This window comes from Homarus americanus, unplaced genomic scaffold (assembly GCF_018991925.1).
Source record: "Homarus americanus isolate GMGI-L3 unplaced genomic scaffold, GMGI_Hamer_2.0 scaffold21609, whole genome shotgun sequence".
NCBI classification, from domain to species: Eukaryota; Metazoa; Arthropoda; class Malacostraca; order Decapoda; family Nephropidae; genus Homarus; species Homarus americanus.
In genome coordinates, this window is record NW_024723647.1 from 8,216 (window position 1) to 71,864 (window position 63,649).

General features: G+C 45.5%; 1 protein-coding gene across 1 annotated transcript; it reads left to right on the forward strand.

Annotated features, from left to right (window-relative positions):
- Positions 1 to 26,903: 26,903 nt before the first annotated feature.
- Positions 26,904 to 59,844, forward strand: LOC121863687 (tyrosine-protein kinase receptor cam-1-like; the record flags this gene model as incomplete). Its single annotated transcript, XM_042362429.1, is given in 2 exon segments — positions 26,904 to 26,987; positions 59,200 to 59,844. A coding segment is annotated over 1 exon segment (133 nt), but the record flags the coding sequence as incomplete, so codon positions are not given.
- Positions 59,845 to 63,649: the final 3,805 nt, after the last annotated feature.

A 63,649-nucleotide genomic window follows, 5' to 3' on the forward strand; every position in this document is an offset into this window, starting at 1 on the left:
CTCCACACCACCATGCTCCCACACCACTCACTGGCCCACCTATGCCCCCACACACCCCACTGTGCAACACCCTGCTGGCCACCAATGCCTCCACACTGCCCACTGGCCCCAATACCCCCCCACACCACCCACTGGCTGCAATACCCCCCCCACACCCTCTACTGGCCCTCAATCCTCCCTCCCTCCCTCCCTCCTCCCCTCCCTCCCTCCCTCCCTCCCTCCTTCCCTCCCTCACCTTACTGAGTGATGAGGCAGGACCCACCTGTAGTAACGAGGGGAGGGGGAGGGGGTGAAGGAGGAGGCGATGTTAATGATGATTAATTAAAGCAATTAACATTCAGTATGTGAGACGCTGAGATTACCATAACTCTGAATGATTTAATAAAAACAAAATAAAGAAACTGTATTGTGGTTTAATTAACATTTGTGGTTTATCTTAACTTACGGTGCCCTTGTGTCATTTGTTAAAGATGTTAATGTTAGCTGTCAATTATCAAAACTATTAATATTCAACAGACAAACTATACCAAGATGGTTTATTAACAGGAATATAAGCAGGAGATATTAAAGATTTGATAGATAGTTTTACCCCCGAGGGTCAAAGAATGTTTCGTGTTGATGTCATTAGGACCGTTTCTTAGTCTGTCAAGTGTTACTCCGATGGTCTCACCAGTACTGACTCCCACATAAGCTGAGGAGTGTGTTAAACTCGTGTTGTTGGTGTTGTTATTGGTGGTGTTGGTTGTTGTTGTTATTGTTGTTGTTATTATTGTTGTTGTTATTAGTGTTGTTAGTGTTGTTATTATTGTTGTTGTTGCTGTTTCTTTTGGCGGTGTTATTGTTATTGTTGTTGTTGTTGTTGTTGTTGTTGTTGTTGTTGATGGTGGCGGTGTTGTTGTTATTGTTGTTGTTGTTGTTGTTGTTGTTATTGGTGTTGGTGGTATTGGTGTTGTTATTATTGTTGTTGGTGTTATTGTTGTTGTTGTTATTGTTATTATTCTTGTTGTTTATTGGTGTTATTATTGTTGTGGTGTTGTTATTATTGTTGTTGGTGTTATTATTGTTGTTGTTGTTATTAGTTATTATTGTTGTTGTTGGCATTGGTGTTGTTATTATTGTTGTTGGTGTTGTTATTATTGTTGTTGGTGTTATTATTGTTGTTGTTGTTATTTTTATTATTGTTGTTGTTGGATTGGTGTTGTTATTATTGTTGTTGGTGTTGTTATTATTGTTGTTGGTGTTATTATTGTTGTTGTTGTTATTGTTTTATTCTTGTTGTTGGTATTGGTGTTGTATATTGTTGTTGGTGTTGTTATTAATGTTGTTGTTGTTATTATTGTTGTTGTTGTTATTGTTATTATTGCTGTTGTTGGGTATTGGTGTTGTTATTATTGTTGTTGGTGTTGTTATTATTGTTGTTGTTGTTATTGTTTATTGGTGTTGTTGTTGGTGTTGTTATTATTGTTGTTGTTGTTGTTGCTGTTATTATTGTTGTTGGTTGGCATTATTGGTGTTGTTATTGGTGTTGTTATTATTGTTGGTTGTTATTATTGGTTGTTGTTGTTATTGTTATTATTGGTTGTTGTTGTTGTTATTATTGTTGTTATTGTTATTATTTGCTGTTGTTGTTGTTGTTGTTGTATTGTTGTGTTATTTGTTATTATTATTGCTGTTGCTGTTGCTGTTGGTGTTGTTATTATTGTTGTTGGTTGTCTCCTTTGGCTATGCTGTTGTTTTACTGTCGTTGTTGTTGTCGTGATGGTGGTGTGTTACGGTTGTTGTTGTTGTTATTGTTGTTGTTGATGGGTAGTAGTGGTTTTAATTGTTGTTGTTGTTGTTATTGTTGTTGATTATTGTTGTGTGTTATGTGTTTTAATTGTTGTTGTTGTTTATTGTTGTTGTTGATGGTTTTTAATTGTTGTTGTTGTTATTGCGTTGTGAGTGTTGTGGGTTTTAATGTTGTTGTTGTTGTTTATTGTTGGTTTATTATGGTGGTGTTGGTGGGTGTTTAATTGTTGTTGTTGTTGTTATTGTTGTTGCTGATGGTGGGTGGTGGTGTTTTAATTGTTGTTGTTGTTGTTATTGTTGGTGATGATGGTGGTGTTGGTGGTGTTTTTAATTGTTGTTGTTGTTGTTGTTGTTGTTGTTGATGGTGTTGGTGGGGTGTTTTAATTGTTGTTGTTGTTGTTATTGTTGTTGTTGATGATGGTGGTGTTGGTGGTGGTGTTTAATTGTTGTTGTTGTTGTTGTTGTTGTTGTTGGTGTTGGTGGGTGTTTAATTGTTGTTGTTGTTTTGTTGTTGTGATGATGGTGGTGTTGGTGGTGGTGTTTTTAATTTGGTTTGTTGGGTTGTTGTTGTTGGCGGTGTTGGCAGTGGTGTTTTAATTGTTGTTGTTGTTGTTGTTGTTGTTGTTGCTGAGATGGTGGTGTTGGTGGTGGTGTTTTAATTGTGTTGTTGTTGTTGTTGTTGTTGTTGTTGTGGTGTTGGTGGTGTGTTTTAATTGTTGTTGTTGTTGTTATTGTTGTTGTGATGATGGTGGAGGTGGTGGTGTTTTAATTTGTTGTTGTTAGTGTTGTTATTATTGTTGTTGTTGCTGTTTCTTTTGGCGGTGTTATTGTTATTGTTGTTGTTGTTGTTGTTGTTGTTGTTGTTGTTGATGGTGGCGGTGTTGTTGTTATTGTTGTTGTTGTTGTTGTTGTTGTTATTGGTGTTGGTGGTGCTGTTGTTTCATTTTGTTAGACTTTTTTTAATGATTATTATATTATTACCGTTAATATGCAATCAATATACGAGGCGCTAAGATTTTTTTTATAACTTGAGTTATTACACTAAATAAAAGTCTTAATTGATAACTGTATTTAGAAAAAAATATAGTTAACATATTCTTATCATCCAACCAAAAGGCTATTTTTTCCGCTATTTTTTTCCCCGCCTTTAGAGAGTTACATTAATTACCTCAGTGATTTATTAATTATTGTAATCAGTATTGGAGATAAAAGACAGTACCTGGATTTTTATATGATTATTATTATTTTTTTATTTTGTTTTTGTTTTTCCTGTTCGATTTGCTTTAATCCTTCTTTATCCTGGATTTATTTTTCTTAAATTTTTCTCCTCATTTCTCTTTTTTTTTTTTTTGAGTTCTGGAGAATTTTATTTATTTTTTTTATTTGATTTATTTTTTCCTATAAATTTTCTAAGGTTTATTTCTTGACATTAGTGTTTTTCTTAATTTTCTTTTGACTTTTTTCTTATCTCCTTCTTTACATTAATAGTGTCTTTCTTCCATTTATTTTGTGTATATTTAATTCATTCTTTATCTCTTTTTATTTACTTTTGCTGCCTTGATTTTAATATTTTTCTCTACAAAATTACTTATCAGACGCATGTACTCAGTCGCTTAAATAAACTTGTCTTCTTCAAAAATATTTTCTTACTGAATGTTTTTCTTCTTCATAATATATTTGTTTTTCATTAAATACCCCATTTTCTTAATTCTATACACAATTTTCTTTATTAAATACATCCTATTCCTCCTCATATGCATCCTTTCCTTTCTTGCTACATCCACTCCTTGCTTACAACACCCTTCCCTTCCTTAAATACACCATTTCTTCCTTAAATACATCCTTTTACTTCCTTAAATACATCCCTTCCTTCCTCAAATACATCCTTTCACTTCCTTAAATACATCCCTTCCTTCCTCAAATACATCCTTTCACTTCCTTAAATACATCCCTTCCTTCCTTAAATACATCCTTTGCCTTCTTTTTCTTCCTTACATACATTCCTTCCCTCCTTCATGATGGAGTAAGAGAGACAGTGGACGCTGGCCCTGTGGGACGCCGGGTGAGGCATTCCTTTCCTCTCGGTCTCTCTGTTTATTTTTCAGTGTTTGTGGCGAGAGATGGAGACCTGAAGTGGGGTTTTCCTGGCTGACGGATGGCTGACGGAGTTTGGGGCTTTATTTATCGTAGCTGATGGATGGCTGACGAGTTTTGTATTTTAGTTGATGTGAGCTGACGAATTTTGGGCTTTAGTTTATCCATGCTGACGATTTCCTTTGGCTGACGGGTGATGGGCTTTAGTTACCGGGCTGACGATTTTCCTTGGCTGACGAGTTTTGGTGTTGACAGCTTCTCTTGCCTGATGAGTTATAGGATAAAGTCGATCTCAGCTGACGATTTATTGGCGTACATCTACCTGGGTTGACAGTCCCCCGAACTGACTACCTCTGAAGCTGACGATCTCCGGTCCTGACTTCTACCCAGGCTGACAATCTCCCGTCCTGACAACCACCCAGGAATGATGAATTAGTGGCTTAAGTGGAGCCAGGCAGACGATCTCCCCTAAGCTGTCAGCAGCCTATTCAACTGGTCAGATTATACACAAGTAAAAAAAAAAAAAAGAAAAAAATAGCTTCGCTTCATCACGACTCAGCTCACACACACACAGTCTTGGGGCCCTCTGTACATACGTGGGGGAGATGAACACGGTAAAGCCGTGTGGAGAGATGCGAGTTGAGGGTTACGTACAACAGTGACAAATTCTGATGATTTTATTGACTTCGAACGATGGTACAGATGCAGGTACAGACTTTATAAGTACAGGTGCAAATACAATTACTAATTTGAACACAGTTACTTATACAAGTCCAGGTAGATACAAGACCAGTTACAGGTACAGTTCCGTTTAGAAATTCGTGGTACACTGGCGGTGAAGGGTGCATAGCCTGTTGTACCCTTCCTGGACGACAGGTCACTGCGCCGAACCTCCTACCAACACACAGGAACTGGCAACAGAGCAGTGTGATTTGAACGAATACTCATCAAAAAAAGATGGGAAGGATATTGATATGAATGTCCTGCTGACGATAGAAGAAAACTGTAGTGATAGGAGTATCAATTAGGATAACAAAATACAAGAGGGAAATTGGTTGAGAATGAACACCATAAGATGTAGGTGAACAGAGCTCAGATATCGAGAGTCTTCACTGTATTCATTACTTGAAGTTTTTCGTTTAATACTCAAGCTATATAATATATATATATATATATATATATATATATATATATATATATATATATATATATATATATATATATATATATATATATCTATCTTGATAAAATCACACGGGAAAATGGAAACAACGGAGCACCCCTTGGCTTTTCTGCGTCTTTATTTAAGGAACATCATAGAGGCCTCTGAAGATATGTGAACAAAACAGCTCCATTGTTTCCATCAATGATAACTCAAATTTATCTTATCACGTTTTCATTGTGGATTTACATGAGAATATATATATATATATATATATATATATATATATATATATATATATATATATATATATATATATATATATATATATATATATATATATATATATATATATATATATATATATATATATATATATATATATATATATAGTGTGTGTACGTGTGTTTTAGTTTTTCACCGAGGCTTTGTTGTTATTTGCCGCTGATGAGAGTGACCAGAAGCTTCACCAAGCCAACATGAATCGGAGAGACGAGAAGTTGGTGCTCAGAGGTCACATCACATTATCACAAAAAACGGAAATATCAAAACAGCAGAGTCAATCACAATAAGGTTTTGAGTGATATTTAATATCCAGCACTAGCCTTTACGTCTGTCGAACGTCCGCCAACCTCGCCCTACAGGTGGATGTCCATAGTTGTATTCACTTAAGCAACGTAAATAATCCCCTTAACTTACTCTTATCCACAAGGGGGGAAATTTACCTGGTCATTATCACCTGAGGAGACGTGTTAATGAGGGTTATATCTCGTGTTGGTGCGTCTAGGTAGTTACCTCAGTCACTTACCTATATTGTACTGCCTTGATGACGCTCTTCCTTCCTCGGCGTCCAAGTGCCAGTGATATTTAAGAATCACACATTAATGAGTTCTTTGTTGCGTTTTATCAACACTTTGATATGTCGTCAGGCTGCTGCAATAAGTCAGTAGGGTTGTGGTAGTGTGATACTCTGGTTGTGGTAGCAAGTGGAAGTGTGTGGTTGTGGTAGTGTGGTGGTAATGTGTTACTGTGGTTGTAGTAGTGTATCACAGTACTGTGGTTGTGGTAGAGTGGTGGTTGTGTCTGTGGTTGTTGTGGTTTGTAGTGATAGTGTTACTGTGGTTGTTGTAGCATGGTGGTGGTAGTGTGTTACTGTGGTTGTTGTAGCATGGTGGTGGTAGTGTGTTACTGTGGTTGTGGTAGTGTTGTGGTAGTGTGTCACTGTTATTGTGGTAGCGTAGTGGTGGTAGTATTTTACTGGGTGTAGTAGGGTGGTACTGTGGTTGTGTCACTATGGTTGTGGTAGCGTGGTGTGGTGGTTGTGTATTACTGTGGTTGTTGTAGCGTGGTGGTAGTGTGTTACTGTGTTTGTGGTAGCGTGTGGTAGTGTATTACAGTACTGTGGTTGTGGTAGAGTGGTGGTGGTAGAGGACTTAGCTCAAGCTATACACACGTCTGAGGAGTGTCTTGAGTGTTGTGATGCTTTCCTTGTACTGGTCTGTCCGGGGTAACTAACATGAGTAGCGAACTGAGAAGAAGAAGAAGAATTACATACACATCACTTAAACAAAGGTACAGAAGTGTTGCTCGGGTAACATACACACACACACACGAGGCGACCATTGGGTGTGTTTACTGCCCCCATCACGTTCTCTGTAAATCTTTTAAAGGTTTACTTTGTGTGACTGTGAGGTGAGTAGGTAAACTGCGGTGTACCAGACGGATAAACAACAGTTAATTAGCCCAGTTACTTAGCCGTAGTGCTGGTGTGGTGAGGAGGTGTGTTGGCAGCCGCGGCCTCCACCTCACAGTCCCTCACCTCTAGGGTCTAAAGTCCCTCCTCTCGCGGGAAGTTAAGTGTGTTTACTGGTGGCCCACACGAGAGTGACTGGCTGGAGGTGTTCCGGAAACCTGTAGTGGAGCTCCTCCCTCCCTCGCCACCATGGAACACGGCCAGGGTTTAGACTCAACGTTACCATTAGGAAAATGAACTATAAAACAGGGCTGTTTTAAGAATGGCTTGTAAACCACAACGCTTGTAAACAGGTTGTGACGGCCATGGTCAGAGAAATTTTGCATTAGCTTTTTGTGTCCAGAAGGTCTTCATTGGTGTCAGAGGCTAGAAAATATTGCTCCCTGGGCCTCACTTTTCTCAGGGCTGTGTAGTTAATACACACCTCCACCTGTACTGTATGTGATCATCAGGTCCTATTTTGGGTCGTCTCCTGTAAAGGCGCTGACGGGGAGGACCAGGAGGGTGTACGTGAAGGCAATACTTGATGTATTATTACTATTATTATGTGCGGTGTGACTCTGCTGTACGCTGAAGATCGACCCAGCTCACTGTTTGGTGTCACAGAAAAGAGAAAAGATTTTGCTTGTCGCTGTGAAGAATACAATCTGTGACGACACCAATTGTTGTGTGACGGTCCTGACAACTTCTCGTTTACACTGACAATTACACACATTAGTGAGGAGGACAGCCAACAACAACATTATAAACACTTTTTCCCCAGGGCCTGTGAACTTTTTCTGTTATGAAAACAAAGTCATATTCCACTTTTATCTGCCCCGCTACACGCGCTGTTGTTTTTACCGCTCAACTTTTCTCGCCCACAGCCGGGAAATATGAGAGTTTTAACTGGTGATCGAAGTCATTGAAGCTAGAGTTTGGCGTTTTAACTTTTTTTTCCTCCCGTGGGTGGCAGGAGGGAGGCGACGTGTGTCCATTACCACGAGGCTGAGGAACGTCAGCCTTCAACATAATAGATGATTGTAAGGTACGGCTGTATTGGCTGTACCCGCCGACATTAGCACAGACAGGACAGGGCGGGACTTGGCTTGTACGGCTGAGGAATGCTAGACATGTTCCTTTATGAGCGTAGACGTGCTGAGGCGTATACGAGTATATACATATATACATAGACGCCGCCACGATACTGGGAAGACGACAGCCACACGATGACAGACAAATATCCAATTAGCGTAAGAGTGGAGGAGAGTTTTAAGCGCGCACTCGACGACAAATCCCCCTGAGAGCCGACGTACACGAGCAGGGCGAGAAATGCGTTGACACCCTGACAGAAGAAACAGGGCACAAAGGACGTATTTTTACACCGAGCTGCCGGGTAAAACACCTAATGTTGTGAAAATGCAGGTGCAGTTTTGTCCGAATAAACCCATTTTAATTTCCACCCGAGCTGCAGAATTTAAATCAGAGAATATGTGCAAACTTGTTATTTTCACCCGGGCTGCAGATTATCATTTTCTTTTTTGTTTGTGTGTGTGAGAAAATAAACAAAGTAAAGATACTCCAGAAATCCAGAACCTTCATTAAAGAAAGACTAGAAGAATGACACATATGCAGATAACACCTTGATTCATCCCGTGAAAAGGTGAGATATTTGACAATGTGGATAAAAAACTGACGAGGGACCATTGTTCCTCGTATCAGAAGTAATTGTCGGAAGGTTGAGGATAACGACGGAGCCTCAACACTGGAGAAGAGTGTTGCCCTGGCCCGAGTTACTCATACTACCATAAGCGGGGCATGAATGATATAAGATGTGGTATCAGTGAATTACAAGCTTCTGTGGTAAATTGCTTCCACTTACCTGTATCGTGTGCGGCGCCTCGCTGTGTTTCGCTGCTCTACGTTCTTGTTTCCATGTGTAATGAGGGGGTGTTGGGTCCCGCTGGGTGTGGTTGCTGGATGTCAATCTCTGCAAATCACTCTAGTATTACAACGGTGATTTAATATCATTACACTCTGAAGGTAAAATACGTTAGTGAAAGTTCATCCTGGGATATACAGACGTGGAGGTAAGAGGGAGAGTATCGTTCAGGAGTGTTGAGGAAGGGAGGGGAAGGAAGGAGGGAGGGAGGGAGGGAGGGTGGGCGGGTAAGTCCAGCTCGTTCCTCCCGGCCGGCTCCCTCCTCCCGTATATGGTGGCGGCGTGGTAAACAATGGCCCGCCGTGCTGTGATGTTGACAATGCACTAAATGAACTCCATATTGTTACTCTCACATTTGCATGTAGACATTAACGGGGTGAAATTACATGATGGTTTAGTTCTGTAGCGCCATGACATCAGCCTCGTGCAACACCGTACACCCGCCTCATAAAAGTGGACCTCTTCTCTTTTTTTTATTCACAAAACTTGGGCCTTGGTGTAATTATTTGTATTATTTATTTATTTTTTTAAAGAGGTTTATTGGTTTAAATACTTCATGTTTAACAAAAAAATTCTACGTGAAAAAAATACCTAAAACTGTTGATATTATGTAAAGGAAAAGAAAAAAATAGTGAAATCCTAACCTCTTGTATTCTTCACTTGTGTGCAGTAAAAGTCTACCTTCCTTAACAACTGCAGGACCAATGATTGTGTGTGTGTGTGTGTGTGTGTGTGTGTGTGTGTGTGTGTGTGTGTGTGTGTGTGTGTGTGTGTGTGTGTGTGTGTGTGTGTGTGTGTGTCTGTGTGTCTGTGTGTGTGTGTGTGTGTCTGTGTGTGTGTGTGTGTGTGTCTGTTTGTGTGTGTGTGTGTGTGTGTGTGTGTGTGTGTGTGTGTGTGTGTGTGTGTGTGTGTGTGTGTACGCACGCAAGTCACCTGTGTACATATCACCATTTACTGTGTGACAAATATTGTGTCTTAAGTCGAAACCACAAATAGCTGTGACAGAGGCAGGTGGAGGAGCTGAACGCAACCTATCTACCACCCACGCCCCCCACCTTAACCCCCCAACCCCCACCCCAGCTTCAATCACTCTAATTGGCCCGTGTGTACACAGAACACACCATGTGCAAATACCACTTTGCAGCCCCCTCCTCCCCTCCCACCTCCCCCCTCACTCCCCTCCCCACTCCCCCCACTCCCCCCCTCCGCCAGCCCCCCTTTTTTGCGACCTAGCTCATTAAGCTTCACTTTAGTAATGATTAATTATCAAAAAGTACCTGGTGACTTTTTCAGGTCTTCAAGTTAAGGGTTTTATTACTAGGGAGGCGGCTGTTGTTTGTTGTTGTTGTTCGGGGAGGTTTAATTATTATTTTGACAATTAAACGTCTTGTCCTGTGTGTTAATTAAATACCCTACGCTTGTTTCTGCCTTGGTGTTTTTGTGTTTGTTTTACTTCGTTTTTTTTGTCTATATCGGTAATTAAGTTACTTGTTTGTGTTCCTGTATTTGTAGTGTTTTTTTCTTAAAGGTATTATCTCCACAGACCATGAGTTGTGTTACCTTTTGTTTAATGCTAATATAAGCTAACCCCCCACCACCTACCCCCCCTCACCACCCCCACCACCTACCCCCCACCACCTACCCCCCACCACCTACCCCCACCACCTGCCCCCCTGCCTACCCCCACCACCTGCCCCCCACCACCTACCCCCACCACCTACCCCCCACCTGCCCCCCACCACCACCCACCCCCTACCCAAACATTCAATAACTGTTGCTTGTTATTAAGAAATGGTGAGTATTGTTTATTGCAGATTAGATGATAATGTTTGTGTACTCAATATCAGGTGGCAAGTAATTATCAGGTGTCAGGTATGATTATAAAGTATTAGAGGGGAATGTTGTGTTAGTGAGGTGTAGTATTTGTGTTGATGATATTAATGATTGTGTTGTCTTATTTGCAGGTATGTGGTTCACCGTGCTCCAGGTGTGTGTGTGTGTCTGTCTCACCGTGCTCCAGGTGTGTGTGTGTGTCTGTCTCACCGTGCTCCAGGTGTGTGTGTGTGTGTGTGTGTGGTCCGGTATAGTGTCTCCTCCACTCACCCTCCACGTCATTTATTTACCATTCCAATATCCTCCTCCACTCCTCTATATACACTCCACTTTCATATCCCTTCCACCCACTTTTTATACTGGTTCTCCCCGCCCTCCTCCACCCACACTTCTACCCTCCAGCTACTCCTCCGCCTACTCACCACTCCGGTATTCCCTACACTACTCTCACCACTCCCCACACCCGTCACTGGAGTGTACTCATCGTCCATCACTCCACCAAAGTACCTGCCCTCCACTTTATCAGGTAACAGCCCCCTTTATCCACTTATCCAGGTCCTTACGTGTCCCCTCTTACCTGCCTCATCTATCCACCGGATGAACCAATTGCCTAACCACTCGTCTACCCATGCACCCACCTACCCACTCATCTACCCACCTACCCACTCATCTACCCACATACCCACTCATCTACCCACCTACCCACTCATCTACCCACAAACCCACCTACCCACTCATCCATCTACTTCTTTATTAGACAATACCCAACCAGACAACCACCAACCTGTCCAGCCAGCCAGCCAGCCAGCCAGCCAGCCAGCCAGCCAGCCAGCCAGCCACCCAACCACCCAGCCAGCCCAGCCAGCCAGCCAGCCAGCCAGCCACCCAGCCAGCCACCCAGCCAGCCACACAAACAACCAGGCCGGTAAGTTACACTGGAGTCATGTTTACTCGCGTCGGCTCTTGTGACGGATGAGGGATGGCACTATGACTCAGAGTGGCACTCAAGCCTGCTCCGGGTGCCACCTCGTCGCCCTTCCCTGCAGAATCAGGTCCGGCCTCCTCATCCACCAGTATTACCTCCTAAACTGTCACTACACCTCAGAAGTGTGACTGTGTACTCGTCTCCCAAAACAAGTTGAGGAAATGTGTATAGTTATTATTTTAAAGTTAATATTGTTTGTGTGTTAATCCCATAGACTTTTATGATCTCTGATTTTATTCCCCGCAAACCCTGTTGAAGGAGATATACCAGTCGGTGTGTCTGTCTCTTTAATTCGTGAGTTGTCTGTAGTCAAAAATTGTCTCTGTCTGTAATCTGTCGGTCATAAAATCAACATCACGTCCAATAATTATTCATGACATTCCACGAAACTTGGTACAAACTGTGTTTATGAATGGGTGTTTTGCATGTGTCGAGATGGTTCCTTTCTGATGATTTTGGCAGAGTTATGACCCTTTGTTGCCTAATACTACACACCCAGGTGGGGGGGGGGGGGCAGCATCAGGTGACTATTGCTGTAACAAGTAGATAAACGATAGACAGTTGTATCCACTCTCAACTCTGACTGTGTTGTCGATGTGTTGATGAACTATAAATGAATCCTTCTCATATACAGTACACCCAGTTGTTCCTTCACTACTTGTAACTAGCTAACACAACCAGTAGCCCCTCAGGCTCTCTCACCCACCCATCATCTAAGTCTCAGAAGGTCAGCATGAACTCCGCTGCTTCCCTGTTGGACGCGGTAATGCTTCTTCACTTTGCCTTTACCCAAGATGTTAGGGAGTGTCCAATAAACTAGCCCCAGCGCTGCGTGGGGTGAATCTGAAAAATCTGAAATCTCTGTTGCAGTTGCGTCGGTGATGTATTGAAAATGTTTTGAACTTATGTTAGAGATGTGTTGAAGATGTGTCCGAGTTGTGTTGAAGATGTGTCAGAAATGTGTTAGTGATGTGTTGAAGATGTGTCAGAGATGTGTTAGTGATGTGTTGAAGATGTGTCAGAGATGTGTTGAAGATATGTTAGTAATGTGTTGAATATGTGTCAGAAATGTATTGAAGATGTGTCAGAGATGTGTTAGTGATGTGTTGAAGATGTGTCAGAGATGTATTGAAGATGTGTCAGATGTGTGTCAGATAGGCAGATGTGTCGAGGATACATTTGTGCTTAAGAAAAAAAAAAATCCCCCGACTCAGTTGTTTGGTTGCAGTGATCTCCAAAACAACAGTGTCACCTTCACTGTGGTGTGTAAAGACGCTAGTTAATTAGTTATTTACCTGTGTATGATCCACTGTACCTATAGAGAGTGTTGACTGGCACCTGAGAACTACTGTACCTTCCTCGGTGCTAAACTATAGTTGCTTCAGCTTTTGTAACTTTAAGCTTATCTTCTTTAGCTGTGATGAGTCAGCACTATGATTCTTGTTGTTTAAATATGAATGAATGATAATCGTGATATAGTTAATACTTACCCGTAATGAGATTGATTTAAGATTTCTCGGTTGTCATCACGTGTCGAAGTGAGATATCAGGTCATCTTGTTACCGACGCTTAATGGAGAATCACCGTTTGCATTTTAGTATTGTAATTTTATTGTATTTTAATAATTCTTTTAAGTCATAACTAAATTATTGTTGTTTAAGTTGTTATAATATTACTGTTTTGTCTCTGTTAATGTTGTGTGTGTTGAGAATGAGAGGTTAGGTTAGGTTAGGTAAGGTTAGGTTAGGTAAGGTTAGGTAAGGTTAGGTTAGGTTAGGTTAGGTTAGGTTAGGTTAGGTTAGGTTGGGTAAAGGAACGTTCGTAAAGCATTAACTGATAGTAGACAGTCTGAGAATATGTGACATAATGGAAATAAACAGAAATGGAAACCCAGGTGTAGACGTAATGGTAATTTGGCAGTAGACCAACTGGGAATAGACGAAGTGGACATAAACCAGCCCAACACACAGGATGGTCGTGGCAACACTGTTTTGGTCTTCAGGTTTAACTCGCTGGTTGACGGTGACTCGCATGACGTGTAGTGTTGTGGTCACGTGATAGTCTTTGTACTGTTAGTAAGAAGTGAGTTAAGTTTAATATTTTCCCGGAACAAAATACACTGCTTAACGTTATTAGTATTTGACAAACAAGATTATTTTCACCTTAATTAACTATTGATTGGTTTTAGTTGAATATATATTTGGAAAGTTCGATATTAATCCTCGGTACAGTTAACGACGCCTCATTACGCCCACCGCATAAAAGAAAGACCACATTTTTCCCCGCGCTAAAAACAAATGTGTTCCTAACTTACACTACGGACGTAAAACACCGCTAATTTTCTCTATTAAGAAGGCAAATTTTACACCAAATAGGTAGGGGGAGGGTGGCTATCTTGCCTTAATATTCAGTTCGTAATCAGAGAGGAGGCCGGCTGGTTAGCTAGCTATCTTTAATGAATATTCACCTTATAATCAAAACTGGGTTATGATTGGTGCCGGCCTCCTTATCTAGTGCGTTCAGGCCCCTTTACGGTGTGTGTGTGAAGGGGGCGGTCCTGAACTGAACCTCCGGCCACACCACCTGAACTCCTCCACACCACCTGAACCTCCGGCCACACCACCGCCTGAACTCCCTCCCACACCACCTGAACTCCTCCACACCACCAGAATTCCTCCACATCCGCGTAGTAATTACAAATAATCAGATTATTCACGAAGGATAATTTGGAGACTTGGGCGAGGTCGTGTGTCTATGGTTTAAGAGGATTATTGACATGGATGGAATGTAGGGGGAGGGAAGGGGACTAAGGCGTGGAGGAGAGGGAGAGAAGGACAGACAGAAAGTGTGTGTGTGTGTGTGTGTGTGTGTGTGTGTGTGTGTGTGTGTGTGTGTGTGTGTGTGTGTGTGTGTGTGTGTCTGTCGCTACTTGTGTGTATGGATTCGTACGTTCGTGTATGCATTTATGTGATAAGTTGTTTGTTTAGGTTTGTATAATTGTTTGTGGGTGTGTGCGAATGGATTAATGTATGTATGTGTGTGTGTGTGTGTGTGTGTGTGTGTGTGTGTGTGTGTGTGTGTGTGTGTGTGTGTGTGTGTGTGTGACTGTGTGTGTGTGTGTGTGTGTGTGTGTGTGTATTTCAGGTGCAAGGGATCTCACAGGTAAGGAGGCGGGGGTGTTGCTCAGTCAAGCATACCCAATATTATGCCTCACATATAAGGATTAGCCTCACTATTGGTACACGTCTTTGCAAATTGAACCCCATGTCACCCCCCGTACAGCCGAGAAAGAGTTATGGCAGCGTTACGATTTTTATTATTCACGGTATCAATCATCCAGTTAAGGTGAATGAATAACAGAATTACAGTTGTTATTGAGCGCCAGGAACATGTCACCGGGGCTTGATCACGTGTCACTCTCCATTAAAGCGAACATTTTGGGGGTTTTATATTACCGGTGAACTGATTATTATAGAGTGAATAGATAATTGAATTACTGGTGACAGTGGATTTGGTGCTATTAGCGTCGCACGAAGCCCATTATAGTTGTGAGTTATTGGGGGGTTGTAGATCAGGGCGGCGGTGACAGTGTGTGTGTGTGTGTGTCCACAGTCAGCAAAACATACAGAGCGGGACATTATGACCACTAGTATTACAGGCCCGCTCTTGCCCTCAGTGAAATACGATATTTTTATTACTAGCTTTGACACCATTATTTGTCCACCAAAGGCTCTGAATGACACACAACAAATCAAGGTAGTGAGGGTCGCCCCGTGGCGTGTTAAGGTGTAGTATATTACAGAATGACACGAGTGGGGGGAGGACCACTCTGGTCAAGTGACGTCCCACCAAGAGCTCTCCCTCCCTCCCTCCTCGCTCCTTCTGCACCAGCTCGAGGATTTACGACGTCGTTCTCGTGTGCTTGTCACGTACCTTTTGCACCTTGTCGCGGTGTGTAATTTGTAGACTGGAGCCACAGATCGTGTGTAAGAAACTGGAAAGAGATGTTTTCTTCTCATTATTTTTCCGCTTCTTTTTTTCTTATCTTTTTTTTTTTTTACATATAAGGAGACGATCTTCAGACAGAGAGATGCTCAAGTCCCACTCCAACACTCGAGGCTGAAACCTTTACGAGTTAGCCCATCGCGTCGGCCACGTGGGTCTGGCGTCACGTATCCTAGACAGTGTAAGAGGAAAGGTACATCTCTTCCTTCTTGTCGAGATGTTTGTGAACCTGTTAGTGACCTTCTTGCAGTGTCTCGTCTTTGTTCTTCAGAGTCTCTCTCTCTCTCTCTCTCTCTCTCTCTCTCTCTACTCTAGGTATCACAAGTTTGCATAATAAATAACATTGTCAAAATAACTCTGTCTTTGTCTCATACCGGGAACAGTGTTAATAAACCAATCACTCACTCGCATCAGGACAAAGTTATGCTCGTCCCCCCATGATATAGAGACTGTGTGTGTATATATGACCCCCGTGAGTGTCCCTTACGTCACACTCACTCCCTCTTCATTATTCTGTTTGTTCATATACGTAAGACAATTACCAGGTGCGTCGCTTATCTTCTCACTTTACTTAGGTGTTATTTATGACAGTTTCTTATTCCTATGTTGAGGGGGGGCTCTTGTATATATGTGCATGTGTTGATGGTGTATGTGCGGGTGTGCTGTGTGAGGGTGTATTTATGTGTAGGGGATGTATATGTGGGTGTGGAGGTGTACTGTATGTGTGGGGGGATATTTGTGTGGGTGTGGGAGGTCTCTGTGTGGTCAGTATGTTTGTCTTGCAAGCAAGCGGACCCAGGTTCGATCCCCGGTCAGGGTAAAACTTGGGGCAAGTTACCCAGAAATAATTGGGAACCTGGATCTTAATAGATTTGTGGATCGTGTTTTTGGGTAATGTTTAGCCAGTGCAGTTGGCGAGTTGTCCGGTCTTCTTGGATTATTCCTTGAAACTGGGTCATGCAATTCATTGATTTAGGTTGAGGTTGTTGTGTTGGTGACATCTACTTACTAAAAATATTCACGCCTAGGTGGCCCTAGGGCCGGCCATCCTGAAACACAAGAGGCAACCATAATGTGTGTGTGTGTGTGTGTGTGTGTGTGTGTGCACTCCTCCGACCAGTGTTCCCTCAACACACACTTAAGTATGTTTATAACGACTTTGTAGCAGATGCAGTACCCTCTTTGTGGCACTCACTGGCTCTCTTCCTCCCTCACTCCTTCCCTTCCTTCCTTCCTCCCTTACTTCCTCCCTTCCTCCTTCCTCCTTCCCTTCCTCCCTCCCTACCCCTCTCTTCCTCCTCTCTTCCCCCTCCCTTCCCCTCTCTTCCTCCCTCCTTACTCTCTCCCTTCCTCACTTTCTCGCTTACTCACTCCCTCACTACGCCCTTCCTTCCGTCCCTCCTATACGTTCTTCCTTCTCTCCCTCCTCCGTCCTTCCCCCTCACTCCCTTCTTCCTTTCTCCTTCGTCCTCCTCTCTCTCTCTCTCTCTCTCTCTGAGGCATTATTCCTCTTCTTCACTGATATATGTATACAATCATCTTAATTTTCTCCTCTTTCTCTTCTTCCTTGTCATTCCTCCTTCACTCCCTCCTTCCTTCCATCCTTGTTCGCACTTGGTAGGAATATCCTCCCTCATCCTCCTCCTCCTCCCTCTTTGTCGCCTCGAGTCTTTCCTTTTGAGTTTCTGGTAAATTTCTCCTTTCCTTTTAGAACAGTTGAGAGAATACACGCTTGACGTTAGTCCCTGTGTAGCTTTAACCCACCACCGCCGCCCTGTGTGTGTGTGTGTGTGTGTGTGTGTGTGTGTGTGTGTCCTGGCCTCCTCCACACTGAATTGTGGTCGGCAGGGCACCTTGGTACCTGTCCTTCACTGTGGGTGTTGAGGAAATTCGCCTGAATCCTTTTCTTCATTGTTCCTTCATGTTTTTCTTGTTGTATATCGTGGTGTTGTCCCTCGGGTCGTCGCCTCTGTCGGGGGTTATCAAAGTAGGAGACGCGTGTGTGTGTGTGTGTGTGTGTCCGACCGTCAGGGTATCTGGTGAACGTGATAATTTTAACATATAAAAATAAGTTCTGATAAGTTGTGGTGTGTTCGGAAAGCGTTGTGTTGTCTGTGTGTTGTGGTGAGTTATGACCCGTTTGTCTTCCCAGTGACGATGGCCGCTGCTCACTTGTTACTCCGCCCACAAGTGCTGGGTAAGGTAAAGTTTTCTGCTCTATCTGTCCCTGTCTGGCTTTCCCCAAAATAACTCCAGAACGGGTTTACGGGTTTACACATAACTTGGTGGGATTGATCAACACGAGACACCGTCCACATACAAAACTTCTGGTGCAAATCACTGAAAAATTTTACCAAGTGGTGTCATGGTAACAATTACACCAATGAAAGCAAAGAGGAAATATCGGGGGTTGGAAAAAAATGACGTTGGGAGGGTTACGCGATTTAAGGAGCAAGTCTATGTGACCTTGATTACATTGCACGGTTTTCAGCACCACCGTCAGTGTTACGGTTTGCTGGCAGCGTTTTCATCCGTTTGGTTAAATTTTTGTTATTGTGAACCCGTGAAGTTTTTTTTTTTTATTAAACTTTGATGAGAGATTCAGTCACATACATTAAGTCTCTGTACTATATTCCTCTCTTATTATTATTGTTTACCTTTTTAGCTTTACAGTATTGTCTTCTATGCCTCGTCGTATACATTTTATTTTTTTTTCAATATGTGTTTGAAAGTCTCCCTCAAAACCATTAACAGCTTATATTATATATTTCTTATGTTATTATATATTTCTTACAGGAATAGATACATTTGGATATAATTTCCTGGACACTTTTGGCAAAAATCTGTCCACGTTCTTATTCTCATATAATTCATAATAAAAAGCAGCGATCACCAGCAGTAAATCCATCACATATTATGACCACAGGTAGATGTCAGATCTTGTCAAGGGTCGAGGGAAGTTTTTAGCCTGCTGCTGTGAACACCTGACACCTCCATCTCCAAGCTGTCACATCCTACCCTAACCATCTTCATTCTTCACGCCTTCTTTACTATTCCTATAATTCTTGTTCTCCTAAGTTGTCATCTACACTCTCTCTCACTCCCCCAAACATCTCTACAGACTATTCAAAAAAATAAAAATAAAAATCTTGTCACTCTCTTCACTTTCCCAGACAGCTTTAGTATTTCTCGTCAGTCAGATCCACATGTTGGAAAATTTATTCCTAAACTTGGGGACATGTACAGATTGAGGTGTAAAGTACAGGTGCAGTAATGTGCATCTGGTGACAGTATTAGACAGGTGGTGTGAGTGTACTAAGGTGTTTAACCCCTTGAGTGTACTGAATTAACAGGTTGAGTAAGGTTTTGACCTCTTTAAATATGATTAGTTAACCCCTTGAGTACAGTGATAATTACGGCCTCAACTCCAGTAGTGCAGCGACTTAACCTCTTTGAGTACAGTTAATTTATCCCCTGAGTACGACGTCTTAACCCTCGAATAAGATGACATTGTACTCAGGGGTGGGAGGCGGGGATTAAGACATCGTAACACAGGGAGTCAAGACCCACTAACACGTAGTCATTAGGTTATACAGTACACGCACCGGTAATTCCTACACGGTGACAGTATCATGGAGGTGGTGGCGTGTAGATGTGATATAAACATTACCCAGACTTGCTCGTGCTATATCTGACGTATCCTTGACCACCTGTGACAAGAATTCATCATCGTGTTTGCAGTTGTTGTTGTGGGTGGAGGGGTCCTATGGGAAGTGGACCTGAAATTCGTACACAGATACTCACGCCCCCTCACTTAACTAAAGGTGTCTCTCTCTCTCTCTCTCTCTCTCTCTTTCTCTCTCTCTCTCTCTCTCTCTCTCCTCTCTCTCCTGTGTGTCTCAAGGTTCACACTCCCTTGACCTCGTTGTTTGGCCTTTTTTCTCCCTCGCTCACTTACTTGACGTAAATTCTTGTTTTCTCCTGTCTGCGATAAACTCCCTCCTGCCTTCTTCCCCCCCCCTCCCTCCCTTTCTCCCTACTTATCTCTTACCTCCCCTTCCCTCCACTCCACTCCTCCCGCCAACAATCCTCCCTCTCTGCCTGCCTCTTACCTCCCTCCTGTCTGCCTGTCTCCGTCTCCGTCCTGTATGCCTGCCTCTTTCCCTCCTTCCTGCTCCACTACCTCCCTCCCTCCCTCCCTTCCTGCTGCTTCCTTCATCCTTCCTCGCGCCTCCCTCTTACCTCCTCCACTCCCTCCCTCCCTCCCTCTCCCTCCCTCCCTCCTCTCTCTCCCCTTCCTCCCCTCCATCCCCCCCCCTCCCTCGTGTCTAGCTCTTACCTCCTCTCTCCCTTTCCTGCCTCCCTCCTTCCTCCCTTCCTTCCTTCCTCCCCCCCCCCTCCTCTCTCCCAGGTGTCAAGTTGCACCTGCACCGCTCGAGAAATATTGGTCAGCCCGGAAAATATTTGGGTCTGGGAATCTCTGGGCGTGAACCCTATGGGATTTAAAGAACAACGGGGTTCGATTATATGTGACTTCAGAAGATTATGGGGTTCGATTATTTTTGGGGTCAGAGAACAGACCAAAGTTCCTGCAAATGTAAAAATGTTCGAAAAAATGGGGTTCGTATATAGTGGACTGAATGACACTCAGGTTCGAAACATTAGACGTCAAGCAAACTTGGGGCTCGGGAGAGTAGATTTTGAGTAACACAATCGGCTCGAAAGAGTGGTGCTCACAAACACTGGTGCTCACAAACACTGGTACTCACAAACACTGGTGTTCACAAACACTGGTGCTCACAGACACAGGTGTTCACAGACACTGGTGCTCACAGACGCTGGTGCTCACAAACACTGGTGCTCACAAACACTGGTGCTCACAGACACAGGTGTTCACAGACACAGGTGTTCACAGACACTGGTGCTCACAGACGCTGGTGCTCACAAACACTGGTGCTCACAAACACTGGTGCTCACAGACACAGGTGTTCACAGACACTGGTGCTCACAAACACTGGTGCTCACAAACACTGGTGCTCACAAACACTGGTGCTCACAGACACTGGTACTCACAAACACTGGTGCTCACAAACATTGGTGCTCACAAACACTGATGCTCACAAACACTGGTGTTCACAGACAGTGGTGCTCACAGACAATGGTGCTCACAAACACTGGTCTCACAAACACTGGTGCTCACAAACAGCGGTGCTCACAAACAGCGGTGCTCACAAACAGCGGTGCTCACAAACTGCGGTGCTCACAGACACTGGTGCTCACAAACACTGGTGCTCACAAACACTGGTCCTCAAACACTGGTGCTCACAAACACTGGTGCACAAAAACACTGGGATTCGAAAAAATGAGGTGGCGAACAATCGTCTGGCGTACCATCCAAAATTAAATTTTTGCTGGTTGGAGGAAAGATGAGCGAAAGTTCGTCTGGCGTAAAGTCCGTAATAATGTCATTGAGGGATGGAATGAAGACAAGCGAACGTGTGCTTGGCTACCTTAGTGTATATTGTACTGTACTAGCATGTCATTTTTTGGTGGGGAGAAGACTGGCGAACGTATGCCTGACGTTTCATTGCGGCTTTGAGGGAATATGGGTGAACGTCTGGCGCATAGCTTCCATGAAGTTATCAGTGCAGGGTGTAAAACATCGCCAGGCGTTGGTAAATGCTCGTGCTGCCGCTGTACATATGGGTGTGTTTTAGCGCTAAGGTCGTGTTATCTGGCCCCCGTCCCCACCACTCTAAGCTGATCGTCTGTTGTATATTGAGTTAATAACCTTACAGTGTATATATATATATATATATATATATATATATCTCTCTCGTGTTTTCTCTGTCATTTTGTGCCCACACACACACACACACACACACACACCAAACACTCATATTGAGAATGATCAATGGAACTACGACTCAGCCATCACCCGGGTTGAGGAGGAGCAGTAGTATATTGTCCTTCCCTCCTACCCCCACTCCTCCTCCTACCCCCCACTCCCTCCTACCCCCCCACTCCTGCCTACCCCCGCCTCCCTCCTACCCCCCCTCCTCTGCCCCCACTCCTCCACCCCCCTCCCCTCCAATACCCCCCACTGCCTCCCCACCCCCCACTGCCTCCTAACCTCCTCCCTCTAACCTCGCCTCCATATCCCGTACCCCCCTCTTACCCTATCCTCCCTGCCGTCCTTCCCTCATGCCTCCCTACCCTCTCCCTGCCCTCTTTCCTTCACTACCTCTGGCGCCCCTAAAATGGCACTACTGAATGGCGTTAATGTGGCACTCGGGCAACAAGACTCTCTCTCTCTCTCTCTCTCTCTCTCTCTCTCTTGCATTATTCATATCTTACTGTTTATATATTTTCCCTGCCTGTGAGCCATCTCTTCCATAGAACTCCTCTCTCCTGTTTCTCTTTCTCCTTTTCTTCTTCCTCCTCCTCCCCCTGCTTCTGTCACTCATCTTCCTCCTTTCCTCCTCTTCCCCCTCTCTTTTGTACCCTCTTTCTCCCTTATTCCTCTTTCTTCATCTTCCTCAGCCTCTTTTTACTCTGATTTTGTCTTTTTCTTCAGCCTCCTCCCTCTACTTTTGCTCCTCCTCCGCCTCCAATCTTTTCTCTCTTCCTGTTCCATCTTCTCTCTTCCTTCTCCTCATCTCTTCTTCTGCTCCGTATCCTCCAATCCTTTCTCTCTTCCTCCTCCCTTTCTTCTTTCTCTACCTCCATCTGCTCCACTTCCATCTTCTCTCTTCCTCATCCTCCTCCCTCAGCTTCCAACTTTTCTCTCCCTCTTCTTCTACCTCCATCTTCTCTCTCCCTCCTCCCTCAGCCACCTCTTCTAGCGTGGGAGATTTAGAGTAGCGTACGTGACAACTAGTGGCTGTAGTTAGTGCTGGTTTACGAGGTGTGTGTGTGTGTGTGTACGCGCGCGCGCCCCCTGGCTTAACCATGCCTCCACCTTCCATCCAGGTTAACGGCACTACCCTCTCTAATGTTACCCACTATCAGTATCTTGGCTCCCACCTGTCCATTACCGCGGACATCGATAAAGAGGTTCAACATCTGATCAAATGCGCATCTCAAGCCTTTGGCAGACTCCGTACCCGTGTCTTCAGCTGTAGGGAGCTGAAATTATCTACAAAATTAGCATTAGTCCTCCCCACCCTACTGTATGGCAGCGATACGTGGGTCGCATACAGGAGGCACCTCAAGGCACTTGAAAACTTTCACCACCGTAGTCTACGTTCCATCCTCCGAGTTCACTGGGAAGACAAGAGAACAAATGCCGGTATTCTCCCTGACACCAACTGTAAGAGCGCCGAAGATACCATTATCCATGAACAAATACGTTGGACTGACCATGTTACCCGCATGGACAACAGTAGACTGCCAAATTAGCTACTTTACAGCCACATAATGGATAGTAAACGTAACGCCGGCGGGCGTTTGAAAAGGTATAAGGATAGTCTTAAGACAAACCTGAAAAAGTGCCAAATCGACCCTCTCACCTGGGAGACGGTTATTCCACACCGTAACGCTTGGAAGAACACCACACGAGAAGGTGTCAATACTTTCGAATTACCCCGACTGCATACCGAGGCAGACAAGCGCCAGCGCCGGAAAGACGCTGTTCCCGCACCACCTGCACTAGATGAAGCCCTCCACACGTCCAACATCTGTGGACGGTCCTGCCGATCCCGTATCAGCCTCTTTAATCACCTCAGAGCTCACTAACGAAGGTGACATCCTTAATAACTCATATCATTGTATCATAGCTGGATGATCGTCACACTTGATTCCAAGTGACTTTCTGAAGTAATTGTGAGGCGGTATTGGCGTATTGGGGCCAGCCTGCAAGGGAGGGGCGGGGTTGTTTTCTATATCCTCCCTTCACTCGCTCTTTCTCACCTTATTTACCTCGCATTTCTTCACCTTCACACACACTCACAATCACTCACGCTTATATCTACTGTACCTCACTTACACCTCACCCCCACTGCACATTCCCTCACTCTCACTGCACATTCCCTCACTCTCACTGCACATTCCCTCACTATCCTCACCTTCCCCTCACTATCCCTCACCTCACTATCCTCTCACCCTCACTATCCCTCACCTTCCCTCACATTCCCTCACCCTCACCTCAAATTCCCTCACCCTCACTATCCCTCTCACCTCACTATCCCTCCCCACCCTCACTATCCCTCACCTTCCCTCACATTTCCTCACCCTCACCTCAAATTCCTCACCCTCACTATCCTCTCACCCTCACCATCCCTCACCCTCACCTCCATTCCCTCACCCTCACTATCCCTCACCTCACTGTCCCCCTCACCTCCTTCCCTCACCCTCCCTCACTTCCCTCACCTCACTATCTCACCCTCCCATCCTCACCCTCACCTCACATTCCCTCACCCTCACTATCCCTCCCTCACTGTCCCTCACCCTCCTCACTTTCCCTCCCCTCCTATCCCTCACCCTCACCATCCCTCACCCTCCCTCATTCCCTCACCCTCCTTTCCCTCACCTCTATCCCTCACCCTCACTATCCTCACCCTCCTCACTGTCCCTCACCCTCACCTCACATTCCCTCACCCTCACTATCCCCCACCCTCACCATCCTCACCCTCACTTCCCTCACCCTCTGTCCTCACCCTCACCTCACTGTCCCTCACCCTCACTTCCCTCCCTCATTCCCTCACCCTCACTATCCTCACCCTCACCCTCCTATCCCTCACCCTCACTGTCCCTCACCCTCTGTCCCTCACCCTCATCCCTCACCCTCCTGCATCCCTCACCCTCACCTCACATTCCCTCACCCTCACTATCCCTCACCCTCACCATCCCTCACCCTCACCTCATTCCCTCACCTCACTATCCCTCACCCTCTCCTCCTGTCCTCACCCTCACTATCCTCACCCTCACCTCACATTCCCTCACCTCCTTTATCCCTCACCTCACCCTCACTATCCCTCACCCTCACTATCCCTCACCCTCACTGTCCTCACCCTCACCATCCCTCACCCTCACCTCACATTCCCTCACCCTCACTATCCCTCCACCTCACCCTCACTGTCCCTCACCTCACTATCCCTCTACCCTCACATTCCCTCCCCTCACTGTCCCTCACACCCTCACTATCCCTCACCCTCACTATCCCTCACCCTCACTATCCTCACCCTCACTATCCTCACCCTCACTATCCCTCACCTTCCCTCACATTCCCTCACCCTCACCTCAAATTCCTCACCCTCTCATCCCTCACCCTCCTATCCCTCACCCTCACTATCCCTCACCTTCCCTCACTTCCCACCCTCACCTCAAATTCCTCACCCTCACTATCCTCACCCTCACCATCCCTCACCCTCACCTCACTTCCCTCACCCTCCTGTCCCTCACCCTCACTATCCCTCACCCTCACTATCCATCACCCTCACCTCACTGTCCCTCACCCTCACCTCACATTCCTCACCCTCACTATCCCTCACCCTCACCTCCCTCACCCTCCTCCATTCCCTCACCCTCACTATCCCTCACCTCACCATCCCTCCTCCACATTCCTCACCTCACTATCCTCACCCTCACCTCACTGTCCCTCACCCTCACTGGCCTCACCCTCACCTCCTTTCCCTCACCCTCACTATCCCTCACCCTCACTGTCCCTTACCCTCACTATCCTCACCTTCCCTCATTCCTCACCCTCACATTCCTCACCCTCACTATCCTCACCCTCACCCTCCTGTCCCTCACCCTCTCTCCCTCACCTCCTTGTCCCTCACCCTCACTGTCCCTTCCCTCACCATCCCTCACCTTCCCTCACTTTCCCTCACCCCACTATCCCTCACCTTCCCCTCACTATCCTCACCCTCACTATCCTCACCCTCACTGTCCTCACCCTCCTTCCTCTCTGTCCCTCCCTCACTGTCCCTCACCCTCCCCTCACCTTCCTCACTATCCCTCACCCTCCTTCCCTCCCACCCTCCTGTCCTCACCTCACATTCCCTCACCTCACTATCCCTCACCTTCCCTCACTATCCCTCCTCACTCTCTACCCTCACTATCCCTCACCCTCACTGTCCCTCCCTCACTGTCCCTCACCCTCACTATCCCTCACCCTCACCCCTCACATCCCTCACCCTCACCATCCCTCACCTCACCATCCCTCACCTTCCCTCACTGTCCCTCACCCTCACTGTCCCTCACCCTCACTCCTCACCCTCCTGTCCCTCACCCCTCACTATCCCTCACCTCACTATCCCTCACCCTCACTATCCCTCACCCTCACTATCCCTCACCCTCCTATCCCTCACCCTCCTGTCCTCACCCTCACCATCCCTCACCCTCACCTCACATTCCCTCCCTAATACCTCAGCTTTTCATACCTACCCCTTAATTTTCTCTACCCTCCCCTCACCCCATCAACTACCTAGTGTATATTTCATTTTGTGATTAAATATTTTTTCCTTTGGCTACCAACTTTGAATTTGTTTACAAGTGCAAACTACAGCACAGTTGATGTATGTAATTTCATGTAGGTTACGTGTGTGTAGACTAGAGTACGGTGGTTTTATGTAGTGTGTGTGTGTGTGTGTGTGTGTGTAAACTATGATGACGGCTTCATGCAGTTTACGTGTGTTGCACATGCTACAAGGTAAAGTGAGGCCGCTACCATCGACCCGTCAGGTAGGTGGTGTGGCATCGACCGCCTCTCTCTAATATTGTTAAGTAACGTTCACCTGTCCTTGAGTACAGCAGTACTTAGGTGTTAGTTATTCCAAGTAGATGTTAATCACTGAAAAACAAAAAAACTGTATTTTACATATTTCCCCATCTCGATGTTTTAAGTATGTAGGAAGGTATTCTCCCTGGGTTAAATTTTGGTGATGTTCTGGGTTGTTATTGAACATATCGCGGCTCTTATTATTTCTCTTATTGTAGGCGACGCCCAGTACTAAATCTGCTTTTGACGCGTTTTGCAATTCGTTGTGGCAGCCGCACCACCTATAAATTGCTATCCAATTTTATGTAAGGAACATTTCGTGTAAATAATAACATACATTTGGGGGCTTTTATAAGGGGAGGATTCTCTTTCGATTGTTTGTTTTCGAAGTGCCGTAAATATTAGGATGAGGCAACACGGTATTTCCTGCTATTTACACTGTCCGAGAACCCCTTTGCTTAGACCTCATCAGGCTGTATTCCAAGCGTAATATCTGATTTCATTTGAATATCTGTCCAGTATATCTAGAACTTAATGTGATCTGGGCATAATTCTTGGGTAAATTCAATGGAACGAAAAGTCTGGGCGGCGCGCGGAGGGACGAAGTGGCAACTGGCTGGAGGTAGTGTTGGTTAGACAGTCAGTCGAGTCGTGGCCCAGAGTTAGTGTTGTCTGGGAGTGTGTCGGGGGAGTATGTGCGACCACCGCTCCTCTCAACTCTGTGTAAGCGTGGCGGCCGGCCTCCAGTCGCACATTTCTTAATTTCTCAGTGTTTGCTTTTTGTCATTGGCATACAAGTGTAATATCGGTGGTGGTGGTGACAACGAACCATGTATTGTGAACTGTCAACATTGATATATCGTTATAGACGCCTCGACAGTATGAAGACTGCATGTTGGATTTGAGGCGAGTATGTGTTCAGGTTGTGAGCTGAAGCATAATTATCTCTTGATATACTGAACTTTCTCACGACTGTTAAAGTGCTTTTACTTACTAATATATCTTGGGGCCATGATAGTGCTGTCAGGTACCTGAAACCTCGTGTTTGTGTGTCGGAAAACTTGGCACACGAACTTTTGCTAATATAGTGATGAACATAATAGTGACTAGTTAGTTTATTGTGCGTAAAAGTATTGTCCAAACCTTGTTATGGTGTGTGATGGATGGTGACACCCCCTTAGTATATAATATTCTTGACGTTAGTATTTTAAAACCACTTTTGGCGAGGAAGTAGTTTGGGCAGTGGGGTCGACCAAATGGTGACAATAGTAATAATATTTTTGACGCTAATATATTGATATGCCTTTCTGGAAGGGATGATGAATAGGTGTTGGGCAAATGAGACAACACGAGCCAAGCCTAACCTAACCTTCCTTACTAAGCAAACTTTACTTTTTTTTTTATTAATACAGTACTATGTTAGGATTGTTTAGTATTTTGTCGTTACTGGTGATTATTGTGGCACCATACAAGAGCTATATTACCTCGTCAAACATATTCTTTACGTCCCGCGAGGTGAGGGATGAACTTGACAAACGAGAGGCTGGTAAAGGCAGGTTCGTCACCACTGTCTGAAAATTTACGAGCGGTCCGGGTTTATGACGGGTGTTTAGTTTAACATTCTGGTAACATTGTCAAACATCGTTAAGGTGATTGTGATACACTCCCTCTTTTGTTGACGTTGATAAACATTTTAGGAAAAGATAAAAAATAAATGTTTTTCATTGTAATGTTGTCAGGTTTAGGAACTGAATAAGCACATAATTTTCACGGCATTGTTTAATTAAAGATTCTGTTAGTTGTTTTGTGTATATTTGTTTAAAATTCAGTTTGGTATTGTGAAATAATTAGGACCGAATTGTAAATGTAAACCTATTGTGTCCAGCCGTACAGTACAGTTACTTAATTAACATTTTGAAAAAAGAAGTTAAATCAGCTAGAATTATGGCCAGGTGTTTGCTTTTACTTATTAACGTTTGGCCACTGTAGTGTAGACAGCTTTATTTACTCAACATAATGAACAATGACTTAACTTATTTAACACGTTACTTCAGTCCTTTTAGTAACTCGTAAGATGCCCAGCGTTTAGTATTGTTCATATTAAAACGGATTTACATGCTCTTGCCTACCAATAACTTGATCCCAGTGAGACCCGAAGCGCTGTTCCGGGATTTGGAAGTCGAATGCAAGCTCCGTGCATACCCATCACGCCATTGGATGCTCGTCGCTTTTATTGGCCTATTTCACGGGACAGTGGCTCCAGCCTCCCTGTGTGACACCTCGCCTGGAACAGCACACACCCAGCTCTAATGTCACTTGGTTGGGGAAATGGAGACATAATTCACCTTTTGACTACCATATTTTCAATTTACCAATGCATCAATAAGGCACTTAAGTGGATGAATTTAAGTAATAAGTCGGCTTACTTAAATTGGAAAATGTTTGAGTGAAGTTAAAGTTAGATTAGATTCAGGTAAGTTGTGAAAATCATATCTCGCCAACTTGGTCCGTAACTAGGATTTAATTGCACGTTGCTCAGCGAATTCTTACACCCGGGGTTAGTTGATGTGCCTCTCCTCCCTCCTCCCAGCCGCCCCCACCAGAATAACCCAGATGTTTGTCCGTGTTCCTCTTAACGTAAACATTACTAGCCTCAACCTCTTAACATACCACCGAGATGTTCTGATCGTTTATGTTACTGATCTTAGCATGCGAGACATACACCTCTACGGAGTTTGCTTTATAACTTATATTTCCCTAGATGTTACACTATTTGTACATGTTCAATGAAAGACTCGTGAACTTCTGATTGTGTTAATAATTTATAAAGAAGTTTCATCATATTGCAAGGATTGATTATTAGGTTCTCGTTTAAATTATATAATCGAACTAGAACTGTTAAGCTTATATCCTGACATGTTGGGGAGCTGTGAACGACTAGGCTATCCACTTTAACTCTCAGGTTCCTATACAGCTTAGTGTTACTTTTGTTTTTGTTGTTGAATTATGTAACTCCTGAAGTCGCTGAGGGAGGGGGAGAGGTAGTGGTGGCCGCGGGACAAGATTATGTAGTGTGTGTGTGTATTTATAGTGTTGAAGTGATGTTAGTAATCAGGTGAAGTTTATCTACGCGCGAGTATTGATTAGTTTACAACACGGATAATATTATAATGTGGAATAAAATACCCACTTTCTCACAACCCAACCCAACCCAACCCAACCCAACCCAACCCAACCCAACTCTTAACCCAACTAACCTAACCTAACTAACAGAACAATATCTAGGTGTAATTCACTCTACCCTCCACACCATCAACGCTTGGCTGGCTAAAAAAAAAAAAAAGATTAAATTAAGTCTGACTAATAGAGACCTTGTGTGCTGCTGAACTATATATACCGTAACTCAGTGGCTGTTTCCTACTAAAATCACACAATAATATAGTGATGATTTTTTTCGCTAATCCTAAAACACCGAAGACTTCCATCAGTGTTAAACGTACGTGACCAGTCCTCGATGATAAGACGATTGGCGGTCACACTGCTTACTGTCTGCCCTAAGATTTATACAAAACTGAACAGTGAATGATACGTGTCTTCAGGGTCATACATAAACACAAACAATGCCCTAGCAGTGTACAGAGATGTGACATAGATAATATACACCATTTCACATTCCATACGTGTTCTGGTACAGTTGTGTATGAACCGAGTATAAACATCAATGTACTGTATACACACTCACCTCTGGCCCTGCTGTGAGCGAGGGTTATTGAGCACTATATTGGTGTGGTGTTATACATTATGGTGCCGGAACATAAGTGGGGTAATGGTGAGGATAATTTGCCAGGTTACTGTAAGCTTTGATGCGGTTGATGGAGACGATGTTTAAATCTGTTTAGAGACGTTGTTTAATTCGGTTTAGAAACGGGTTGTTTTAGTCGGTTTAGAGTCGGGATGTTTAGTTCGGTTTAGAGACGATGTTTAATTCGATTTCGACAATGTTTAATTCGGTTTCGAGACGTTGTTTAATTCGGTTTAAGTAATCGAATTCAGTTTAGAGACGATGTTGAATTCGGTTTTGAACAATGTTTAATTCGGTTTAGAGTTGGCATGTTTAGTTCGGTTTAGAGACGATGTTTAATTCGGTTTAGAGACGCTGTTTAATTCGGTTTATAGGCAGTGTTTAATTCGGTTTATAGGCAGTGTTTAATTCGGTTTAGAGCAATGTTTAATTCGGTTTTATAGGCAATGTTTAATTCGGTTTAGAGGCAATGTTTAATTCGGTTTAGAGAAGCATTTAATTCGGTTTATAGGCAATGTTTAATTCGGTTTAGAGATGTGATGTTTAATTCGGTTTAGAGGCAATGTTTAATTCGGTTTAGAGATGTGATGTTTAATTCGGTTTAGAGGCGAAGTCGAATTCAGTTTAGAGACGATGTTGAATTCGGTTTAGACAATGTTTAATTCGGTTTAGAGTTGGGATGTTTAGTTCGGTTTAGAGACGATGTTTAATTCGGTTTAGAGACGTTGTTTAATTCGGTTTATAGGCAGTGTTTAATTCGGTTTATAGGCAGTGTTTAATTCGGTTTATAGGCAGTGTTTAATTCGGTTTATAGGCAGTGTTTAATTCGGTTTATAGGCAATGTTTAATTCGGTTTATAGGCAGTGTTTAATTCGGTCTATAGGCAATGTTTAATTCGGTCTATAGGCAGTGTTTAATTCGGTTTAGAGACGCTGTTTAATTCGGTTTTATAGGCAATGTTTAATTCGGTTTAGAGGCAATGTTTAATTCGGTTTAGAGATGTGATGTTTAATTCGGCTTAGAGATGTGATGATTAATTCGGTTTAGAGACAATGTTTAATTCGGTTTAGAGATTGGATGTTTAATTCGGTTTAGAGCCGATGTTAAATTTGGTTTAAAGACAATGATGAATTCGGTTTAGAGACGATGTTGGATTCGGTTTATATACATTGTTTATTTCGGTTTAGAGACAAGTATTTAATTCGGTTTAGAGCCCAATTCGGTTTTATTTACGTTCAGAATACGTTGACCAAGTGGCGCTAAATATGTGCATTATGGTGTTGCATCTCGCTGATGATCATACTACGGGCGTGTGCTGTCTGGACTCTGTGGTGGGGCGTATGGTTTATGGGCGGGCGGCGGTCGTTTTTTGTGGCAGAAGGGTTTGAGTTATATGGGCGGGTGAGGGGGCCGTGCATTGTGACGGGTGTGGGCGCGCTATGAGCAGACGACAGACGTGTATTGTGTGGATTGACTGCTGTGTGTATTGTATGGACGGGCGTGCACTGTGTTGACGGGCTGTTACGTGTGTTGTAAAGATGGGCGTGCACTGTGTTGACGGGCTGTTACGTGTCTTGTGCGGATGGGCGTGCACTGTATTGACGGTCAGTTACGTGAGTGTTATGGATGGGCGTGCACTGTGTTGACGGGCTGTTACGTGTGTTGTAAGGATGGGCGTGCACTGTGTTGACGGGCCGTTACGTGTCTGGTGCGGATGGGCGTGCACTGTGTTGACGGGCTGTTGCGTGTGTTGTAAAGATGGGCGTGCACTGTGTTGACGGGCTGTTACGTGTCTTGTGCGGATGGGCGTGCACTGTATTGACGGTCAGTTACGTGTGTTGTAATGATGGGCGTGCGCTGTATTAACGGGCTGATACGTGCATTGGGACGGCCGTGCACTGTATTGACGGTCAGTTACGTGTGTTGTAATGATGGGCGTGCGCTGTATTAACGGGCTGATACGTGCATTGGGACGGCCGTGCACTGTATTGACGGTCAGTTACGTGTGTTGTAATGATGGGCGTGCGCTGTATTAACGGGCTGATACGTGCATTGTGGGACGGCCGTGCACTGTATTGACGGTCAGTTACGTGTGTTGTAATGATGGGCGTGCGCTGTATTAACGGGCTGATACGTGCATTGTGGGGACGGCCGTGCACCATACGGGCAAGAAGAATACTGCTTATGTCATAATTACATCAGTGTGGGCGGTATTGTAGTAAACAGACCACAAGCGTATATTATATACCATATATCCGAACGACTCAAGCTCACTCCACCATCCTGTCGCCCGCCTTTAATAAGGAAAATTTTTACATCAGGGTGGTGACAGTATATTCCCTATCGTACGTCTGTCAGTCCGTCCGTCCGCCCGTTGGCAAGTTCAATCAACCAATCATAGTAAAAATTCACCAAAAATGAAAATCACCTCAGTTAAACCATTATAAACCCACGATGATGCCTCCTCCACCACTGTACAATACTGTTATTTTTGACCCCTCCCCCTCACCACCTCCCTCCTGCCTGCCCCCAACTTGACCCAGACGGACCCAATGCCTCGTCTAAGTAGAGTCATGGTTCAATTGTGATGCCATTTTGGGATGTTATTTTGGTGTTGGGGGATAAGTGAGCGTTGTCTAGGTTGAGTCTCGGTGTAATTGTGGTGCCATTTTTGGACGCCTCTTTTGTGCTTGAGGTTAATGTGTGTGTGTGTGTTGGATGTGTTAATATTTCTTTAGTTAGGAGGAAAATATTTAACGTAAGAACCCCTTAGAGAATAAACGATCTAGAAATATGTGTGTAAAGTTTAGGTGATTTTTAGGGTTGGATAGGGATTTGGAGTTCTCTTAGGGTGTCTTAGGGTAGGGTAAAGGGGTTTGTACTTCCCTTAAAGAGGTTTTAGGGTAAGGTAAGGGGTTTTGTACTGACGATAAGTGGGTTTTAGGGTAAAATGGTTTTGCGCTTCCTTTAAAGAGGCGAGGTTAAAGGGCGGTTCGGATATTAAGGTTATTTGGGTCATGTAGCTACGGTAATTATATACGACATACATACATACATACATACATACATACATACATTATACATACATGTCTAGTTAATGTGTGTGTGTACGATAGTTGGGTGTGGGTTTTGTAAACGTGGGGGAGGAGTTTAAAATGTGGGAGGTTGTGGTGGTGTGGTGTATGTGGGAGGGTGTAGATGGTGGAGTGTATGCAGGGAGGTGTAGTGGTGGAGTGTGTGGGGAGGGTGTAGTGGTGGAGTGTGTGCAGGAGGGTGTAGATGGTGGAATGTGTGCGGGAGGGTGTAGATGGTGGAGTGTATGGGGAGGGTGTAGATGGTGGAGTGTATGTGGGAGGGTGTAGATGGTGGGTATGTGGGAGGGTGTAGATGGTGGAGTGTGTGTGGGGGGGTGTAGATGGTGGGTGTATGTGGGGAGGGTGTGGTGGTGGAGTGTGTGGGAGGGGTGTAGTGGTGGAGTGTGTGTGGGAGGGTGTGGTGGTGGAGTGTGTGTGGGGAGGGTGTGGTGGTGGAGTGTGTATGCGGGAGGGTGTGTAGATGGTGGAGTGTGTGCGGGAGGGGTGTGGTGGTGGAGTGTATGCGGGAGGGGGTGTGAGTGGTGGGTGTATGCGGGAGGGGTGGTGGTGGAGTGTGTGGGAGGGTGTGTGGTGGAGTGTGTGGGAGGGTGTAGATGGTGGAGTGTGTGCGGGAGGGTGTGGTGGTGGAGTGTGTGCGGGAGGGTGTAGTGGTGGGTGTGCAGGAGGGTGTAGTGGTGGAGTGTGTGCGGAGGGGTGTGGTGGTGGAGTGTGTGGGGAGGGTGTGGTGGTGGAGTGTATGCAGGAGGGGTGTAGTGGTGGAGTGTATGCGGGAGGGTGTAGTGTATGCGGGAGGGTGGTGGTGGAGTGTGCGGGAGGGTGTGGTGTATGCAGGGAGGGTGTGGTGGTGGGTGTGTGGGGAGGGTGTGGTGGTGGGTGTATGAGGGAGGGTGTGGTGGTGGAGTGTATGCGGGAGGAGGGTGTGAGTGGTGTGGGTGTATGCGGGGAGGTGTGGTGGTGGAGTGTGCAGGGTGTAGTGGTGGGTGTATGCAGGGAGGGTGTGGTGGTGGAGTGTATGCAGGGGTGTGGTGGTGGAGTGTGTGGGAGGGTGTGGTGGTGGGTGTGCAGGGAGGGTGTGGTGGTGGAGTGTATGCGGGGGTGTGGTGGTGGGGTGTATGCGGAGGGTGGTGGTGGGGTATGTGGGAGGGTGTGGTGGTGGGTGTGGGAGGGTGTGGTGGTGGAGTGCATGCGGGAGGGGTGTGGTGGTGGAGTGTGTGGGAGGTGTGGTGGTGGAGTGTATGCGGGAGGGGTGTGTGGGGAGGGTGTAGTGGTGGAGTGTGTATGTGGGAGGGTGTGGTGGTGGGTGCAGGGAGGGTGTGGTGTGCGGGGAGGGTGTGAGTGGTGGGTGTGTTGTATGTGGGAGGGTGTAGTGGTGGAGTGTATGCGGGAGGGTGTAGTGTATGCGGGAGGGTGTAGTGGTGGTGTGTATGTGTGTTCTATACATTTAGTTTAGGTACACACCATTTATTCACTTTCAATATACATGATTATACTACTCGTAATTGCATGTATTGATTATATACATTACAGGTATTCTTGTATATTTTACGTAATTAGATTTAATACATATATATGGTACGGCACCTTAGCTATACCGGTGTTACATATATAATCAGTCTACTAAGCGTATAGACAATACGGTATATATATATATACATTAGTATTTTAAGCATGTACATTACGTGCTTACTGTACATAGGTTACGGTATACAATATCCCTACCAATGTAAATAGGGCGGGTGTGGGTGGCTGGGTGGCTCGAGTTCACGAGTGACCGACAGATGAAGGGATGAAATGGGTGGCCAGGAAGTAGACAAACTGGGTGGCAAAACAGTAAAGGTTGGGTGGGCGGACGGGTGGGTGGTTTAATGAGTGTAAGAGTGGTGTATAAAAAAAATAATGGCAGAGAATAAACTGGATGGTTAGTGACAGAAAACGGATAGGTAGTGACAATGAAAAATGGGTCGTTAGTGACGATAGAAAACGGATAGGTAATGACAGTAGAAAACGGATAGGTAATGACAATAGAAAACGGATAGGTAATGACAGTAGAAAACGGATAGGTAATGACAGTGAAAACGGATAGGTAATGACGGTAGAAAACGGATGGTAATGACGTGAAAACGGATGGTAATGACAATGAAAACGGATAATGGCAATAGAAAATGATAGTTAATGACAATAGAAAACGGATGGTAATGACAGTAGAAAACGGATAGGTAATGACAGTAGAAAACGGATAGGTAATAATGATAGAAAACGGATAGGTAATGACAATAGAAAATGATAGTGACAATAAACGGATAATGAAAACTAATGCTTAGTTAAAGAAGCTGATAAATGTACATGAAATAACAAGGATGCTGAAAGAGAGAGACAGAGATTTCAGTACCGTACCCTAAGTGAGGTCAGAGGAGTCAGGGTGGCTAGGGATGGGTGCATTGTGGGTGGGCAGTAGTAGATGGGTGGAGGGAAAACCATGTAGGCGAGTGAATAGAGTGGTTGGGAGGCGTGGGCGGTGAGGGAATAGGTAAGTAGAATAGCCTAGATGGGATAGGTATGGGTAGTTAGATGGGTGGTTGGACCTGCGGAAAAGTGTGGGTTTGTTGGTTGGTCTTATGGAAGAGTGAGGGTGGGTGGGTCGACCGTATGGAACAGTGTGGATGGGTGTAGGTCAGCGGTATGGTACCATGTGGGTGGGTGAGTGTGTGGGTCTATCATGGAATAGTGTGGATGGGTGTGGGTCAGCGGTATGGTACCATGTGGGTGGGTGAGTGTGGGTCTATCGTATGGAATAGTGTGGATGGTGTGGGTCAGCGGTATGGTACCATGTGGGTGGGTGAGTGGGTGGGTCTATCGTATGGAATAGTGTGGATGGGTGTGGGTCAGCGGTATGGTACCATGTGGGGTGAGTGTGGGTCGACCGTATGGAATAGTGTGGATGGGTGTAGATTGGCCCTCTGTTTATTGGGTGACTGACTGAGTGGATACCTGCCGTCATGGACCTCAACGACACACACACACACCCACACTCACACACACACACACCCTCACACACACCCTCACACATACACACACACACACACACACACACACACACCCTCACACACACACACACACACACACACACACACACACACACACACACACACACACACACACACACACACCATATATATTATCTGTAATTCATGTATTCCCCAAATATGTAACTGTATATTTTCAGCCTTCTGGCTGCCAACTCTTCAATAAACCGTTAATTATTATTATTATTATTATTATTACACACACACACACACACCCACCCCCACCGTGAGGCCCTCATAACACCATCTGTGAGGGAATTCTACACCACGGAGCCTCATAACACCATCTCTGAGAATTGCACTACACCACGTGAGGCCCCTCATAACACCATCTGTGAGGAATTACTACACCACGTGAGGCCCTCATAACACCATCTGTGAGGGGAATTACTACACCACGTGAGGTCCTCCTAACACCATCTGGGAGGGAGTTACTACACTACGTTTTTACTGTTCAACACCTACATTAATCTGTATATGTTCACTGTATGTTCCTTTACCTTTCCTAATGAGGCTTTTGTTAAACCACCAATGTATGTAATAAGTCATTTATGCCATTATATTTTTTCAGCCTTCGGGCTGCAGAACTTAATAAACCGTTAGTTATTATTATTATTATTATTATTACACACACACACCCCCACACACACCCCCACACACACATACACACCCCCACACACACACACACACACACACACACACACACACCACACACACACACACACACACCTCTCCCCTCCCCCTCCCAGAACACTTGACGCATCTCTCCTTATCACCTTGTCATATCTCCCACTGTTGACATTCAGTCTTTCCATACACACACTAAAACTCTCTCTCTCTCTCTCTCTCTCTCTCTCTCTCTCTCTCTCTCTCTCTCTCTCTCTCTCTCTCTCTCTCCACATCACTCGAGGGCAGCAGCAGTCAATTGGATCTTAGTTTGTATTCGGGTAAACACACACGTACGGAAAACAGGTTATCAATTATCAGGGGAGACTCGTCAATACATTATGGTAGTCTGGCGAGCTGTACTGCTAATGAACAGAAATTGCTTACCGGAAGGTGTAAATCCCGATCTCGAGCTGTAAATTCATTGTTACCTGCAGCGTCCAGGAGTGAGAGGGAGAGAGTGTTCTAGGGAGAGAGGAGGAGGAGAAGGGGAATGGGGTGTTTGTTAGGAAGATGAGGAAGTACTTGAAGTTAAAGAAAAGGGGGAGGGTGTTTGGTGAAGGGAAAGTGTGACGGACTGCTAGGAGATAAGGAACAGGAGGGGGAGTGTTTGGAAGGAGAAGGCGAGGGAGTGTTTTGGGGGGAAGGGGAGATGAAGCTTTTGATGGGATCGGGATAAGAGGGAAGGAGGATGGGTGAGGAAGGGAAGGGTGAAGAAGAGCTGTGAGGGAGTAACTGACTGTCAGATATACACAAAGTATTTAGGGACTGTTAGGAAGGAGAGGGAGGGAGGGAAGGATTACTGCAGAGAGGTGGGGAGGTTAGGGGACAAGCACCTGTTGGGACGAGCTGAGGATGCGGGGCAGTGCTTGAAAGGATGGAGGGGGAGCATAATAAACACTGGAGGAAGAGAACCAAATGAAAGGTAGAGTGAGAAGAACTACCCTCCTGCCTCCCCCACTCCCCTCCTCACTCCCCTCCATCCCCTCCCCTCCTCTCCCTCCTCTCAGCTGTTGTTTCTGGTGGCCCACTGAGCATAACACAAATTTATGCTCTGAGATCCATTTGCCTCTCACCTCCCCCTTTACCTAGCCCACCTCCTACTGTACCTCCTCCCCCTACTCATACTCTGGATAGGCTCCCAATAAACTGTTTCTCGATCCAAATCTATTCACATTACCCTCCCTCCCTCCTCCCTCCCTCTCCCTCCCTCCCTCCGGTAAAAAAAAATAACGTCGTGGATCTTTAAGCTTGTAATTCTGATTTTCTGGTCGTGGCTTTAATGGTCGTGTTGACAATGACGCCAACATCAAGATATACCCCCGGTGTGTGTGTGTGTGTGTGGGTGTGTGGGTGGGTGGGTGGGTGGAGTGGGGGTGGTTGTCATCATCTACGTCTCATTAATCCCACTTTTGTTGTTGTGGGTGGGGCGGGTCCAGTGGTTGGTTCTCTCTCTCTCCTCCCGTCAACAGCAGCGGCTCAGGACCGGCTACTATGGACACGTTATGACTTAAAAATGTACAGTGAGCCTGATTAATGTCCGTGCGCTGTAATAACCGTGAAATATCTCTTACCTGGCTTTGTATGTGTGCCTTTATTAGTGCTTGTGGCTACCTGTGTTTGTATCTGTACCTGTGTTTGTGTCTGTACCTGTGTTTGTGTCTGTACCTGTGTTTGTGTCTGTACCTGTGTTTGTCTGTACCTGTGCTTGTATCTGTACCTGTGTTTGTAACTGTACCTGTGTCTGTACCTGTGCTTGTACCTGTACCTGTGTATATCTATACCTGTGCTTGTATCTGTACCTGTGTTTGTATCTGCACCTGTGCTTGTATCTGTACCTGTGATTGTACCTGTGCTTGTACCTGTACCTGTGCTTATCTATACCTGTGCTTGTATCTGTACCTGTGTTTGTATCACCTGTGCTTGTATCTGTACCTGTGTCTGTACCTGTGCTTGTACCTGTACCTGTGCTTATCTGTACCTGTGCTTGTATCTGTACCTGTGTTTGTATCTGTACCTGTGCTTGTATCTGTACCTGTGATTGTACCTGTGTTTGTACCCGTATTTAGTAATATCTTGGCTCGTGAACGTCGCTAAGAGAAGGTACTAACAGAGTGGGGGAACAGCGTATCGATTGTGGCATCTTGTCCGGCGTGATATATTCCTCAGTGCTTATCTGATGGGGTGGAGGGGTGGCCCAGTGGGTTAAATTTGATGTTCAACAACCAGAGTACAAAGGGTCGATCCCCGCCACAACGCATAGAGAAAAATAATGTGTACGGTACCTGTTCTCTATACTTGGAACCTACCTGTGCTGTTTTGTTACGGTGTGCAATAGTTATTTTCAACTCAATTCATCACATATAATACCACCATACTATTGAAATACACATCTATGATTATTATCTACTCCCTTGTAGTTAATTAAGATATACCCTGGAGACTGTGGACCAAGTTGCCTTCATGTAATACCAATACACGGCAGGGTGGGGAGGGGTATGGTTAAGGCCTAATTTGAATCTCTCAGTTAGGTCTCCCACCACCAGTTATTACCAGTATCGTTTCCACAATCTGCCGGGCGGTGAAGGGAAAGGGGGTCCTTATACCCAGGTGAGTGTGTTCATTAAGAGTGAGTTATTACCGTACATTATCGGCCTTTGTGTATTATTGTTATTTATTGTTTTATTTAATGAATAGTGTGTGTGTGTGTGGGTGTGTGTGTGGTGGGTGGGTGGGTGGGTGGGTGGGTGTGTGTGTGTGTGTGTGTGTGTGTGTGTGTGTGTGTGTGTGTGTGTGTGTTATTTATCTCATTTTTATTATATTTTGTAGTTCTTTAGTTAGACGATCTACAGTGACAGATGTGATGGCAATAACATTAGATTGTTTTAATAGGCCTACCGCTTTTGATTCTGAATGGCTTTTATAGGCGGACCTTATTATTTGAGTCTGGTTTTTAGGCACATTATGGTATGAATATAATAGTTACGCATAATGATGATAAGACATACACGCACACACTATACTCCGTCTCGGTCAATTGGTCACACTTATGTTCCCACTCACACAATAGTCAAGTTTTGGAGAGACAGACAGACAGGGAAACGAGAGAGGCTTTCTAAGAGGTTAATTGATATGCATGAGGAAGGCACGAATCCTCCCTCTCCCCATTTCCCTCCTTCCCTTTATTCCCTCCCTCTTTATCCTGTTCTCTCTCGCTCCTCCTCCACCTCTCCCTTCTTCGCTCCGTTATAACCTAACTAAGAGTAACAGTAGCGCCGCCAGGAGCACATAGCTTCACCCAGGTCCACTTCACCCTACCTCGCCGCCCCGTCGCCGTCTCCCCGGGGAGTGCATGCCGCCCCTCCTTACTAATAGCCGATTTTAATTAGCAAGCCATAAACCACCATTAAACTAGCCAGCACCATGTGTGTCTCGACTCCACGTCCACGGGTCGTAAAATTTTATGGTTGGATCACAAACTTCATGGTTTAATACGCGGCCGAGCTGAATGGACCGCCCAGGCGGTGTGGGACGACGGCGACTGTGGTGATGAATGGTTGTCTACGCCGTCAGGCAGGTGCTGGGGGTGGGTGGTATTCCTCCGTCAGGCAGGTGTTGGGGATGGGTGGTGCTACTCCGTCAGGCAGGTGCTGGGGATGGTTGGCGTTCCTCCCGCCATGCAGGTGCTTTGGATTGGTGGTGTTCCTCCGTCAGGCAGGTGCTGGGGATTGGTGGTGTTCCTCCGTCAGGCAGGTGCTGGGGATGGGTGGTGTTCCTCCGTCAGGCAGGTGCTGGGGATGGGTGGTGTTCCTCCGCCATGCAGGTGTTGGGGATGGGTGGTGTTCCTCCGTCAGGCAGGTGCTGGGATGGGTGGTGTTCCTCAGTCATGCAGGTGCTGGGGTGGTGGTGTTCCTCCGTCAAGCAGGTGCTGGGGATGGGTGGTGTTCCTCCGTCAGGCAGGTGCTGTGGGTGGTGTTCCTCTGTCATGCAGGTGCTGGGATGGGTGGTGTTCCGTCATGCAGGTGCTGGATGGGTGGTGTTCCTCCGTTAGGCAGGTGCTGGGGATGGGTGGTGGTGTTCCTCCGTCATGCAGGTGCTGGGGGTGGGTGGTGGTGTTCCTCCGTCAGGCAGGTGCTGGGGATGGTGGTGTTCTCCGTCATGCAGGTGCTGGGATGGGTGGTGGTGTTCCTCCGTCATGCAGGTGCTGGGGGTGGGTGGGTGGTGTTCCTCCGTCAAGCAGGTGCTGGGGATGGTGGTGTTCCTCCGTCATGCAGGTGCTGGGGATGGTGGGTGGTGTCTCCGTCATGCAGGTGCTGGGGTGGTGGGTGGTGTTCCTCCGTCAAGCAGGTGCTGGGGGTGGGTGGTGTTCGTCATGCAGGTGCTGGATGGGTGGTGTTCCTCCGTCAGGCAGGTGCTGGGATGAGTTGTGTTCCTCCCGTCATGTAGGTGCTGGGGATGGGTGGTGTTCTCCGTCAGGCAGGTGCTGGGGTGGGTGGTGTTCTTCCGTCATGCAGGTGCTGGGATGGGTGGTGTTCTCAGTCATGCAGGTGCTGATGGGTGGTGTCTCAGTCATGCAGGTGCTGGGGATGGGTGGTGTTCTCCGTCAGGCAGGTGCTGGGATGGGTGGTGTTCCTCAGTCATGCAGGTGCTGGGGGTGGGTGGTGTTCCTCCGTCAAGCAGGTGCTGGGGATGGGTGGTGTTCCTTCGTCAGGCAGGTGCTGGGGGTGGGTGGTGTTCCTCCGTCATGCAGGTGCTGGGGTGGGTGGTGTCCTCCGTCAAGCAGGTGCTGGGGATGGGTGGGTTCTCCGTCAGGCAGGTGCTGGGGATGGGTGGTGTTCCTCAGTCATGCAGGTGCTGGGTGGGTGGTGTTCTCTCCGTCAGGCAGGTGCTGGGGATGGGTGGTGTTCCTCCGTCACAGGTGCTGGGATGGGTGGTGTTCTCTGTCATGCAGGTGCTGGATGGGTGGTGTTCCTCCGTCATGCAGGTGCTGGGATGGGTGGTGTTCCTCCGTCAGGCAGGTGCTGAGATGTGGGTGGTGCTCCTCCGTCATGCAGGTGCTGGGGTGGTGGTGTTCCTCCGTCAGGCAGGTGCTGGGGATGGGTGGTGTTCTCCGTCAGGCAGGTGCTGAATGGGTGGTGTTCCTCCGTCACAGTTGCTGGGGAGGGTGGTGTTCCTCCGGCATGCAGGTGCTGGGATGGGTGGTGTTCTCTGTTAGGCAGGTGCTGGATGGGTGGTGTTTCTCCGTCAGCAGGTGCTGGGGATGGGTGGTGTTTCCGCCAGGCAGGTGCTGGGGATGGGTGGTGTTCCTCCGTCATGCAGGTGCTGGGATGGTGGTGTTCTCCGTCAGGCAGGTGCTTGGGATGGGGTGTTCCTCCGTCATGCAGGTGCTGGGATGGGTGGTGTCTGTCAGGCAGGTGCTGGGAAGGGTGGTGTTCCTCCGTCATGCAGGTGCTGGGGATGGGTGTTCCTCCGCCAGGCAGGTGCTGGGATGGGTGTTCTCCGCCAGGCAGGTGCTGGATGGGTGGTGTTCTCTGCCAGGCAGGTGCTGGGATGGGTGGTGTTCCTCCGCCAGGCAGGTGCTGGGATGGGTGGTGTTCCTCCGTCAGGCAGGTGCTGTGGGTGGGTGGTGTTCCTCCGTCATGCAGGTGCTGGGGATGGGTGGTGTTCCTCCGTCAGGCAGGTGCTGTGGGTGGGTGGGGCCAGGAGCCGCCGCTGATCAACACAGCACCGTTCTTCAGGAATAATAAAAATATTTATAATAATATTTCCGTAAGAATACTTATACTGATGATGTAATAATAATAATAGTAATTATAATAATAGAAGTAATAATAATAATAATAATAATAGAAGGACTGCCAGTAACATTTTAATGATACTGTGATGATAATGATATCGGTAATTAATACATAGATGATCATAATAACTAAGGGTAATAAAATAATTGAATATGCTAATGACTCTGTGCTCGACTATACCTGTAACTACAATAAGTCTCTCTCTCCCTACTGTATACTTTACACCGTATCCTTGTGAATGAGAGAAGGAATGAATGAAATGATAATCCATTGAGTAAAAGATGTCATCACTTGTTGACCTTCTCGGACAGAATCGCCTTAACATCACCCGAACGTCTTGTAAATAACTGGACTGACCATTTTAGGAATAATAATTGTGATTTTTTTATTTGAATAATATTTTAAGATCTGATCTGTATGTCTTGGGCTCCGTGGGTTAAGGGCGTGGGTATGAGGGCGTGTGACTGCATGACTTGGGTGTGGGTTTGAAGGCGTGGGGACCCATTGGGCGTGGGTCTGATGGCGTGGGGACACATTGGGCGTGGGTATGCGGGCGTGTGTTTGTAGGTATGATGGCATGTGGGCGTGGGTATGAGAAGGGTGTAGCCACAGACCATAGGCGTGGTTTTAAGGACATTCAGGTATTTTAGTGAAACGTAAGATCTACAAAATAATTCTTATCTAAATTTACGTCTTTGAGGCATCAAAAACTTAACGTATCGGTAACCAGAGCGGACCACCAAATTTAACCAAACCAAACATTATTACCAACCAAATCTAACCTATTACAACCTCACCAAACCAAACATTATTACCAACCAAATCTAACCTATCACAACCTCACCAAACCAAACCAAACATTATTACCAACCAAATCTAACCTATCACAACCCTCCACCAAACCCCAAACATTATTACCAACCAAATCTAACCTATCACAACCTAACCAAACCAAACATTATTACCAACCAAATCTAACCTATCACAACCTCACCAAACCAAACCAAACATTATTACCAACCAAATCTAACCTATCACAACCTCACCAAACCAAACCTCATTATCAAACAAATATCACGTAACATAACCTAACCTAACACCCAATACCGCGATACATATTGTGTGGAAAAACAAAAGAACGTCCAGATTGTGTTGCTTTAGGGGATTTCAATTTCAATTATAAAATATGGAAAAAGAGATTAAATTTTATATCCTATACCTATATATGTAATAAATATATGTATAATATGGGGCCCCAGTTCCATACAATGATCACCTGAAGATTAGCGCCCTCTGGCTTATCCCACCTGATGATTAACCACCCTTGCGTTACCTGGGGGTGAGGGTTAGGTTAATTGGATGCTACAGTGTAAATATCCTGGTAGACAACAACTTCAGTTCGGTAGATCGCACGTACTATAGCAGCACCCTATAATGATAGGTTAAGTTAGATTACGTAAGGTAAGGTTAGATTAGGTGAGGTTACAGTAGATTTGGTTAGGTTAGGATCTACTTTACATATCAATCTGTCCGTCCAGCTGCATATAATTACGTTTGGGGCGTCCAGTCGTCCTGTCCCTTCCGGAGGCGCACAGAGGCGGCAGCTGCTCCCTCTCTCCCTCCCCCTTCCCTTCTCTCCCCTTCTCTCCCCTTCCTCCTCCTGCCCACCTCGGACATTATACCATGCAAATAAGCAGAAAGCTGAGCCGTGTGAGAAATTACTGTGAAAATAACTTGAGGGAATATCGGCCTTTCATCCTCCTCCTGTGTCGTGTTGGATGGGTTTCTCTATCTTTAATGTGTTCTTCTTTTATTCCTGTATTCTCTTCTTTCCTTTTCTTTCTATTTCATTAATTTTATTTTTCGGTCGCTGCTTCTACGTCATCTTTACTTTGTTTCTACGTCTTTCTATTTTTTGGGTGTGAATTTTGGTTCGTCTTACTACTGTTTCTTATCCTACTGCTAATACTAATACTTCTGCTCATGTTACTACACCTGCTTCTTCTCCTGCTACATCTGCTTATTCTCCTACTGTTGGTTGACCGTATCTGTAAAGTGTCTTGCTCTCCCACACTCTTGAGTTCTGTCGTGTGGGAGGACGTCTGGGAAGTCATGTGGGAGTTGGTGTGGGAGGAGAAAGTAGTTACATGTCCCTTCAGTACCTGCCTGAAGGAGGAGACAGAGAGAGAGAGAGAGAGAGAGAGAGAGAGAGAGAGAGAGAGAGAGAGAGAGAGAGAGGAGAGAGAGAGAGAGAGAGAGAGAGAGAGAGAGAGAGAGCCTCTCAGGGGTCAAGAGGAATAATGACTTATCTTGGGAAGGCTCTGGAAGGGTCATAGGTCAGCCGCACCTGCTCCCTCCCCCCTTCACTCCTCCTTTCTGACCCCCTTCCCCACCTACAACATCTGCCCCCCCTTTGGACACATGGTCAAGCAAACCTGGAAGAGAAGAGGAATGGACGGAGAAAGACCAGAGGGTAGGGAGGGAGGTGAGGGAATGAGGAGAGATCAACAACAGCAATCACTGTTCCTCTCCCCCCTCCTATATTCTTCCCCCTCACTTCATCCCTTTACCCTCCCCTTCTTCCTCCCCATTTCCCATTTTTCTTCCCCTCCGCCTCTCCCATTTTTCTTCCCCTCCGCCTCTCCCTCCCTATTTGTCCTCCCCTCCCCTTCTTGCTCCCCTTCTCTCTCTCCCCTCTCCCTTCTTCCCCTCCCCCTGTATCTAAAACTTCCAGCATCCATAGGTCGTAAATCTAGACAAGTTTACCCACTAATCCCGTTTTCTGTGGCTTTTGTCTCTGCCTGGTTGTTTACGGAGCTCTGATTGGTAATTAAGACTAGGGAGCAATTTTTTATGTTAAATTAGCCGGAGGAAAAGTTTAGCAGTTATGCGTATTCTTTTTAACCTTTTAGGGTGGTAATAACATGTTGGAATGAGCCATGGTAGGAATATCAGGTGTTGGAATGAGACATGGTAGGAATATCAGGTGTTGGCATGAGCCATGGTAGGAATATCAGGTGTTGGAATGAGTCATGGTAGGAATATCGAGTGTTGGAATGAGCCATGGTAGGAATATCGTGTGTTGGAATGAGCCATGGTAGGAATATCAGGTGTTGGAATGAGCCATGGTAGGAATATCAGGTGTTGGAATGAGCCATGGTAGGAATATCAGTGTTGGAATGAGCCATGGTAGGAATATCGAGTGTTGGAATGAGCCATGATAGGAATATCGAGTGTTGGAATGAGTCATGGTAGGAATATCGAGTGTTGGAATGAGCCATGGTAGGAATATCAGGTGTTGGAATGAGCCATGGTAGGAATATCGAGTGTTGGAATGAGCCATGGTAGGAATATCGAGTGTTGGAATGAGTCATGGTAGGAATATCGAGTGTTGGAATGAGCCATGGTAGGAATATCGTGTGTTGGAATGAGCCATGGTAGGAATATCGTGTGTTGGAATGAGCGGATCACAGGCAGATTCACCCCCCCCTCCCCTAGCTTATTGCACCTGATGATTGAATACCCTAACACTACCTGGGGAAGGTTAGGGCAGTGTTTAATTAAGACAGGTTAGGTTAGTGTTTGGTTAAGTTAGTGATAGGTAAGGTTAAGTTAGTGATAGGTAAGGTTAATGCTAGGTTAGGTTGATGGTGGGTTAGTGTTAAATCAGGTTAAGTTATTGTTAGGTTAGTTGGCTTAGGTTAGGTTAGTGTTCGGCTAGGTTAATGTTAGGTGAGATAAAGTTAGTGTTAAATCAAATTAGGTTAGGTTAAATTAGTGTTAAGTTAGATTAGGTTATTATTAAGTCTGTGTTAGGGTGATTAATTGTCAAGTGAAATGAGCTGGAGTGTGTAATCCCCAGGTGATCCGAGTGAGCTATGAGAGTAGTATTGACTAAGAGTAAGCCATGGTGGGTGTCAGCTGTTGGGAAGACCGTAGTGAGTTTGTTTACACGGTCAGCTGATTGTGGTGGAGCCTCCCTACAGCTCCAGATCCTGTTAACCCAGCGGGGAGGGGACGGCGTGGAATGTAGGTGAAGAGTGTGTTGGTAGAAGATGAGAAGCATATGGAGAGAGAGGGAGACATTGGGTAGGTGAGAAACATTTAGGGGAGAGTGAGGAGTGTGTAGGTAGGTGAGAAACAAATGGGTAAAGGAGGAGGTGGTGAAGTGAGGAACTTGTAAGTATTGGAGGTGTTTGGGTAGGTGAGGAGTTGTAGGGAATGTAGGGAGAGGTAGTGTGTGTATAGGAAGGTGAGAAATTTATGGGTATGGAGGGAAGGGAGAAGTGGTGAGGTGAGGAACTTGTAGGTATGGGAAGTGTTTGGGGGTAGCTAAGTGAGAGAGAGAGAGAGGGGGGCGGGTGCTGCTGAAAGGTGAGGATGTAGGTAGATGAGTGAGTGTTTGGGTTGGTGAGAGGTTAAGATGGATAGATGGCGGATGGGTAAGAGTGAATAGATGGATAGATAGAGAGTAATATAGGTTGGAAGAGAGGATAAATGTGAGGTGGATGAGGAGTGTGGATAGGAAGGTTGTGATGGGAGGGATGAGTCAGAGACGGTCCACACAGGGCTTGTCATTACACCTCCCCGGCACCACCTAACCTGAGGAGGGGTGAGAGAAGGAGGGTGGGGGGGGGGGGTGGTTATGGATGGGTGCCTCGACCTCGGCAGGTCACGGGGCGCTGGGCTAGTGTTTACCTGGAGGGGAATGGCTAACAGACCTGTATGGTTTGGAGGGGGTACTAAGACACACACACACACACACACACACACACACACTGAAGGACAAACAGACTAGCACATGATGGAACACCGAGACGACCTGACAGACAGACAGACAGACAGACAGACAGACTGACAAGCAGATACTGGAACATCAAGACGGCGTGACAGACACAGAGACAGACAACTTGAAGGGAATATATAGACTTAACAGGACTTAGCACTCAGATTAAGTGAGGGAGGTTCATCAGAGAGAGTGAATGAATCAACACAGATCCTCCTAACTCGTTCCCGTCAGAACTTCATACACAACGCAATTGCCTGCAGGAATACAAAACGCACTATAGTATAAACAAAACACAAAGTCAAAATAAATTACAAAATACACTTTATACATTCAGTACAAAATTTAGTTAATTACCAATTAATACAAAAGTCAAAACATAACAAAATTCAAAGCAAATTACAGTACACAGTCAATGCAGAACACAAAATTCAAACAGCAAGAACACCGTCATAACTGTATAGACCCGACTTAGGGACTGACAGTATGGCGGGTCGAGTCTCGAAAAGAATTGAAGCCGTCGGAGTGGCCGAGTTAAGAAACCTTAGCGGCTATATTTCGGATTTACTTCACATAGTCTGGGAGGAAAAGCGGGTAATTAGAAGTGTAACGGGAGACCGGGACCAGTGATGGTGTGTAATGACCAGAGACCAGGATGATGATGGTGTGTAATGGTGACCAGGGGCTTCCGGGATGATGATGGTGTGTAATGGTCGCAGGAGACCAAGGATGATGATGGTGTGTAATGGTCACTTGGGGATGGGATGATGATGGTGTGTAATGGTCACCAGGAGACCGGGATGATGATGGTGTGTAATGGTGACCAGGAGACCGGGATGATGATGGTGTGTAATGGTCACCAGGAGACCGGGATGATGATGGTGTGTAATGGTGACCAGGAGACCGGGATGATGATGGTGTGTAATGGTCACCAGGAGACCGGGATGATGATGGTGTGTAATGGTGACCAGGAGACCGGGATGATGATGGTGTGTAATGGTCACCAGAGGCAGGGATGATGATGTGGTGTATGGCCGTGCAGGAGACCGGGATGATAATGGTGTGTAATGGTCACCAGGAGACCGGGATGATAATGGTGTGTAATGGTGACCAGGAGACCGGGATGAGTTAGAGGGCGGCGTCACCAAACACGGGTCAGTTATGGCCACAGTTTGGTGAAATGGCGGATCATTAAGCGACACCAACACACGGCTGAAGTGTTATCGTTTATTGACATCATTTTTGTGGGCGAGGTGAGTGTCCGGTAACTGTCATGGATATAGCCAGGAAAGTGTCATGGATATAGCCAGGAAAGTGTCATGGATATAGCCAGGAAAGTGTCATGGATATAGCTAGGAAAGTGTCATGGATATAGCCAGGAACGTGTCATGGATATAGCCAGGAAAGTGTCATGGATATAGCCAGGAACGTGTCATGGATATAGCCAGGAAAGTGTCATGGATATAGCCAGGAAAGTGTCATGGATATAGGTAGGAACGTGTCATGGATATAGCCAGGAAAGTGTCATGGATATAGCCAGGAAAATGTCATGGATATAGCCAGGAACGTGTCATGGATATAGCCAGGAAAGTGTCATGGATATAGCCAGGAACGTGTCATGGATATAGCCAGGAAAGTGTCATGGATATAGCCAGGAAAGTGTCATGGATAGGCTGTAGCCGGATACATAAAGAAAACTAGAATAAATGTTGATATATCTGGTTCCTAAACTTCCTTAATTATATCTCCGTAAGAGTTTGCCGGATATGACGAAATTATTCAGACGAAGTTGATTAATTAGTCTTATCTGATTACTCTAACCGGGAGATGGAGAGCGTTCGAGGATTGTTGTGTGTATCGTGTGTGTTCGACTTAAGGTTAACGCATATACACCGTTGTTTAATTATTTTGTTATTATTATTTTTCAGTTTACTGCAACTCTCTCCTTCTTCCTCTCTCCTTTCTACTCCTCTCTTCCCCTCCCACTCTTCCTCTTCCCTCCTCCTCCTCTTCCACCTGCCCCCTCCCCTCCCCCTTCCTTTGGTAAATCCGCTCAATGTTAAAAAAAGAGAGAACAGAAAGCGGAGGAAAAAAAAACTTGCATTCACAGTAATTAATTTGTTCATTTGGGTAAATATTTTTATCTTTTCTTTCTGGAGGGAGAGTTGTGTGTTATAACAGTCTCTCTCTCTCTCTCTCTCTCTCTCTCTCTCTCTCTCTCAACCAGCAGCCCTTCAACGCCCTTCTCCCATCTTCCCTCTCTTTCTCTCTCCCTCCTCCCCATCATTACCTCAAATTTCCATTGCCTTCAAATTTTATCATTCATCCTACCCCATCAAAACCCCCATCTATCCCTCCATCCACACCATTGCCCCATCTCCTCTTCCTTCCTTCCTCCCCATCACCCCATCTACCCCTCCATCCTCCCCATCACCCCAGGTCCCCCCTCCTTCCTCCCCTTCACCCCATCTACCCCTCTTCCCTCCCCCATTCCTCTCCATCCTCTCCATCACCCCATCTCCCCCCTCTTCCTCGTCACCCCAGTTTTTCCCAGTGTCCGGGGTGTAAAAACGACATAAAGAGTTATCCAAACAAACTATTAAGCGTCGTATCTCATGCTTAAATAACAAGCCCTTCCTCCCCTTCCTCTTTTCTCCCTCTCCTCCTCTTCCTCATGTCTTCATTGTTTTACTTCCTCCTGCTTACCCTTTTCTGTATCTCTTTCTTCCTTCTCTTCCTATTCTTTTCTAGCTCTTATCTCACTTCCTCCTTTCTCTTCATCCTGTCTTTACCCTACTCTCTTCTCTTCCTCCTCCTCCTCCTCTCTATCTCTCTTTGGTCTTCCGCTTCTTTCTCCTCTGTGTATCCTTTCCTGCTCTTCAATTTCTCTGTTCTTTTGCCTCATGTTTCCTCTTTTCTTTCTTTCTCTCTTCTCCACACCCTCCTCTTTTATCTTGTTTCCTCTTCCACGTTTTCCCCTTTTCACTGTGACTCCTTATCCACGCCTTTCTCTCTTGTCTCTTCCTCTTCTTTCTTTTCGTCTTTCCTCTGATCCTTTCCTCTTCTTCCCCTTTCTGTCTGCTTCCTTCTCCTTATTTCTCTTGGTTCTCTCCCTCTTCATTTCACTTTTCCTGGTTTTTCTATTCATTTCTCCTCTTCCTCCTCCTACCCATGTGGCGTCCCCATCGTTCTTCACCGTCCTGGCCGGGGTTGTTTGGGTGTCCAGCGGTGCATAAGACTGTGAACACACCGGCCGCTTCTGCACTTCTTAGTCAGGATGCACACAGCTCCTTCCTTGTATCTTTATATTGTTCCTTAACTAGTAGGAGGAGGAGGAGGTGTCCAATTTAAGAGGGGTTTTGTTTAGGGGGGGGGGTTCAAAGTTTGCGTGGCACTGGTTTAAGGGAATCATTACTAGCTGGTTCAGGGGTTCAAGAATTGTTTAGATATTGATTTTGGGAATTATTGACGCACAGAAAGAAAAGTACTGTTAATATGAAGGAAATAATGACGTAGCACTTTCTTAGATGAGTACTAATAACTGTGTCGTAATTACATTAAATTATATATATATCTATATCTATCTATATATATCTATATCTATATATATCTATATATATCTATATATATATCTATATATATATATATATATATATATATATATATATATATATATATATATATATATATATATATATATATATATATATATATATATATATATAATATATATATATATTGGTGTGGGTTCTTGTCCAAAGGTGTGTGCACGCATCTGTAAGCATGTGTGTATTTGCTTGCTAACATGGGCTTGTGTGTGTGCACCTGTGAGCTTTTGTGTGCGTGTGTACTCCATAACTATACATACACATCAATAAAACTATTTTCACTTGAAGTTTTCGTTGTAGTGCGACAAAAGGGTTGAGCGTTGCGGAATACATCAATTAATGTTTCCCGGGTGTAGAGTGAGAGAGACCAGCTGAGCGCGCCCGGTTCTCCAGCCCAACTCAACGCGCCAAATTTCACACATTTTTTTCCCCCGCGAAAAATCCCTTTTGCCTTTTGTTGCGAGGATTGAAGTGATCGGTCCGTCGAAATGTTTCAACGTTTATTTAAATGCTGTTACGTTTTCCGAATTTGATTTTTTGTTGTTGTTATTGGTTCGATTTTCGTTTATTTCCCTATCAGTTGATGTGCAGTTTTGGCTTTTGTGCGTATTAAGTGAATTAAGTGCACAGACACAGGTTATAGAATAGATACAACTGTAGTTACAGTAGTGTATATACAGATACAGTTACAACATCTGTACAGATACAGGTACAACGCAGCGCAGGTACAGACATCAGAATTATACCTGTTTTTTACCTGGGGTGTGAGTACAGTACGTATTACTGGTTCTTGCATGTTACATTTGTCGGCACGTTCAGTCATGTATTTACAATTTAAATGATTACAGGAGAGAGAGAGAGAGAGACAGAGAGAGAGAGAGAGAGAGAGAGAGAGAGAGAGAGACTCTCTCTCTCTTTGTGTGTCTGGGTAGAATATAATGGAGGTAAGAAAGACAGAAAGAAGAGACACCAATAATGAATGAAACTAAAGCAGCCGTATTTGAAAACGAAGGAAAACGAATAATGTGAAACTATTTCTCCCTTTCATCAGAGTTGTGTCGTGTCCGAGTATTGTGAAGATCCCTTTAGATACATAGATATTTGTTCAGTGAAAATCGTCATACAAGTTGGCTCAGCATATATGTAGACAGTACAGGTATATAAACATTATATATACATAGTGTAGGTATACAATATAGCTACTCCTACATAGACAGTGCAGGTTTATAAACAGTTATATATACATAGTGTAGGTATACAATATAGCTACTCCTACATAGACAGTGCAGGTTTATAAACAGTTATACGCAAAAAAATTGATTTAAATAAGGAAGGGAGGGAGAGAGAGAGAGAGCGAGAGAGAGGATGGAAGGGGAGGGGGGGGTATGTCACTGTTGGAGTTGTCAGTCTAAGGCAAAATGAATGGCAGTAACCTGAACTGGTTCGTGACCCTACCTGACCCAGGGAGGGGAGACGGGTCACTCCCTTTCTCACGTACACTGGTTCAACCCACGCCACCTCACCCCACGCCCTCAACCAACAGAATATACTGGGCTGGGTCACACATCCTAAACCCACACCTCAAACCCCCCCCACGCCCTATTCTCCTTGGTCACCAACACATACCCACACCAACCCATGCCATGTTTCTCCACGCCTGAGGGTTACTGCCCACACTGCCTTTCATAGATCATTTAATACATACATGACAACGCCATTCCGGACTGAGTCTTACCCGGAGACGCTAAAGTGTATTATTATTATTTAATTTATTTTATTATTTATTCATTTTTTGGGGGGGTTGCATTTACTCAATCTAGTACACGCCTTCCCTGATCTGACTGCTGTATGTTCGTCTCGAGAGAGGATCTTGTTTCCCAAATACAGTACGAGTAATTGTGTGACTCTTAAGTATAAAATGACGTTTGTTAATACTGTCACGTTTAAAGTGTTTGGTATTGGTTTAATATAGATGTTCTTTTTATATAGACTAGACACCTGTATCTGTACCTGTGTGTTCTCCTGTATCTGCTTAATTGTGTACCTGTATGTATCTGTGAGTGTACATGCCCTTATATCTGTCCCGGTACCTGTATCAGTGTATATGATTGTATTTGTACCTGTATTAAGCGTATATCTTCTTCTGGACCTGTATATGTACCTGTGTTAAGCGTATATCTTCTTCTGTACCTGTATATGTACCTGTATTAAGCGTATATCTTCTTCTGTACCTGTATATGTACCTGTATTAAGCGTATATCTCCTTCTGGACCTGTATATGTACCTATATTAAGCCTATATCTTCTTCTGGACCTGTATATGTACCTGTATTAAGCGTATATCTTCTTCTGGACCTGTATATGTACCTGTATTAAGCGTATATCTCCATCTGTACCTGTATATGTACCTGTATTAAGCGTATATCTCCTTCTGGACCTGTATATGTACCTATATTAAGCGTATATCTCCATCTGTACCTGTATATATACTTCCACCTGTTTAGTTCGCTGTCTGTATAGTTGTGTCCCTGTATATATACTTATATCTGGACGTGTATACTGTTACCTGTGTACTGTATATCCGGCGGCACATATTGAACAAGTGTTTTTGTTTGAATTTATAAATGTAAAATGGAATGAAATTGAAAACTCGCTCTCAATACTGTGTAGTTTGATACTAACTGTCAAGGCTGCAAAATTTCTACCACAGGTTTATTCCGCTTTGGGATCACCTGAAGATTAGGCCCCCAACCCTGTATCTCATGATGATCGAACACCCTAACGCTACCTTGGGGGCTTGGGGGGGGGGTGTTAGGCAAGAGTATGTTAGGTTAGGTTAGTGTTAGGGTAGTTTAGTTAGTTTCAGGGTGATTAGGTTAGGGAAGATTGGTTAAGTTAGGTAAGTGTTAGGGTGGTTAAGTTAAGTTAACGTTAGGGCAGTTGATCTTAAACTGGTGGATAATCTTAAGCTAGAGATACACGACACACTGAAAACTTAAGCTTTCCGTACACAAAGAGATAGCTTGGCCTGCTTTACACTTCCTAAGTTGCAGAATCGATATTGAAACAGTTTATTTGGCCAGAAAAATACAGATACACAGTGAACAATATCAACATCATCGACACAGCTGAGGCAAGTGAGAGAGTGAGTACCCTTAGTGGCAGATGGGTCGACTAGGGGCGCCTCACAAACTCGCTAGATCACGGGCAGTCTTTTTCTTAGATTATTTCCTTTGATTCTTAGATACAGGTAAAATGGTACAGGTATGTCATTATCTCCTCAGGTGAGCTCGTTCTAACCATGGTCAAGGAAGTAGGGGAGGCGGCGGTGGTGGTGGTTATTGTAAAGGAGGTAGTGTAGGTGGTTGTGAGGCAGGTGTAGTGGATGGGATCGGTGGTATGAGGGAGGTGAGTCTGGGGAAGTGGTTAGGTGGGTGAGACTGTGGAGTGTGGTGTGACAGGTAAAATGCGTGTGGGGAGGAGTGTATGGCCTTACCCTCCTTCCACCTTCTCTCCCTCCCTCCCACCTTTTCTCACCCTCCCTCCCCCACCCCCTCCCTCTCTCCACTTTCTCTTCATACCACCCTCTCTTTCACCCTCCCTCTTCTCCCCAACTATTCCGCCCTTTCCTCCCTCGCTCTGTCGCCCAAATCCCACCCATCCTTCCCTCCCCCTCCTTAATGTCCTCAATTCTTCCTCTCTCCTTCCCATCCTCACCATTTCTTCCCTCCCTCTCCTTCTTCCTTCCTTCCTTCCCACCGTAAATCCTCTTAGTCTTCCTCCCTTCCTCCCTACTTTAACGCCTCTCTCCTCCGTAATCCATACCCTCCTCCCCCTCCCTCCTCCCTCCTCCCCCTCCCCCTCCCCTCCCTAAGAATGTAGAATATGCCGTCTTATTAAACTCATGGACACCAATCTGTCATTCTCCATCCTTTTATTACATCTTTCCCTTGGGCATTTTCTTCATTCCTTTATTTTAGTATTATTTTTTATTCGTATTTTTTTACATTATATTTTATCAATTATCAACCTTTTGTTATTGTCTGTTTATTTTTTTAGTTGGTTCTTTGTAAAACTTTTTAATCACTTTTTTTTACTTTCTTTTATTTGTGTATATTTTATCCTCTCGCTACAGTATATTTGATTTCATATTTATTTTAGATATATTTTCATCTTGCTGTCTGGTATACATTTTATTTATTAATTACCGTATACATATATTAAGAGTGTGTGTGTGTGTGTGTGTAATAATAATAATAATAATAATAATTAACGGTTTATTGAAAAAGTTCTGCAGCCCGAAGGCTGAAAATATACATTGGGCATAAATGACTTATTACATACATTGGTGGTTTAACAAAAGCCTTCATTAGAGAAAGGTAAAGGAACATACAGTGAACATACAGATTAATGAAGGTGTTGAACATAAAAACGTAGTGTAGTAACTCCTCCCAGATGGTGTTAGGAGGGACCTCACGTGGGTAGTAGTTCCTCACAGATGGTGTTATGAGGGGCCTCACGTGGTGTAGTAATTCCCTCAAGATGGTGTTATGAGGCCTCGTGGTGTAGTAATTCCCTCAAGATGGTGTTATGAGGGGCCTCACGTGGTGTAGTAATTCCCTCACAGATGGTGTTATGAGGGCCTCACGTGGTGTAGTAATTCCCTCAAGATGGTGTTATGAGGGCCTCACGTGGTGTAGTAATTTCCTAGATGGTGTATGAGGGGCCTCACGTTGGTGTAGTAATTCCCTCACAGATGGTGTTATGAGGGGCCTCACGTGGTGTAATTCCCTCACATATGGTGTTATGAGGGGCCTCGTGGTGTAGTAACTCCTTCACATATGGTGTTATGAGGGGCCTCACGTGGTAGTGAATTCTCTCACAGATGGTGTTATATGAGTGAGGTGTGGTTCCAGGCCTTCCTATCGTAGACGGATTAACACACATCGCTGGTAGTTGGGTCTCACATGCCGTTATCACTGGGTACCTGGGACCTCACTGTGTGAAAGGTGTTGTGTGTGTGTGTGTGTGTGTGTGTGTGTGTGTGTGTGTGTGTGTGTGTGTGTAGCATCCTCTCTTCTAAGTCAGTGTACACACGACCTTACTAAGTAAACACTACACTGTTATATTTTCAGTCGTTAAAGTTTACACAAGCACACTGCCGGAGATGATGGATGGATGGATGATTATGTTGGTTGGTTGGGTGGAGGGATGGATGGATGGATGGATGGATTGATGGAAGAATTGATGTGTAAATAGACGTATAGATTAATAGATGAATATATAAACATAGATAAACTCTGGGTTACCTGGGCGAGAGATGGTGTTAAAGGCTCGTAGTAATTGGGTCGATAGGTAAGACTTGAGGTTGGAGGGTGACGTAGGTAAGACTTGAGGTTGGAGGGTGAAGGAGGTAAGACTTGAAGTTGGAGGGTGAATGGAAATGGGTAAGACGAGGTTTAAGGGTAGTACTTGGGTAAAGAGGTAAGACTCGAGGTTGGAGAGTGAAAGTGTGGAGAATGAATGAAGACAAATAAAAGCGTATAGGGGTGAGGAGAGGGGGAAAGAAGAGGGAGAAGGGGTGTCTTCAGGTCTTTTAGCAGAGTTAGGGTGTGTGTGTGTGTGGGGAGGGGGCGGGCGGGGAGGAGATGGGAAAGTAAGGTGTGTATGTATGGTTGTGTGCGCGCGTTGGTGGGAAGGAGAGAGGAAGTGAGGGGAGAGGAATGGTGATGAGGAGTGATGGAGGACGGTAGGGGTGATGAGGAGGCGTATTGGGAAGACCACAGAGTGAGGGGAGGAGGAGGGGAAGGAGGGACGAGGTTTTGATACAGGTGAGGGCGGGGTAACAGGAATGAGAGGAGGGGGGATGAAAGGAAAGAGAGGAAAAGTGGAAATGGGAGGATGAGAAAGAAGAGGGCGTTTTGAAGGAGAAAAGAGATAGGGAGGGGAGGCTCGGAGAGGGAGGGAAATGGGCTTGGAGAGATGAGAGATTGTGGAGGAAGAAGAAGAGAGAGAGAGAGATGGAAAAAGAAGAGGTCGGTGAAGAAGAAAATATGTTGGGGGACAGGAAAAGGCGTGGGAGGGAGGTAGAGAAAAGGTCGGAGGGAAAGGAAAGGGAGAGAAAGAAAGAAGAGAGAGAAAAAGATGAGGCAGGAGTAAGGGGAAAAATATACCTGCTGGATAGGAAGGAGAAAAAGAGAGGAGAAGGGCGGCTGAGTAGAGGGAAAATTGGGTCATAAGAGAATGGGGGAGAAGAGAAGAGATGAGAGGGAAGAGAGAATGAGTGAGAGGAAATGTGAAAAAAAAAGATAATAGGTGTGGAAGATGAGGGAGGCAGACTAGGATAAGATGGGAGGGTGTTGAGGTGTAGAGGGGAAGTGCCAGGTTGAGACACGTTACTATCAGGCGGCACTCTGTAGGCGCCATGTATCACACAACCCACCTGACCCTTCCCTTAGTGTCGCTTTTTTTTTTCGTCACTACATATTTTTTTTGGTGTGTTGAACATGTCTATCCACAGTATGAACAAAACTGAACATGTTCCCTTAAGGTTTCTTTGGAGTTTAGGTTTTGGTGTTGAACTTTTCTGCCCAAAGTATGAACATAAATTCTATAAGATTGTTTTTTATTGCAGTTCTCATGTGTTCAATTCTAACCCCAGTGTGTGTATAAAGCCCCATGAGAGTTAGGCCTATATCTCCTCCTGAGTTTAGGTAGTGTTAGCCTCTGTCTGTGTTGACCTGTTCCCCACACAGGCATTGAACACATAGCTAACCTTTTACCACCGTTGACCTACTCCATAGATTCTCGTTTTTTGACATAATTGAAACTTTGTGTTGAACTTTTTTCTACAATAACAGAGAACAGATTCCTCCCGGACACTCCATTAGTCTTGATTTTTGACACTACCGACATCATTTTTTGTATGTGTGTTGAACTCTGTGAACATGTGCCCCGTGTGATTCTCTATGTCCCCTCTCTGGTTTTTGTATTGAACTTTCCTACCCAGAGTGTGAAGAATTTCTGTTACTTTTGTGCGTGTGTGAGTGGCTGTAGTGTCCAAGTCCTCTTTTGTGATGAGTATTTTTCTCAATAGACTGTGACCGTATGAGTATTTCTGTCAGCTTTCCTTCTCGTCTTCATTAGTTGGTTATTGGTGTCAGTGGCTGAATGAGTATTTCTATCACGTGTTCTTGGTTGAGTCGTAAGTTGAGTGAATATGGTGAAGACTTCATCACATCTCTACCCAGTAACTACTATAGTCATTGTAGAGCATCCCGCCCTTGATTCTTGAAGATTTCAGTGGTAATTTTTATAGAAGTGAGAGCATCTGTATAGCAATACGTACGTAAGTTACCACACATATCAAGATGGCGTTGATATGTCACATAGACTCGATTGTAAGTAGATAGTAATTCCTTCTTTAACCCTCTCAGTGCTGGGAGTGTTCTCTTAGCTGGACACTGAACGGGTTAAGGGAAAAACGATCTTGGGAATAGACTTGGTTCCTGGGATGGTTATATAAGACGCCTGTGGCTTAGAGAGGGAATATGAGCGAAGCAACGAACGACTTCATTAATTCCGCCAAGTAGAGGATATTTTGTGTCGCTTCTGGCAGCGGTGGTGCAGTGTAGGCGTGGCGTAACGGGGGCGGGGCGTTGATGTTACGGTTTATGGCTCTAGAATAAATAATGGCGTCATCAGTGAAACCTAGAATTAAGTACCGTTGATTTAATACCTGGTACACCGTCCAGGAAGTAACTATGACAACCATAACCAACATACCGACTAATATATGTCTACCTGGTACTCTACCTCCAGCAGTGCTTGAATCAGCGTTGTGCATACTGGTACTGCTGTGAGTGTGAGGGAAATCAGAACTTAAAGTGTATACTCGTATTATTTTGAGCTCCTCAATTCGTTACCAACTGAAGCGTCAGTGAAGTCACCACCACCACTAAGGGCACCACTATTATCACCACCACCACTACTGCTGCTACTGCCACCATCACCAGTACTGCAACTTTCCTCCCTCAGGCAGCAACAGAGTTCATCAAACACCCTATTATTCCTTACTCATACGTCTCCTTAATTACAGCACAGAGTGACTTAGTGCCCGACGATTTACGTGTAAAGAGCGTGTATGGTGAAGAACAAACACGGTCTTCCGTAGAGCATAACCTTGTGGGCAATACCACCCGGATTATGGACTTTACTGTGTATGCGTAGTGAGCGTGTCCCAACGCTTCGTGCTGGAATATTATAAGAATAGCAGGGAAATCCATGACCGTGTGATCCGAGCCCTTGGAAACTTTCTGGCTCCGGTAGGTTTCTCCTAAAAAGGATTTTCAACCGAGGATCCTCATCCTAGGAACTGAAATGCTTCACCTCCGCCTCGGTTGTCCTGTATAAACAAAAGACAATGTGAGGAATTACAGTCTCGCTTTTTGGTTTCTAGTCTAGTGTAAGACGACCCGTTGAGAAGAACCTACTGTTTGTGTCGTCAAGGTGGTGAGGCCAAGTGAGTGTTGTGGTGTTGTGTCATGTGTCAGCTGGCGGGTGACACGCCACTAGTGTCATGCAGCTGTACCAGCTGATCCCAGGAGCGCCATGAGGAGTATCATACGATTATGGGCGTGGGTGTGGGCGGCGTGGGCGTACTTCCACGCCTTCCTGCCATGCCACGCCCTCGCCGAACCCAAGGCCGCCGTGTTTGGAGGAGTCCCTATCATCGACGAAAAAGGTGAGTGGATTTATTGTTAGTTGTTTCTGAACTTTCTTGGTTGTTTATATTTGTTGTGGTGGAGCTGAGTATTGTGGCATCTCGGTGACACTGATGGCTATCATTAGGCCAGCCGAGCAGATTTATTTGACGCGATGACCACCTATAAGCTCATGTGACGTGTGTAAATGTATGTAGATGCAAGGCTGGGCTGGTGGTGCTGCTGGTGTGTGGTTATCCCTGAGTATAATGATACATCTGGTGCTTCTCCTGGGACCTCCATTATCATACTATCCAGTCCTTCACTCTCCGAAGGTGCTGGAGGGTGCCGCTGCCTCCTGTAGTCCGTCACTCACTGGAGGGGGGCAGTGACGCTAGATGTTACCCTATACAAGTAGTGGAGTCAAGCATCCACAGGAGAGGATAGCACTCATCAGCATCTTAGCTAGGACTGGTCAAGAGAAGAGCGGGTCAGCGTCCTGGGGTGATCACTGGTCAATACTAATCAATGGCCGGGCCTTCCCCTCGCCAGCTTGGGATAATGAGGGATTTTACGTATTGTAACGCTGGCACCAATTGTGTGAAGTAATTAGTGGCAGATAGGCTAAGGCTGTAGGGGTGAGGGATGGGTGTGGGGTTGGTCCTGGGTGGGCTAGAGTGTCCTGAGGGGGTGTGGGTTGAGGGTTAGAAATAGGAGTGGGCAGATTCTCGGCAAAGGTACCCCGGGTATTGGTAGGATTGAAACCCTACATATCAAGGTGCTGGGGCGGGTCAGTTGGGCATTGATTCAGAAATTTGTTCACAGACTTGTCGAATATTTTACCCTCTTGAGTAGAAAAATCTAATTAAAAGCAGGAAAAGACGATATATCCTCCCAATTACATGATCATACTAAATTTAAAGATATAAATCCATATAAGAAATATAAATCATATTAAAATAAAGTTGTATTGTATACAAAAATACTCCAAGTAATAAAAAAAAATCTTCCTAGTCACATGATGGCGATGCAGGTGACCACGAGGAGTGTTAACGCCTGTACTACACTTTCTTTATCACCTCATGAACTGCTCTCCCTGTGAAAGTCTCGATGAAAGTAACCAAGACTCTCCCTCCCTCCACCATGAAGACAGGCAGCTTCCTCCCTCACACACCCAACAATTTTTTTGGTGTGTGTGTTATTTACACCACGAGACATTTTTGGTGCCCAGATGAGGAGAATGAACTGAGGCAATTTTCCAGGCGCGATCTTCCCCTCTCACAAAATTCATATTCTTGCCAGGAGTGAAATATGATAGAAAGGAGACCACAGCCTTCTCAAACCTCCCTCCCACTCCTTCTCTTCAACCCTCCCTCCCCCTTCCATCCCTCCCCGTCCCTCCCTCCCTCCCACCCCTTTTCTCCCTCTTTCCCTCTCTCCCCCCACTTTTACCCTCCCCTCCTGCTCCCTCATCACTCCCACCTTCCCATTCCCCCCCCCTCCCTCCTACTTCTCCTTCCCTCCCTCTCCCCTCCCTCCTCTCCCCCTCTTTCTTACCCCCTCTTTCCCTTCCCTTCTCTCCCTCCTTCTCTCCCTCCCTCCTCCCCCTCCCCCCTCCCTCCCCTCCTCCCCCTCCCCTCCTCCCCTCCCCCTCCTCCCCCTCCCCCCTCCTCCCCCCTCCCTCCCCCCTCCCTCCCCTCCTCCCCCCCTCCCCTCTTCCCCCCTCCCCTCCCCTCCCGTTCTCTACCTCCCTCCCCTCCTTCTCTGCTCCCTCCCTCCCGTTCTCTACCTCCCTCCCTCCCTCCGTTCTCTACCTTCCCTCCCACCCTTCTCTGCCCCTCTTCACCCTTCTCTACCCCTCTCCCACCCCTTCTCTACCCTCTCCCACCCCTTCTCTACCCCTCTTCCACCCCTTCTCTACCCCTCTCCCACCCCTTATACCCCTCTTCCACCCTTCTCTACCCCTCTTCCACCCCTTCTCTACCCCTCTCCCCTTCTCTCCCTTCCCTCCCACCCACGCCCTTCACTTCATATCTCCCGTATATTTTCTAAGTGGTGTAGTTCTATATTTCAACATAAGAACGGCAATTACTTTCCGGCAGAGCCATTAAAGTGTCCCTTCAATAGGGCCATTCGCCGAGCTGGTAACACTGGCCATGCGTCAACGCCGTGGACCTTCTCTCTGCTGTACCTACTGCTGTACTAACTAGCACTTACTGCTACATTTACTAGCCTTAACTAGCCTCTGTTCTTCCTCCCCTTGTACTCCCCTTACCTCCCTTTTCTCTCTCTTTCCTCCACCTACTCCTTGCCTTCGAGATTGCATAGCGTATGTACCTTCCTTCCTTCCTTCCTTCCTTCCTCTCCTTCCTTCTTCCTTCCTTTCTTCCTTCCTTCCTCCCCTCCTCCCTCCTCCTCCCTCCCTCCTGGAGTCCACGGCTCCTATCAGCTCCTCCCTCCAGACAGGATGATACAGTAGGCGTTAATACTCCACCAGGATGCTACACTAGGCGTTAATACTCCACCAGGATGATACACTGGGCGTTAATACTCCACCAGGATGATACACTGGGCGTTAATACCCCACCGGGATGACAGACTAGGCGTTAAACTCCACAGGATGATACACTAGGCGTTAATACCCCACCGGGATGATACACTGAGCGTTAATACCCACTAGGATGATACAGTAGCGTTAATACCCCCACCAGGATGATACACTGAGCGTTAATGCCCCACTAGGATGATACAGTAGCGTTAATGCCCACTGGGATGATACAGTAAGCGTTAATACCCCACTAGGATGATACAGTAGCGTTAATACCCACTAGGATGATACAGTAGCGTTAATACCCCACTAGGATGATACAGTAGCGTTAATACCCCACTAGGATGATACAGTAAGCGTTAATACACTAGGATGATACAGTAAGCGTTAAAGCCCACTAGGATGATACAGTAAGCGTTAATACCCCACTAGGATGATACAGTAGCGTTAATACCACTAGGATGATACGCACTAAGCGTTAATACCCCACCAGGATGATACACTAGCGTTAATACCCCACTAGGATGATACGGTAAGCGTTATTCCTCGACTAGGATGATACACTAGCGTTAATGCTCCACTAGGATGATACAGTAGCGTTAATACCCCACTAAGATGATACACTAAGCGTTAATACCCACTAAGATGATACACTAGCGTTAATACCCCACTGGGATGATGATACACTAAGCGTTAATACCCCACCAGGATGATACACTAAGCGTTAATGCCCCACCGGGATGATACACTAAGCGTTAATACCCCACCGGGATGATACGGTAGCGTTAATACCCCACTAGGATGATACAGTAGCGTTAATGCCCCACTAGGATGATACACTGACGTTAATACTCCACTAGGATGATACACAAGCGTTAATACCCCACTGGGATGATACACTGAGCGTTAATACCCACTAGGATGATACACTAAGCGTTAATACCGCACTGGATGATACGGTGGCGTTAATGCCCCACTGGATGATACACTAAGCGTTAATGCCCCTAGGATGATACACTGAGCGTTAATACCCCACTAGGATGATACACTAAGCGTTAATACCCCACTAGGATGATACAGTAAGCGTTAATACCCCACCTAGGATGATACACTGAGCGTTAATACTCCACTAGGATGATACAGTAAGCGTTATCCCACTAGGATGATACACTAAGCGTTAATACCCCACTAGGATGATACACTGAGCGTTAATGCCCACTAGGATGATGGTAGCGTTAATGCTCACTAGGATGATACACTAGCGTTAATACCACTAGGATGATACACTGAGCGTTAAT